At 38.2% G+C, this 72,089-nt stretch overlaps 2 protein-coding genes and 3 long non-coding RNA genes across 8 annotated transcripts in view; 3 read left to right on the forward strand and 2 right to left on the reverse strand.

Annotated features, from left to right (window-relative positions):
• The first annotated feature begins 5,363 nt into the window (after positions 1-5,363).
• On the forward strand, positions 5,364-8,041 carry LOC136206008 (uncharacterized). Its single transcript, XR_010676171.1, has 2 exons — positions 5,364-5,508; positions 7,273-8,041. It is a non-coding gene; the product is annotated as an uncharacterized lncRNA (long non-coding RNA).
• A 986-nt stretch (positions 8,042-9,027) lies between these two features.
• On the reverse strand, positions 9,028-14,407 carry LOC136206007 (putative pentatricopeptide repeat-containing protein At1g12700, mitochondrial). Of its 4 annotated transcripts, none has more exons than XR_010676170.1 (3): positions 12,567-14,407; positions 11,003-11,413; positions 9,028-9,392 (listed from the first exon to the last, which is right to left on the reverse strand). XR_010676170.1 is itself a non-coding variant. In XM_065996900.1 (3 exons), the coding sequence occupies exon 2, from the start codon at positions 13,811-13,813 to the stop codon at positions 12,587-12,589; it is 1,227 nt and encodes a 408-aa protein (XP_065852972.1). In that variant the 5' UTR covers positions 13,814-13,862; positions 14,024-14,162; the 3' UTR covers positions 9,028-9,392; positions 12,567-12,586. The 4 variants fall into 4 exon arrangements, 2 of the variants coding, with proteins under 2 accessions (XP_065852972.1, XP_065852971.1); XR_010676169.1 differs by having other exon boundaries at positions 11,003-11,531; XM_065996900.1 differs by lacking the exon at positions 11,003-11,413 and having other exon boundaries at positions 12,567-13,862; positions 14,024-14,162.
• Positions 14,408-17,863: 3,456 nt separating this feature from the next.
• Positions 17,864-20,661, forward strand: LOC136205337 (uncharacterized). Its single transcript, XR_010675911.1, has 2 exons — positions 17,864-18,013; positions 19,752-20,661. It is a non-coding gene; the product is annotated as an uncharacterized lncRNA (long non-coding RNA).
• A 44,824-nt stretch (positions 20,662-65,485) lies between these two features.
• Positions 65,486-70,235, forward strand: LOC136205308 (uncharacterized). The gene is made up of 2 exons (XR_010675889.1): positions 65,486-65,726; positions 69,350-70,235. It is a non-coding gene; the product is annotated as an uncharacterized lncRNA (long non-coding RNA).
• Positions 70,236-71,183: 948 nt separating this feature from the next.
• Positions 71,184-72,089, reverse strand: part of LOC136206386 (AT-rich interactive domain-containing protein 5-like) — a 9,522-nt gene continuing 8,616 nt past the window's right edge. Inside the window, exons 11-13 of the mRNA XM_065997414.1 lie at positions 71,956-72,006; positions 71,737-71,829; positions 71,184-71,601 (exon numbers count right to left, since the gene is read on the reverse strand). Coding sequence (XP_065853486.1) covers positions 71,497-71,601; positions 71,737-71,829; positions 71,956-72,006 — 249 coding nt within the window. The 3' untranslated portion in view covers positions 71,184-71,496. The remainder of the gene's footprint in view (positions 71,602-71,736; positions 71,830-71,955; positions 72,007-72,089) is intronic.

Consider the following 72,089-nt stretch of genomic DNA (forward strand, 5'->3'; position numbering starts at 1 on the left):
TCCCACTACTCATAAATTAGGGGTTCAGACTCGCTACTTTAAGGGTCAACTTCAAGATTAAGTTAAGACAATATGACCAAGAAAACTACCTATCCTTGATGAGATATAACAAGAGTGTCATGAAGAAGCATAATCCCCCAACAATAAGAAAAACATTTTTTAAAAATCCAATAACAATAAGGTTCAATCTGGTTTAATAAACAAACTGTCTAAACCAATCCATTTTTATCAGCTGCAACAATAGTAAAAAATTCTCCACCAGTTGCAAAATTTCTCAAGCAAACAATCATATAACTAATCCTATAGAAAGCATTAGAGTGTGTAAATGAAAGGAAAAAGAAAAACAACCCAAAAAAATAATTTTACCTTCAGCAGAATTCAGAGTTCATGTTTCAATATTGCCCCAAAAAACACAGAGATTCAACAAGATCATAAATAAGGGGGAAAATAAAATTCTATTAACAAGTTAGTTTTTTATTTAAAAGGAGCAAAGATGAGCATAAGATACGTTAACAGGTTTCCTTATGTTCCAAAAATTGAATAATTGGAAAATACTACACTAAACAATATTTAGTTTAACTTCAGAGGAATTCACAGTACATGTTTAATGTTTCCAAAGGAGACACAAAGAGCTTCAACAAGACCATTGGATAAAACCCTTTCAAAAAATTTGATTCTTATTTGAACAGATCGGAAGATTTGAGCGTTCCAACAAAAACCAGTTTCAACATATCATAAGCCAAAACAAATTCAGCTCAAAGAAGCCACTACATAGTTTGCTCTATAAAAATTGTTTGCCTTGGTAATCAAAGTGATTATGTCCTCATTGTAGACTGGTAATAAGATAAGCACTACTGTTTAAATTAAATGTAGACAGAAAAAGTCACTAAATAGTGTACATTTTTAGATGCAAGTGACAGAATGAACAGTCATGTAAAAGGATCAAGCATCAACTTCTTTTCTACTCGGTTCAAAAAAACTATAACAAGGAAATCTGTTGAAATAGTTTCAAAAAGTTGCTAACCTCTCGGACTGCCACAAACTTTAGAGACACGGACTTCAAATGGAAATGGTGGTGATGCTCTACTAGGGCAAGGGAAGTTGCCACGGTTGTTGGTAGCAACATATCTTCACATCAACTCCTACCTATGCAATAAGAGAGTACTAATTGCAGAAGCCATAGAACAAAGATGAGAAACTTACCAAATCATACATGTCCTTACAAAAATTATCATCTGTCTGCCTAGCACAAATCTTCCATACAGAATTCGACTCGTAGTGACACTAGACTCGTATTTAAAAACATTGGAAACAACAATATAGAAAAATTTCAGAATTAATCTCAAAAAGTCAAATAATGGCCACCCAAATTGGGCTAAGAGCATCAAACTGCCACATCATACTCATTCTATGACGAACAATTGACTCTAATACCATTTGGAGAGATTTTACCACTGGAGATGCTGTTGTGAGGCAAACAAGGGTAGCTTCTTTCCAATGTGGTTGTCGCAACCCCAGAGATAGGATTCACAAACAGCTGTGTAGACATCAAGACAAATAATCAGAATCTGAAATGTCAATTTGTAAGAATGTAATAAATGTCAATTTCAGCTCATCATTTCACCTGAAGACAGTTTATAGTAATTTCACGATGTCTTTATTCTCCGCTACCAGTGCAAATGTGGTGTTGTCTGCACAGAAACCATTGTCACGCATTTCATGAATGATAATATTTTACAAGAATTATATTGATTCTATGTAGTATTATTTCAATGTTTAAAGGTAGATGAGATGGTTCAGGATCTAGCCCTAATAGATGAGATGTTTAAAGGTGTCTGAAAATTTACCGTGAACGGCACGGTTAAAATTAGCCCCTCAAATCTTAATTCCTCGTTCCGCCACCGGCAAGAAGAGAAGAGAAAGAGAGTAAAAATTACACTGTTTTGTTATTCTTCAAACGAAGTTTACTTGTTTCAAGTTTAAAATAAAAGCATGTTAAGCAAATGAAATAATACAATTTTACATGTATAAACATTAAAAAATTTCATTTAGTCATTAAATAAAATGAGGATAAGGTAATAAAATAGGCCTATGATTTTTGGAAAAGTATCAATTTAGGCTCTACATATGAAAGAGCACCAATATAACCTAGGTTTACCATTTAAAAAAATGTACCAATTTATGTCTCGATAACGGAATGTGACACATCATTCATATTTCACCGTTAAATTCTATCAATTATACGTGGAGAGAGATCAAAACTTAATATAGTAATATGAATGATGTGTCACGTTCTGTTATCGATACCTAAATTGGTACATTTTTTTAAAACGTTAAGCCTATATTGGTGTTCTTTTGTAAATGGAGCCTAAATTGATACTTCTCAAAAAAACAATAGGCTTATGTTGGTACATTATCCCAATAAAAAAAGACAGTGTAAGGAAAGGGATGCGAAAATAAGAAAATGAATGGGAGTAGGAGAACTCAATGTGATAAATATATGAAATAGGTAATTGGTTGCTGCTTTTTGACCTCATGTTTGCCTTCATTTTTTCAAAGAAAGTTTTATGTGTTTGGTTAGACACCTCATGTTTACCTTTTGTAGCTGAAAATTAAATTTTTATAAAAGTATGAAATCTCTGTTTTTTAAAAAAAGCAGACTTTTCAAACAGCATATAAAACAAACGGAACCAAAATGATCTTATGATGATTAAAAAAAAAAACTAAATCTTCTTCCTATCCTCTAATCTAATTTATATTTTGCTTATCAAATAAAAAAAATTTGGAATGAGTTATATATCAAATTGTAATTATTAAATATAAATAATGTTCGATATTATTTATGAATTTATTGACGATCTTCTATCGAGTTTGTTCACGAGCTTCTATTGAAGCTATTCGTGAACATTATAATCGAGCTTGTTCACGAGCCTATAATCGAATTTTCTTATGAGCTTCCGAGATGAGCTTTGTCATGTTCAAGCTCAGCTTTTTTACGAATCGAGTCTCTAAATCGTGCTCGCGAGTTTCTATCGAACTGACCATTAAGCCGCTCACGAACAGTCCAGCTCATTTACGGTCCTGTTTATTTAGAACAAATAGCCCCTCAAATCTCACGTGGCAGCGTGTGACAGTAAAGGTTAGTTATAACATTTTAAAATTACAATCACGCGTTGTCATATGACATTTAATGGATTATTTATTTTAAATAAGCAAGTTGAAGGATTAGTTATAATGTTTTGAAGTTTAGAGGATCGGTTGCCGTTTTTTGACAATTTGGAAGGCATGAAACTTATCATGCCTATTTATTTTATAGGATGCAAATGTGACTGTCGTCCGTCAAAGAAGAAACATCACAGGAAGTTCTCTAAATTCTCTAAATTCCCTAATTCATATCAAGGGCCCAGACGATAGAAACGATGCAAGTTTTTTAGAAAAAAAATCAACAACCCATAACTAGCCAAAGTTTTGAGAACGGCCCTCAAAATGTTATTTATTACCGTTGTTTAGAGGTTTTCCATGACATTTGTAGTATTGTAGCTTTGGGGTCTATGTTAAATGGATTACACCATTCATCCAATACTAAGACTTTAAATTAACGAGGTGTTGATATTCTTAAAAAATAACAATTGATAATCAATCCGATAAATCAAAGAATGAAAAAAAATACTAGTATGAGAAAGAGTTTTTCTGGCTATAGAATGAGCCGCTCTATTCACTAGCCTATAACACAAATAATACCGAAAATGCATTACTTTACATAATTGCTTTGCAATCCTCTATCAGGTCTCCAAGCAACAAAACGTCTGATACCTCCATATTTATTTTATCTACTATCTCCTTCACATCTGTCTCTAAAAGTGGCTGCTTCAATATTCTAGTATTGAAGGTTAAACTAGTAATTAATGTGATTACATAAACGTATAAAGGTTAAACTAGTGATTAGATATCGTAATACATACATGTAAACATTGTTATAATTAATAGGCCTAATACACAAATAACCCCCTGAATTTGTCCAAATATTGCAACTGCCCCCCTCAACTTTCAATTATAACAATTTCTCCTTAAACTTGGTCAATTTTAAAACATAACCCCAAATTGGGAATTTTTTTACCCCATATTTGAAGCAACCGTAAAAATATTTTCCCAGCTTCGTATCACGCCAAAGATCTGATTATCACACTCCATGAGCGTTGCATATTTTGTATTTCACGTGTTTCTTCAATTGCAGTCTTTGTCAGCAATTTGGAATTGTGTTTTACAATTAGACAAGTTTAAGGGGTTATGTTTTATAATTGGACAAGTTTAAGGGGTAAATTGTTACAATTGAAAATTGGAGGGGGCAGTTGCAACATTTGGACAAGTTCAGAGGTTATTTGTGTATTAGGCCTCATTAATAAGAGTGTTTATATTCCTCATGTTTTTGTAAGACCTATTAAGAAGTTTTAGGGCCCGTTTGTTTTATCTACTGTTTGTTGTTGGAAAGAGCTGCTTTTCTAAAGAGTTTTGTAAAATGCAAACATGAAGCCACTAAACAAACACCTAATACTATAGGTGAGTAGGGGTGTTCATCGGTCGGTTCGGTCTAAAAACCAAACCGAACCGAAATAACCGAAAACCGAATAACACCTAAAATAAGAACCTAACCTAACCGAATAATATTAGTAAACCGAACCGAATTGAACTAATTATTTCGGTCGGTTCGGTTCGGTTTTTGGTTTTAACACATGTTAACTAGTTAAAATAAAAAATAAATTAATATTTATAAGTTTTAATTAATTTAGTTTAATCTAAAGTCTAAAAAATAGTTATTCAAGTTGAGTAATATACAACATAAAATTTATGCAAAGTTTGAAAATTAAAAATAAAACTTTATTAAAATGTAAGTACAAACCTTCTACGACCACAATTCGCATTACAACCATAATTTTCACTATATTATTGATTTGATCAGTATTAGTGCAGTGTTTGAACAGTATTAACGTATTTTTCTTAATAGAACAATATTAATGTATTAGACTTACCATTGATAAAAAAAAACTATAAAATAGTTACGTTATTTGGATGGTCGGAAGAAAATGCAAACTCTAGATCATATAAAGTATCTACCTAAATTATAAATCTAATTAATCTCTATTTCGGCCGGTTCGGTTAATTCGGTTATTTTATCATAAAAACCGAACCGATCGATATTACCGATATTGTTAAATATTTAAAACCTAAACCGAACCTAGTAGATCGAAAACCGAACCAAAAAACCGAAATCCGTTGATTCGGTCGGTTATTTCGGTTCGGTTCGGTTTTTGAACACCCCTACAGGTGAGGTGAGAAGTAGTTAACCAATCACCCGCTACACTTATTTCTCTCTTTCCGATTAGCATTGGAATTCGCTTTCTCTCTCTCTTTGGCCGGGATTGCGGCAATTACAGTAATCTCCGGCGGTTTCTCCTCCCCTCTGCTTCATTACATCCCTTTCCTCTTAATATGCGTTGTACACTGCATGAGGTTAGTGCTTTTTTCTATCTTTTCTTTTTCCCTTTGTATCAGAGTTAATGCGTGTGCGTATATGTTAATTAAATGTAGAATGATTTTAGGTTTGAGCTTGGAATTGAATTCGTTAGGGTTTCTCTGTAGTGTGCTTGTGGTGTTTTGGTTGCTTGCGGATTATACAATTTTAATTCCCATTCGATGAATCATGACACTGAAATACCTAGTTTCATCAGTTAACTATTTGCATTTTATGCTTCAGTTTTGTTGGATCATACCTCTTATTTTGCTGTTTAATGAAATGTTATGGAAGAAACTATGGCAGAAAAGAAGAGATTTTGTTTATGTTGTGCCTAGTTTTTGAAAACGATTGGTTTCTAACTTGATTATGGTTCACCAACCAGCTAGAGAAAGGGGTTTCTTTTTCATAAACAAGGATTAAGCTCATTGGGATGTAAGATAAATGGATAATTTGTAGTCTATGTGGTCATATGGATTTACACATGATCAAAACCACTAAATTGTCCAATTTATATGTACAATTTAAAACAGTAGTGGAGCTAGAAATCACAGGCTACTGTGCAAAGGAAAACACAACCCTTCCCCAAATCAACTGCAGCCCCCAGCTCATCTGTTTCCAGGAGGAGGGCTGCCTGGAATCATTCCTCTTAAGCCGGTGTCATCTAGGGTGTAACGAGCCCTTTTGCATCTCCTTCCTCTGCTTCTAGTTTAAAATGCATCTCTATATACTAAACAAAATACCATATAGTTATAAGAATCCCCTTCCCCAAATCAATCCCAGCTCATAGTTTCCGCCTATCGATCCAGGTGGAGGATCGCCTGGAATCACCCCTTCTAAGTTGTTGTCTGGTGACCTAGGGTGCAACCGCCCCTCGTTCATCCCCTCCGTCCCTTTTTGGTTTAAAGTGATATCTATATGCTACTAAACAAAATATCATATAATTAAAAGAATCCCCTTCCCCAAAGCATTGGCAGCCCAGCTCATCGTTTCCAGGCGGAGAGCCGCTTGGAATCACACGTATTAGGTTGGTGTCCGATGACCTGGGGTGCAACAGCTCCTCCTGTATCTCCTCATTCCACTTCTGGTTTAAAATGTATCTCTATATACTACTTGAAAAAATATCGTACAATTATAAGAATTCAAGGAATAGATGCATATAGAAGATGGTGTTTGGCATATCATATCACATATGATATGAATCCAGCAAGACTTAAGTGTCTTGTTTTCTTGTTTTGAAGTCAATTTCGAATGTGTGTGAATGTGATGCCAGTTTCATGATCAATATTGTAAAGAATATACTCGAGTCCCTAGTATTTAATAGGGATATATGATCCAAATTTACTCTGATAGAAGCAGTTTCGTGCATTTTGACTGGTTGTTTGTAATTATAGTAGTAACATAGGGAACATTTTAGACGCTTGGACAATATTTCTATCATTAACTTATATGTGGACACTGGACACATAGTTGTTGCCGTTTGGTAGGTTGTTTATAACTTTGTTAATAATGCACAAAACATTTTAGACATAATTGTTGTTTGGAAATCCAATGTGACAGTTAAATAACGATAACCCAACCCGTTCAAATTGTCTATTAGGTAGTAACGTTACGTAAGTTTTTATGTTAGGAGTAAAATCTGCAGTTTTTTAATTGAATTTTGGAGGCGAATTCGTAGTTTTTCATCTTTAAGTTGCAGTTCATAACACAGGAATGATCTAGTTTATAAGAGATCAAACTCATGGAAGTTTTTACTTGTGCAGACTCAAAGGTCCAGCCATGAGTGATCGGGAAGATTCATCAGACAATTCTAGCAGTAGAACTGTAGTATACTCCTATCACCATAAGCGCATCAGAGCGAGCTATGGGTGCATCAAGACAGATGTTGTAAAGTTCGTCAACTCTGAGTTTTTCAGCAGCTCGTTTGCTTCTAGAAATCAAGAGTTGCAGCGGATCGAGAAAAAATTTCGCTCGATAGAGCAAGCACTGATGGAGAGGAACTTGCAACGTATGAATGAACAACTTTGCTTGATGCTGCAAGCTCTAGATGGAGCAGTAAAGTACGAACAGTTTAGAAAGAGGACGGCTTTGCACATCGTGGAAAGGTACATGATCAAGAAGCAAGAAGATGAAATCCGCAAGTTGAAGGAAGATTATGAAAAATTCAAAGAGGAAACGGTAAGCCCATTTGCCCCGCCTCCATCTACCGTCTCACAGTGACGGATACGGATTCACTGAAGGAATGCTGCTCCAATGCGTGCTTAATTAATTTTTTGTGGGTGTGGTTACCCTAAATATTTAAAGCTTCAAACATCGATTCAATGGAGTTTTTTAGCTAACTTAGTTGTTAGCATTTATTTATAGTTATATTAGTAACACAATAAACATTTTAACAGCGGGTAAGTAGAAGGCTTGGATTATATCACTTTTGCATGAAATGCCTTACGCTAAGGTGAAAAGGATCTCAACTCTAAACTGAGTTTAGGCTGACGATTAAAAAAATAAAAATAAAAACACATTTTTAGAGCATTATTTTACATGGCAATTTTTCACTTGAGTTAAATAAAAATGTAATTTTAATTATTTTTACTCGCATGTGATTGTTAGGTCACAAGTTTCTGAATTTGTTGAAATGATTCTATTGAAGTAAAAAGGAAAGTTCAATGACCTTTATAAAACAAACTTTAAAATTTAGTGAGCACTGGTGCAATTTATGTCATGAGTAAAGTAAAATACAAATTAGGATAGGGATGCAAGTGGGACGAAGATTTCTCGTTCCCATCTGTGATCCACCTCATGGGAACGGAGAATCGCTGATAAGAATCCCATGGAACAGTGATGGGGATAATTTTATCCACCGTAATAGGAATGGAGAATGGTATCTCAGTCTCTTGGAGATTCCCGATCCCGCCCCGTTAATATCCGATGGGGAATTCCTGACGGATCCCAATTTTTTTAACTATATCTCTCCCATTTTTTTCTTTGAGATGTAATTGCAAACTAGTTGTATTCCTCTCCGAAAAGATGTTTAACAAACCATGGATGTATTATATTAGTAGATCCTCCAAACCAAATGTTTTATTTTGTAAAATATCCATCAACCAAAAATTATTTTAAAAATTTTAACGACTCTAAAAAAAATGAAATCCAAACCAACGCTTATTAGAGATGGAAGGATAGACATCGAAACAAATATTTCTTGAGATCCTAAATAAATAAAAATCGCTCCAAACATTACATCTTTAAGACATTGGTTAGTTATTTATTGTTTATTACTTGTAGATATTTGTTGATTTTCGTTCTAAATTAGTTAATAACAATTGTTTCTCAATCCTAACTAAATACTTACCAAAAAAGAGCTACACAAAGGAAAACGAAACGAGCACTTAATGTCAGTGTTTTCTATACATAAGTGAAACCAGGGGACCTGAATTCAAGTTGAATCATCTAATTCTAAACATGAATGTCAGTGAAGCCTCACCACTAGTATATCATCAATAAATTGATCAAGCAAAGTGTGACAATCAATTGAACAAACTCAATTCGTGCAAAACGTAAAATATAGACCAACTAGCGAATCTAGGAAGGAACTAAGAATACCCGCTCTAATATTCCCTTATGAAACGAGTATGGTACATGTCACACAATATTGCAAAAAGCATCGAGCTATTTCATGCTTTCCAACCATATAATGATACTAACAAACAGAAAGCAACGCATCGGCATGGCTATCTTCTGATCCACTTCTTTTTGTGCTCAATCTTCTGTACTGGCCGGATTCACACGTAAAGTTTCCTGGCTAGTCTCTCGCCTCTGAGAGCAGCAACACTTCAGCTCCCCAAGGTATTATGGTAGTCTCTCTTGATTGAGTTTCCCCATTCATCTAATTTAGAGATCCAAGCAAAACAAAAATTAGCCTATGTTAATACCACCTTATTGTAACACAAAATTAGCCTAAAGTTAACAGGATTAGCAATAACGAAGAGGATTGCGAAATAAGAAGTGGAAAAAAACAAGATTTAAATCGCATCTCCTCCTACCATCTTTTTGAACTAGTGTAAAGGGAATAAAATGATTAAAGGTTACTACTCTAATACTAATACTAAAAACATACAACCATTGCAGTTGTTATTTTCCTCTAACAATGAGGAATAATTTTCTCTACCGAAAGAATTCATGTTATCTTTCTTGTTCAACTATTCTTAGAGTCTGTTTGGTTCCGCTATTATTGTTGTTGATAATTAACTATCATAAATTATTTCTCAATCTTAACTAAACACAAGTATATCTACAAATCAAACAACAAAAAGGGGTTGCAAGTTTAAAATAACAACAAGACCTCAACTGCGTTTACTAATTAGAAATGCAAAACAACACTTGTACCACGAATCAAGCAATGCACAAACAACATAAAGGAAATCATAACCAAAGTCAACAGAAGGAAATCAAGCAATGCATTGAGAGTCGGTTTTATAAACAATGAAAAATGAAGTGTACCCTAATTCTTTTATCTTCATTAACAGTGACACCACAGCAATCAACAGTAGAACTAAGAACTAATAATCATTAATTTTCAATCCAGCATCTCTAATCCACCTAAAGTCAAGCCAAACGATTGATCTAAAACCCCTAATAAGCCTTAGATCTAATGGAGACCAAATTTATTTGGTCATTTAGGATCCAGGTGAACACTCCTAGGCTAAAGTGAAACAGTGCCAGGAAGAAACATAATCCCCCAACAGTAAGAAAGGCATTTTTTAAACATTCCAATAAGATTAAGGTACAATCTGGTTTTATAAACAAGCTGTCTAACTAATCCATTTGTATCAGCTACAACAATAGTAAGATATTCTCCAAATGTTGATATATTTCAAACAATCATATAACTAATCCTATAGAAAGCATTACAGCGTAAGTGTAAAAGAAGGCATTTTTATGTGCAAAAATTGGAAACCATACCAATAACTTAGAGTAGCAGGAAATCATTGGAAGCAACAAAGAATATACAAAAACTTCAGAATTAATCTCATAAAGCCAAATCTAGAGTTCACCATTAACTCCGTAAAGCCAAATTTGGGCTACCTTAATTGGGCTAAGGGCATCAAACTGCCACACCATACTCATTCTATGTTGAACTATTGACTCTGATACCATTTGGAGAGCTTTTACCACCGGGGAGAAACGCTAAATATGAGCCTTGTAAAGGAGTATAAGCCTGGGCTTGACTCCGCATTTAACCCAAAATCTCAAGATATAGCGAGTTAATGGAGATCCTTCCTATTGTATATTCTTAAGTAATCTCATACTTTTTTCAGCCTGAGATTTCTCACTTCATCAATTAACACTTGCATTGCCAGCACTTTCCACCAAATAGAACAATTAAGGAAATCTCATATGACGAAACCCTCTTATAAACTTTTATACTGTAACAGAGGAAAGGCTTCAACAAGTAAAGGGTTGAAAGGCTTCAACAAGTAAAGGATTGAAACTTACAATACTCTATTTACTGCAAGTTACTGTTCTTTATATCCAGTACCCCTTTAAATTTAGCATCATAGTAGCCTTTAATGTATAAAGGACATGTCAATTTAATTGCTTAAGCAAAATTGCTGATGCATGAGTCGATCCTCGGTATCCTCGCAGAAAGGAACCTTTGTTCACATTTGGATACTTGGTCTAAATCATGGCTGCTTGAACTCTCTGTGCGTTCGCTCAAGCTACTCCCTCCCCCTCCATATGGAAAAAAAATTGTATGGTAATAGATCATCCTACAACCTGCTTGATAACAGACTGGATCAACTACAGAAGTTGGCTTATTTAACTATAGGATTGCTGTTACAGTTCTGCTTCCAAAGTAGCTCATCCTACAACCTGCTTGATAACAGACTGGAACACTCCCTTTGACTGCATATGAATGGGAACAAAACAGAGTGTTCACTGACTTTATCCGAATCCAAAAGTTCTATAAACACAGATTGACGCCTTTCCTTCAAATAATCAAAACCATTCATTTGCATCAAAGCTGAAAAACAAAAAAGTCTAACTAAATCAATTTGCATTAGCTACAACAACGTAAACAAAGCCAACATGTATCCCTCTACTTTAGACATAATAAACACCAAACAATTTTGAAAAGTATTTTCAAACTCAAACATTCCCTTGATTTGCTTCTTTCATGTTTCAAAGCTTGAATAGTTGTAAGAAACTACATTAACCTTAAAGTAATTCATATTGCCGAAGGCAATACAAAAGACCTTTACAAGACCATGGAATCCTTTCAATATTTGTGCTTTATTTTAACAGGAACGAACATTTGAGATTGACAATATAACACCCTTCAAAAATATTATTTAAGCCATATCTATTTACTATTATTATTTAAGATTATTGTAGAAAGGAAATTTCAAAATAAATCAGTATACCTTTGCATCACAATGATCCAAATGCTGTATGTTTTTACATGCAGTTTTCAAGACAACAATAAGAGCTTCATAAGCACTCATTTCAAATATAAATAGCAGATTAATCTACTGGATATTATGAAAAAACTGTTATCTCAGATTTTCAAACATTGCAATAAACATCAAGACAAATAATCAGGATCTGGAAGCATGGGAAATAAGTATCATAAACTCATTCCGTATCGTTAAAATGACAATAGATTCTCACCTATCATGCAAATGAAAAGAAAACTTTAAGCAAATAACTGCTTTGATTACCGTAGTAATCTCATATTCTATTTTGGCATTGCAATTTTACAGATGCAATAGCTTAGTAAGCTGCTGCCCGTGCAATAAGATATTACTAATTGCACAACCCAAACAAAGTTGAAAGACTTATCAAATCATGCATGTTCTTCACAAAGATTCTCATCCCCCACAAAAATCAATATCCCTAGCATAAACTCCCTATAAAGTATTTTGACTAACTCTTTACACCTATATAATGGGTATCGGACTCTTACTAAAATAAATTGAATTAGAGGACCAATAATTTAGTGCAGCACAACATCATTTGTAAGAAGGTAATAAATGTCAATTTCAGCTCATCATTTCACCTGGTATGCCTGAAGACAGTTTATAGTAATTCCACGATGTCTTTATTCTCCGCTACCAAGGCAAATGTGGTGTTGTCTGCACAGAAACCCTTGTCACGCATTTCATGAATGAGTTTTGCTGCCATCGCCAAATCCTTGCGCCTAAGAAATCCATGAATAATCACATTATAACAGCAATTATTTGGCGAGAAGAGATTGTTTTCCATATTTCTGAAGATCTGGTATGCTTCATCTAGGAATCCTTTCTTGCTAAGCCCATCAATGATTATACTATACGTGTATATTGTAGGCTGCAACCCATCAGCAAAAAATCTAGATAACAATTTCTTGACATCTTTAAACCTTCCAGCTTTGCACATGCCTTGAATTAGGATAGTATATGTAACTGCATTAGGCTTCAATTTTCTCACTTCCATTTCATGAAATAAGGAGAATGCTATATCAAGATGCCCGTTTTTACAAAAACCATGTAGCAAAGCTGAGTATGTTACTACATCGGGAAGGTAGCCACTTGCACATGAGTCCTTCAAAAACTCGAGTGCTTCCCAAGGTCTTCTGGCATGACATAAGCCGTATATAATAGAATTATAAGTATATTGATTTGGGACTAAATCTCTAGAAGACATTTCATAAAGAAGTTGTTTTGCCTCGTAAATAAGTTTCTTCTTACCATACCAGTTGATCAAGGTGTTATATGTACGGACATTAGGATTGCATCCCTTTCTCTTCATCACATCAAACACTTTAATAGCTAGATGCATTTGTCCATGTAAGCCATATCCATCTATTAGTGAAGTGTATGTAATGACATTAGGCTCAACACCTGTTTGAATCATTTTACTGACCATAGATTGGGCCTTCATTATCATTCCTCCTTTGCAAAGTTCATCAACTAATATACTGTAACTAACTACATCAGGCACAATATTCTTAACCAGCATTTCTTCAAACAACGCAGAAGCTTCCTTCCACTTGCTCGAATAACACAGACCATGAATTAGTGAATTGTAAGTGATAACATTAGGCAAAACTTCTCGACTCTTAATCTCTTTGAAGAGCTCAAATGCTTCCTTAACTTGGTTACACTTACAAAGACCATCAATAATGGCACTGTATGTCACAACATCAGGCTCACAACCTTTCTCAACCATTCTTTTCAGCAAACAAACAGCTACATGCATATTTCCAATTTTACATAGACCATTCACAATAGTACTATAAGTGATGACGTTAGGTTGATGACCCATGGCCTCTATCTTGTCAAATAGATCTACAGCATGACCAATTTTACCATCTCTACAGAAACCATTAATTAAAGTACTGAAGGTCACAATGCTAGGTTGAAAACCAAGCTTGTAAATTTTGGAGAGAACAGAAAACCCCAAATCAACACGCTCTAAATGGCAGAAACAATTAATTAAGATATTACAAGTGTAAATATTGGGTTTAATTCTCACCAATTCCATCTGCTTGGACAAGGAAATGACAGTCTGAAATTGCTTCATCTTAACCAGTGCAGACAGCAATTTATTGAACTCGATTACAGAAGGTCGGGTCCTTGTACGAAGAAGCTTATTAAAGGAAGAGACAGCTTCATTGACCTCAGTGGCAGAGTTATGAGTATGGAGGAGAGAAATGAAAGCCTTAATCTGATGAAATGGAGAAGAAGTGAGAGATGAAGCTGAAGAGGAAGAAGCAAGAAGGCGTCTGGTGGTGATGGTGAGCATGGTGGTGATGCGAGATTGAAGGGAGAATTTGGGCAGCGGCTGAACTCAGAAAAACCCTAACAATTGAGGATGAAATTGTATTAATGTGTTATTTTTGTAGTACGGAGAGGTCATATACTGCTCCCCGAGACACGTACCATCAAATTAATAAATCGGTGCACAAATGTTGTATGCATACAGTAAAGGTAAAATTAGGAGTTGTTAGGTTAAGCATCTCGTTTTTATGTGAGATTTGATTACGTACTGTGATCTTATATAATAATTTGAAGAACCAGATACTTCTAATAATTTGCATTAAACTAGATTTGTATTAGCACTATGTACGGATTAACCATAAATATATTTAAAATAAAATATATTTTAATTTTAATTTTTTTATATTATTTATAAACTGTAATAAAAAATACGCAACTCTAAAAAAAATAAACATGTTTAATTTTCTATTAGTTCAATGTTAGTTTCTAAAAAAAATAATAACATTTTTACTTTTTTAATGTGTTGGAGGTTAAAAAAAATTTGCCCAACCCGTTAGGGCTGGCCTTTGGAAATTTACCATCAATCGCACAATTAATTTCGATTTTTTTTGACGTTTTTTTTTACTGATATGTTTGAGCCGCGGGTCCTGATTCCGCCACTGCTTTCCCTATTAACTTTTCTATTAAACCAAAAAGTAAAATTCATTAACTCTAATTGTTGAAAGAATTCTAAACCAAACTTCATACAAAGAAATCCTCGGCTCAAAATCTATTGCATCCATTTCATTGAGCTTTTGCACAAAATCTTTGATGTGTGTGGATCAAAGACACTCTCAATGAAGTTATCTACTTTAATGATATCTTGATAGGTTACTTTAGCATACTGAACTATCACAATTTCTCTAAATATAGGATGTTCCCATTCTAATATGAAGTTGATCCATTTCATCTTCAGATAAGAATAGAAAAAAATTTGAAAATCCTTTTAGCATTAAAAATCTCTAGCGCAAGCTAATACTTCATACAAGAAATTATATGTAACCCAGAAAAGACTATATATTTCCCACCAGTTAACATCATCAATAACAATATGATAAGCTGGAAGAAACGATGAAAACCACTGCAAATCACTACAATAACTCACTTGAACCAAACCCAAATTGCATTGAAGTAACCAATAAGTTTTCACACATAGAACTAATATGATGTGAAATTGTTGGAAGAGCTTATGATGGAAAACGTTGAGAAAATAAAGTAAAGGTCTAAATTAAGGACTTGTCCATGGATCGGGTTGGGCCGGGCTCGGATCGGACCTGTTGGATTTTTAGATAAAAATGCTCGGCCCAAACCCAGCCTAACCACTATTAATTTAGATGGACTTGGGACGGGCTGGGTTCGGGCTTAAAAATCAAATCCCAAGCCCAACCCATATAAGCTTACCTAAATATAAATATAAAATTATTAATTATATAAAATAAATATGATACTTAAAAATAAATATTTAATATATAAATATATATATTTATTAATTAATATTAATAGACGGGCCGGCTGGACCGGCTCGTGTTATTTTTATTAATCCCAAGCCCGCCCAAAAAATAGGCGGGCTTGGGTCGGGCTGGACCTATGAACAGTTTTTATTGTCCAAACCCGGTCCAAGGGACACGGGTCTGGGCGGACCGGACGGGTACCCGTGTCCATGGACAGGTCTACGCTAATACATTATTTGCCTCCTGAACTTGTCCAAATTGCTTGATTGGTCCCCCGAACTTTCAAAGTGTCCTGATAGCTCTCTCAACTTGCATAAAATGTTCAGTTAGCCTCCTAAAATTGCGTAAAATGTAATCAATTGATCATTCGGTCGCAAAAAAAGTAAGTTAAATGCGAAAGATGTATTGTACGAGTTTAAAAAAAAGTAAAACGACCAAAATCAGAGTATGCAGTTCTAATATTAGAGAAGACGAGTTGTATAGTTGGGCAAGTAATAACTTCATTTTTAATTATTTTGTAATTGTGTAATAACATTCTATGATGCGTGGAATCAATCTTCCGCATTTAACTTACTTTTTTTATGACTGAGTGATCAATTGATTACATTTTATGTAATTTCAGGGGGCTAACTGAACATTTTATGAAAGTTGAAGGGGCTATTGGAACACTATGAAAATTCAGAGGACCAATCAAATTTTTTTGGACAAATTCAAAAGACAAATAATGTATTAAGTCTAAAATAAAATTATGAAACATCATGAAAGAATCAATCAACATGGAAAGATAAAAATATGCTTTGATAACCGCATTGTTGGCTACTGCCAATCCAGCCTTGATCACATGCACCTTAATGAGCATGTAGAATTTACTCATTCATCGTTAAATTTAGACTTATTAGAATCCTAAGATGCAGATTCAAAGCATATAAGCCTATATTTAACGGTGAATAAACAAATTCACTTACATGTGAAAATTCTTGCTGCCAACAACATCAGTTACTGAATCAACTGTTGTTTAGATTTATTTGCATTGGTTTAATTCAATAGTTGCTGCAACTTATGGTCAAAATCATGCATTTTGTTGTTTTGTCATTTCAAGAAATCTATATCATATAAAAACAAAGGCAATGATAAACTTACACATATTGTAATCTTTTACCAGAACTATATTGTCTTGGTATTCATATCCATTATAATAAGAGTCTTCCAAGTAGGGCTGTAAATGAGCTGAGCCACTCATGAGCAGTTTGGTGGTCTCAGTTCAATAAAAGCTCAACTCGGCTTGACTCAATTTGTAAACAAACTGCTTGTGAGTATGATTTATCGGCTCGGTTTGTAAACGAGCCAAGCTTGAGCAAATCAAAACTCGACTCGAAAGCTCGCGAGCAGGCTCGATTAGAATATTTATAAACAAATTTTAGTTTTGTGGTAGTTCATAAATATCTAAACTTTATATTATTTCATTTGCTATTAGATAAGTTCATAAATGAGTAATAAACGAATTATTTGTAAGCATCTTCTTTATTTATTCAAGAAATTTGTTTGTGTATTTATTTATGTAACAATTAAAGAGCTAGATGTTTCATAAATATAATTAACGATTTACTTATAAACAATTCATGGTTAGATAATTTTCTTAATGGACTAAGTTCAAATTGGATTTTAGGCTCGAATAAGCTCGAAGCTCGGCTTTGGCTCGTTTATTTTCTAATGAGCTGATCGAAGCTTGAACAAGCCAAAGCTCGGCTCGGCTCGGCTCGATTACAGTCCTACCTCCAAGCATATAATTCAACAATATGAAAAAGAGGGAAGGAAGGCAATATTGAGGAGAGATTGTTGCAAATGGAGATTTTAGTGAGAGTCAAAAGTTCGAGGAAGATAAAGATGAGTAGGAAATGTAGACGTTAAACCCGTATTGGTGTTATTTTGTACGTGAAATCTAAATTGATACTTTCTCAAAAACCATAAATCTATTTTGGTATCTTATCCCGAAAAAAAAGTTAAGAAAAAAAAGTTCAGTGATTGTTTTGAAATTAATCCAAACTAGACCGATTAAGGATGCAATTTACCCGCATATATGAGTTTCCTTTTCTTTCTCCTCTCATTCCCTCCACTTTCTCTCTCTCTCTCTCTCTCTCTCTACGGCCTTGCGGTGATGCAGCAATTACAGTAATAATCTCCGGCGGTTTCCGTTCCCCTCCCCTCTGCTTCATTTCATCCCTTTCCTCTTCATCTGAGTTGGTACACCGCATGAGGTTAGGGTTGTTTCTTTCTTTTTGTATCTGAGTTAATGCGTGTGAGTATATGTTAATGTCGACTGGTTTTTTAGGTTTCGACTTCGAATTGGATTTGTTAGGGTTTCTCTGGAATGTGTTATGAAACTAATTTGACTTTGATTTCATCAGTTAACTATTTGCATTTGATGCTTTAAATTTGCTGGATCATACCTGTTATTTGGCTGTTAAAGGAAATGTTAGGTAAGAAATTAGGATAAATAATTTGGTAGTACTTGATTTTTTTTTTTTTTTTTTTTTTATTATCTATTTAGCTAGTAAGTGCTCGTATTGGCAAAAATTTCGCTAGAAATGATTTTGCATATGTTTGTGCCTAGTTCTGGGTTTGTAACTTGATTCTGGTTCACCAACCAGCTAGAATAAGGAGCTTCTTTCATAAACAAGGATTAAGCTCGTCGGATGTGAGTTAATATGTGATTTGATAGGAATTGGTACTCATGTTTGACAATACACCAAGTGATAAATTGGATTATTTATCCGTAATGTATGAGGTCTTAGATCCGGTCTGACCTGCAAAATAAGAGGAGTGCCGGTAATTCGATCTTGGGCACTCTGATGATGAAGTCATATGGCTAGATGAATCATTTTGGACGAGTATGATGAGAGTAATAGCAATAATGATGATCCACATACCTTGAAGGTCTGTGTGCCATTATATAGGATGTAATTGATCCTAATTAAAGTAGAACTAATATGCCTATTCATTCAATGGATAAAGTAGTATAAACAGAATAGGACACAAACTTCCTATTTCAAGGACTGGCACGTGACGACATAAGAGAGAACTTTTGGCAAACTGCTAGGTCAACACTTGTCCTCAACATTCTGTTCAGATGCAAAATAAGAGGAGTGCCGGTAATTCGGTCTTGGGAACTCCGATGATGAAGTCATATGGCTATATGAATCATGATGGACGAGTTGTATGATGAGAGTAATATCACCAATGATGATCCGCATACCTCGAAGGTTTGCATGCCTTTATATAGGATGTATCATCGATCATAATTAAAGGAGAACTAATATGCTTATTCATCCAATAAGTAAGTAGTATAAACAGAATAGGACACGAACTTCCTGTTTCGAGGACTCGCACGTGATGATATAAGGGAGAACTTTTGGCAAACTGCTATGTCAACACTTGTCCTCAACATTTGGTTCGGATAGCTAGGTCCTACTCGTTCTATCATCAGAGAACCGGGGATAACATCCGGTGTGTTATCACCACCAAGTGAAAACAAGGAGCAACCAGACTATACGAAATCTAGAAAAGCTTTATCTTTACTCAAGACTTTGTTTCTTATACAGATTTTGATGTTTCTATTTGTCTTTCTGAATTAGGATATATATGAATTGGGGAATTTCTAAATTCCACCCTAAAAGAATAAGAGCTCCATATATTTCATACGAGACTATTTTTACATATTGTTTCTTAATCTTCGTGTTTAGAGGAAAGGTAAGAGTTGTAGACAGTATAGACTATTTGTTGAGAAATTTTAGTATATTTTGGATTGCAAATGGAGCGGGAATTATCCATCCCGAAATCACCAGCTGGGGTGAAAAATAAAGCCCCGGGAAAAATGGACTCAATGGTGGTGCATCAGGATGCTTTTTGTAGTTATTTCATCTTTAATTTGCACTTTATAACACTCTAATGATCCAGTTTATAGGTAAGCAAACTAATGGGGGTTTACTTGTGCAGACTCAAGGTCTAGCCATGAGTGAGCAGGAAGCAGATTCATCGGAGAATTCTCGCAGAACTCTACTATACCACTATCACCATAAGCGAGTCAAAACGAGCAATGGTTGCATCAAAACGTATGCTGGAAAGTTCATCAGCTTTGATTTTTTCGGAAGCGCCTATCCTAGCAATCAACAGTTGCAACAGACGAAGGATAAACTTCGCTCAACGAGGAAAGAAGTAATGACGAGGAAGTTTCAACGTATGATTGAACTTATGCGCTTCATAAAGGAAAATATAGCTGGGAAAGTAGAGTGTGAACAGTTTAGAAAGAGGTCGGCTTTGGATATCGTCGAAAAATACATCATCGAGAAGCAAGAAGTTGAAGTAAAGAAGTTGGAGGAAGATTTGGATAAAATCACAAAAGCAATGATGCATACCCCACTGCCCCTGTCACCACCACCACCACCGTCTCAGCCGGCAGTGGCAGTAGCAGTAGCGGAGGCAAGGACCCCTCAGCCGCCGCCGGAAATCACCCCGCCGCTGCTGGGAGGTTAAAATTGCACCGCCAGTCCTACTTTTATTTTTTGACACCGTTTTGGTCTTGAAGGGGGAAAAAAAGTTAAACCCAGCCCTCACGAGCTAAGCTTTTTTTCTGCACCCCTAACCATTAAGAGGCTGGTTTGGCAGCCCCTAACCCTTAGAGGCTGGTTTGGCCACTGTCCGCTGCCGGCCCGGTGTACCGCCTCCTCCCTCTACTTATTAGCACTTGGATTGTATCTGTTAATTTGACATGATGCTTGCTTGTGTTGTATATATGCACTTAACGTTTGGATTTTTTTCCCATTCACGTGGGATATTAATCTTTATAATATCATATAAAAAAATATTTTCCAACTTAAAATAATATTATCAAATATTAGTTTATAAAGGGTGTTGCTATTTACCGTCTTCATTCACTGTATAGGCGGTTGTTTCACCCTCCCAAACCATTGGCTGGGCGGGTCAGCCACCCGCCCACGACATTGGATGGGCGGGTGAAACACCCGCCTAGGCCAAAATTGACGTTTTTTTTTGAAAATTTTAATTTTTTTTTTTTATTAAAAGGGTAAAATTGTCCAAATTACGGCCGTAAGTAGAAAAAATGAGGCGGAAAATAGCAATCCACTTTATGAATGTAATTTTAATTTAATTTTGTCAACTAAGGCTCCATTTGGCACACTGTAGTGAGCGTTGTAATGGAATGACCATTACAATGGAGGTTTATTACTATGTTTGGTTAGTTTTATCAATTTTGTTGTAATGGAATCACAAATACATAATTCAATTTTTATTTACAAATTTATGTAATGGCCATCATAAACAAAATAGATATGAATCACCATTACGATTGATCTTTATATTTTTTTATTATTATATTAATGGTGAAATATGGAAAAAAACATGAAAATATATAAACAGAAAAATGCGAAAAAGAGAAAAACGTGAAAAAACAAAAAACAAAAAACGAGAAAAAATGCGAGAATTAGGAAACGGGAAAAGACGAAAAACATGAAACGATAAAAATATGAAAAACACGAAAAAAAGGAAAAGGAGAAAATAAGAAAAAAGGAAATGAAAAAACAACGAAAAATGGGAAAACCCGAAAAATGAAAAAAAAAAGTAAACGGGAAAATGCGAAAAATGGAAAAAAACCCAAAAAACACGTAAAAAAGACATGAAAATGACATTTAACTAATATATATATATATATATATATATTTTTTTTGTAATGATAATTTTATCGTATCAATTTTATTAAAATTTACCAACCAAACATGATAATGGAATCATTATTTCATTATATTACATTATACATTTGATTGCATTACAACCTTGATTACATTATATTGCATTACAACGTACCAAACATACCGTATTTAAAAATTATGAAAAAATATTTTTGGTTTTGAAATTTTGAAGAAATTCCATATGAAGAAAATTTGATGCACATGTACCACTGTTGATAGATTCATTCTTGAGTATATTACATTTATGGCTTAATACATCATTTGCCCATTAACTTGTACAAAAAGCTTGATTGGCTCCCTGAACTTTTAAAGTGTCTCGATAGCCTCCTAAATTTGCATAAAATGTTTAGTTAGCCCCCTGGACTTGCGTAAAATATAATCAATTGATCACTCTTGATAACAAGTGGAGAATTTCTGATCAACTTTCGTCCCTGTGGGGGCATCGTTGGGTTCGACGGGGGAAGCTCCGATGCCAAAGTCAGTAAGATGAATCAAGGAAACCAACTGAATTGACAAGGGTTGTGAGAATGTGTACCTTGATAGCCTAGGGGATTGGGCTATACAGGGGCGGATCTAGGGGGTAAGGGAGGGTCTCCCGACCCTCCGGAACACCGTTAATGAATAGTGGTTCAGTCCCGAGAAGCCCCCTTAAAATAGTTAAAATTGATACTTATAATGTAGAATGTAATTATATAACATAAAACTAAGTTTGCATAGTTGGTTGTAGTGATAATTAGAGGCATTTTTACATCCAAGTGGTTTTGTGTTCAAATCTCCCTCCCTTCACTTTTTATCTCATTTTAATTTTTTCCCTTAAATCTCATTCTCCTTTAAAAATATCATTTTTAATCATTATTAACCTCATTCTCTTTTATTATTTTTAATAATATTTTTTAGTTACAAAATTCATGACCGAGAAAACAATTTGATGAATAATTTCTCCAATTGACCAAACTTGTCAACGTTAGGGATAAAATTGTTTTTGGCTGCCAATATTAAGGGTAAAATTGCACAATTTTATACGTTAGAGGTAAAATTATTCTTAGGTGTAAACATTAGAGTATTTTTTGCACCTTATCCTTACTTCATATTGAATCTGAGTGGTTTTGTATCTTAATTTTTCCAATTATGATCAAATTTACCCTTATATTATCAAAAATTTGAAAATTTCGATTTGACTACTATGAATCAAAGCCTTGAGTCGTTAGTAAAAAAAAATCTTCATGCAATTGAGCCCCTCCGGACCTTGAGCTCTGGCTCCGCCACTGGGGCTATATAGCTGGGAAGTTGTAACCTTCAGGTAACTAGAAAGTCTCCATTAATGCTTCATTAATGGCGGTTATGAGTTATCCTTAACCTGGCGGTTTAGCTAATTAATAACTCATTAATGATCTTTTATGGCCGAGTCGGCGGCCAACCGTTATAGAGGCGAATAGAGAGATCCGCCTTATAGATCCGCCAGCGGATCTCTTGGAGCTAACCCGTGGAGATCCGCCAGCTAGCTTCCCTTTGGGGATCACTACGTGGCGTACTTTGAGGTGAATATCCCTTTTGGTCCTCAGGATAATATCTAGATGTTATCAGAAGCCCCCCCAAAATGCCCTTAAAGTCCTTTAGGGCTTTCGAACTTCCGCGCGCCGTCATAAACACTTGCATTAATGAGCACATTGTCTAATGCCATTGGATGATCGACATGTGTAGTGGACACACTGTCCCAGGAAGGAGAAAACTCTCTTCTTCTTCTTACGCTTTCTCTTTCTTCCTCATTTCTCCATTTTTCTCCTGCGCTCGAGCTTTTTCTGGGATTTCTTCAAAGTTTCGCACCAAGCTTCCGATTTCTCATGTAAGTTCATTTTCTTTCACTTAACTTTTTCCTGGATGTTTAGAAGTTCGTCTTCATCTTCTAGATCAACTTCAGAACTTTTTAATTCAACCTCCCATCCTGAAATAGAAGTCGATTTTAGTTGGACCACTTCGTCGTCGGAGAACTCCCATTCTTCCGAGGACACGGTTAATTCCGATTTGGCTGAGTTTGATAACTCGGCTCGTAATCATTACCAGACTCGTTCCACTAGGAATCCCTCTCTTTTTACTTCTATCTCCGGTGAGGTTCCGACCGGTGCCCACAGGTGGTTCCGGGGATCAATGGCCTCTTCTTTGATTCCTCTTAAGAAGAAAAAGAATCCACGAGCGGAGTCTACTCCATCTCGTATGAGTGCCGCGGATCTAGTGGATCTGGCGGATCGCTTTCCCTGGATTAAAAATTATGAGACTCGGCTCGCTACATCCCATCAACGTCCTTCCTATCCGCCTAACGGCTTCCTTACAATGCATTATAGTCATGTGGAGAGAGGGTTCCGACTTCCTCTTCCAAAGATGATGGCGGACATCCTCTCTTACTTTGACATTACAGTCAGCCAGCTACATCCTAACTGCTGGTTGGACATCGCTTTAGATTGCTACCTCGACTCGAATTTAGGAGTTGTATATACGGGCCGTATCTTTAGAGCTTTTCACAAACCCTCAAAAAGGAAGTCCGAATCTTATCTCACGTTCGCCAAGTTCGGAGTTTATTCGCCATTTAGCGAAAAAATGTCTAATGTTCATTGCTGGGATGAGAAATTCTTCTACGTGAAGATAAAGGATGGCGAACCATTAGGTTTTCCTTCAGTCTGGAATCCCAGGCCGCTACATATGGCGGGTGACATGCGAATTTTAACGAACAGTGATGAGGAGGTGGCGGAGCTCATGAAGCAGATCAAGACGGATGCATGGACTTATGCAGATGCCTTAGCTTTCATGATGAGTGATATCCCATTGATTCGCCTGGAAGGGGATCAATTCATTTACTCAAAGATTGCGCAATTTGACCAAGGTACCTTCATTTCTTCGTGAACTTTGATTACTTTAATGTTTTCTTTGGCAGGGGTGTATCTAAGGCCAATCACGCTTTTGCAGAGACGTGCAGGAAGTTTTTGGAGGCTGAAGCACGCAAGAAAGGTCAAGCGGTAAATCCCCCAACTAATAGTGGTAAACGTCCTGCAGAGACAGTGGTTGAGCCGCCACTAAAGAGGAGAAAGCCCATCACCACTTGGGGTCCTAAACTTATGGCGGATGCCATGAGGTCCGCCAAACCTGCTGAGGAGATTGCACAGGTAGTTTACCTTTTGATTTCCTTTCATTCATCAAGTTTTGGGACCGGAGTATGACTCTTTCATGTTTGTGTAGACGGCGAAGCCTGATATTGGTGGATATTGGTCCGCCAAATTGGGAGCCTAAGGTTCTTTTGAGAACGAATCCATCCTAAATGATCTGGATGAGGCCTTGGGTCAGGTGGGCGAAGTGCAGAGGAACTATAACCAGATTCCTAGTTCAATTCATGCTCAAAAAGGGAAGACGGAGTTTCTTTCGGTGAGTTTCTTTAGAATGGATGTTGATAGTATTAGCTCCTTAATCCTTTCTTTTTGCCTTTTGATTGAATCATTTGTTTTTGACAGTTGTATGCTCGCCTTCGGACCATGGAAAATGAGCTCCTTCAGAATGTGGTGGACAAGGCAACTATCGAGAGGTTAGAGAAAGAGATAGTGGAAGCCAATTCCACCATCGCTTCTATTAATGCAGGTTTTGCTTCGGCGAATGCAAACCTTGCCTCTGCCACCGCCGCCTTATTTCTCAGGGATGAGGAGATTAAGAGTTTAAAGTCAAAGATTGCATCTAATGCCAAAAGCCATGAAGACGCCCTTGGAGAAGCTGAATACACGGCGGGCGTGTAAGCTTTTTATTATGGCGAGATGCTTATGGCGTACTTCTCATTGGCGCATCCTGAGGTTAACTTCACAGATCCGCAATTCGCCATCCCCGAACCAGAAGATGTGGCGAGGTTCAATAAAATGTCAGATGCTAAGGAGTACCTCCTTGATTACGTCCGGAGATGGATGAAGGGACCTATGGAGGAAACCAAACCCTCTACTACGGTCTTGACGGATGAGCTTGAAGAAGCGCCCCTCAAAGCGGATGCAGAACCAATTCCTGACCAGGCTCTTCCACTTGGTCCCACATCTTTGGTGGATAAGGAGGTATCTCCTGATGGCGTATCTGTAAATGTGGAGAAGGAGGATCCCCAAGCAAGCACCGTGGGAGAAGAAAGCGCAAAGGAGGATGCTCCTATTGTTGTTTAGCTTGCTTTGAGATATTGTAAAAATATTTTTAAGTACAATTTGTTTTGATCCTTTATGGAAACTATGTTATTTTACCTTTACGTTTGCGTAAGGAATTATATAGACATCTAGGATTTGGAGTAGGTGGCCAGCCATACTCCACTGTGTGAACCTTTGCGAAGGTTTGGAAGCTGTTCTATTCCTTCTAGAGGAAGTAAAGCTGCCTAGGGGATCGATTTGCTACCTATCTTTGAGGTGAAATGATCCGCCCGTAGGACTTGTGAATTCCTTTCTGAGAAGGATAAGAGAGTGTAAAGACCTTGCGTCCAATGATCGTTTTAACTCTATTGGAGATTGGGATCCGCCTAGAGACGAATCCGCCCATAAGATTGATCCTCTTATGTTTTTAAGGGCATCGAGGACGTATCTCTAAGATAGCGATACATTGCAAATGTGGAGAGCGTTGGATGCCCCCCTCTTTTTAAGACTGGAATATTGATATTGCTGCACTAAACAATAAAAAGAACATAGATAATAGAACAAATGATGTTTATTAATGGGAGAAATGCCTTTTTACAGCAAGTAGGTCTTATAAGTGAGCCTCGTTAAAACCTTTAATAAGAAAAACCACATGGGAAAAAGCTTATTAAAGGAAAAAGAGTACTCAAGACCGTATATACACTTCATTTTCTGACAAAGTATTTGCGGAGATTTTGGAGGTTCCACGTGCGTGTTAGTGTATTACCCTCCATGTCATGTATCTTAAACGTGGCGGATCCAATCTTCTCCACTATCTGATATGGACCTGTCCAGTTGAGCCCTAACTTGCCCTTTCCTTCTCGAGATTGGACTTTATTAGCTTTATGGAGCACAAGATCACCCACATTTAGATCCACAAGCTTGGCATTTTTATCATGGTAAGCTGCAATCCGCTGTTTATAAGCCGCCATGCGCACATAGGATTGATCCCTGCGATCCTCTATTTGATCTAGATGCTCCCTTAGCTGTTTACCATTGTCTTCTTCACAATAAAAAGCCACTCGATCACTGGGGATCTGTATTTCGACTGGAATTACAGCTTCGACACCGTGAGAAAGGGCGAATGGCGTTTCCCCTGTGGCCGTCCTTGGGGTAGTGCGGTAAGCCCATAGAACAATTGTCAGTTGGTCCGCCCACTTCTTATCATGCTCTCCTAATCTCTTCTTTATCCCTTTTACGATCGTCTGATTGGTAACTTCAGTCATCCCGTTGGACTGGGGATAATAGACGAAGGCAAATCTGTTCAAGATGCCCAACCCTTCACAAAAAGCTTTGAATTCGCCACAGTTGAACTGCGTTCCATTATCGGTGATGATGGTATGTGGAACACCGTACCTTCCTACGATGTTGTCTTTGACGAATTCCACCATTCGTTCTGCAGTAATGGAGGAAACAGCTTCGGCTTCTACCCATTTGGTGAAATGGTCCACTACCACTACCACGTACCTTCTCTGCCGGCGAGTCGGATGAAATGGGCCAACAATGTCTATTCCCCAGAGGGCAAATGGACGTCCCTCTATGATTGGCCTCTGAATGTGTATGGCAGTATGTGATTCATTCGCATGAATCTGACAATTGTGACAAGATTCTACTAATTTTTGGGCATCCAACTCAGCCGTGGGCCAGTAGAAACCTGCTAACCTGGACTTTTTCAAGATGGCGGCGGATGCTTCGTGTGCCCCACAGGATCCCTCATGTAGTTCCTTGAGGACTTGTTGTCCTTCCTCCGGTAGAATGCACTACAACCAAGGATGACTAAAGGACTTTCTGTAAAGGCAGTCATTAATCACGGAGAAATAACCCGCTCTCCTAACTATCCACCGTGCCTCTTCTTTATCCTCAGGTAAGGTTCCATTCAGCAGATATTGGCGGATTACTGATCTCCAATCGTCTTCCACTGTTGTGAGTAGAGAAACTTCCTCTGAGGCGAAGGCTGCAGCTATTTTAACTTCAAAGGGACAATCCGGATCTGTCCAGTTCTCCTCACAAGAGGCCATTTTGGCCAAATGATCCGCCTCTGTGTTGGACTCACTTGGTACGTGAACCAGTTCCCATTTAGTCTCCTTAGCCTCAAGGTGATCCAGCAATTTTTTGACTTCTGCTACGTATTTGGCCAGAACCTCGTCCTTCACCTCGTAATTCTTGATTACTTGGTTGACCATTAGTTTAGAATCACTATAGATCATAATCCGCCCAGGAGTAATTTCTTTAAGTAGGCGCAATCCCAATATTAGAGCTTCATATTCAACAGCATTATTAGTTGCCTGGAAATTTAATTTTGCTGCGTACCGTAATTTTATGTATTGGGGACCCTTGATCACAACGCCTACGCCAGCTCCATCCACCGAGGAGGCGCCATCGGTGTACATTGACCATTCTTCTATCAGAGGCTTGGGATGATCTATCCCTTCATCAGTGAATTCATTCACGAAGTCCGCCAGGACCTGACTCTTTAAAGCTGGCCTACTTTCATACCTTACATCGAATTCGCCCAGGCGGATTGCCCATTCCATCAGCCTTCCCGAAGTGTCTGGTTTCTGCAACACCTTTCCCATTGGTATATTTGTTCGAACCACCACGGTATGCGCCTGAAAATATGGCCTAAGGCGGATTTCCGTGGTTACAACAGCCAGTGCTATTTTATCAAGCTTTGAATACCTGGTTTCAGCGTCTTTCAGAACCTTGCTCACGTAATAAATCGGAAACTGCTGGCCATCCTCTTCTCATATCATGACTGTGCATACGGCTTTGTCCGTAACCGATACATACATGTAGAGGTCCTCTCCCTTCAAAGGTCGACTCATCATGGGTGGCTCCGTGAGGAACCGTTTGATTCTTTAGAAGGCTCTTTCACAATCCTCATTCCACTCGAATGCGTTTTGCTTCTTAATGACCTTGTAAAAGGGCTGGCATCTGCGGGCTGAGCAAGAGATAACTCTGCCCAAGGCTATGATACGCCCGTTAAGGCGTTGTACTTCTCTGATATTCCGCGGTGCCTGCATTTCCAGAACTGCCTTAACTTTGTCAGGGTTTGGGCTAACTCCTTTTTCGCTGATCATGAACCCTAAGAATTTTCCATATGTTGCCCCAAAAGTGCACTTCTCTGGGTTCAGCTTAATGTTGTGGCGCCGGAGTACGTCCAGTACCTCCTTTATATCGTCTGCATGTTTTTCTACGGTCGTACTTTTGATGATCATGTCATCTACATAGACAGAATAGTTACCCCTTTTGTTATCTGCGAATATTTTGTTCATCATCCTCTAATAAGTTGCACCTGCGTTCTTAAGCCCAAAGGGCATAACTTTGAAAAAATAAGTGGCTTGGTGTGTTACGAACGAGGTCTTGATTCTATCTGAGGGCTCCATAGGGATCTGATGATAACTTGACTTCACATCAGTAAAGGAGTACATTGCGTGACCGGCAGTTCCATCTACAAGCATATCAATACATGGTAAAGGATAGTTGTCTTTGGGGCAAGCCTTATTGAGATTTGTAAAGTCAATGCACATGCGGTAAGATCCGCCAGCATTTTTCACCAAAACGACGTTCGCCAACCACTGAGTGTAAAGCACCTCCTCAATGGCATCCGCCTTCTAGAGCTTGCCGATCTCTTCCTCTATCACCTTCTACCTTTCCGGGCCATGATTTCTCCATTTCTGAGCCACATGAACTGCATCCTTATCAATGTTGAGCTTGTGAGCGATTACGTCTGGGCTGATTCCGGGGAGAATTTCATCTTTCCATGCGAAGACATCTTCTGCCTCGTGGAGCACTTTGGTGATTGCATTTTTAACTTCATCTTTGAGCCCTTTGGCCATTCGCACTTGCTTTTCATCCATCATAAGGTACATTTCTGTCTCGCCCAAGGCCATCGTAACGCGTTCCTCTTCATCTTCTTCCTTAGATTGGGGGCGAATCATTAGTGATGCCGAGTACGTCTCTTGGGCCACCTTCTGGCTACCTTTGATCATTACACCTACCTTGGCCGTGGGAATGTAAAGTGTTAAGTGGCGAATGGAGATAAGAGCTACAACTTCGGAGATAAAAGGTCGTCCTAGGATGATATTGTAAGCTAACTGACCATCCAAGACCGAAAATTCTAAATCTCCCCTCCAAACCTGATCATCTTCTGTAAGCTCACAGTCCAAGGTAACTTGGCCTTTTATTTGAATACTATGTCCTGTCACTCCCAAGATATCGACCACGGTTGGCTCTACTTGAACAGGATCAATCACGAGTTTGGCGAAAGCTCCTCTGGTAATGACATTGCATGAACTTCCAGCATCAATCATTACCCTTTTCATCTCCCAGCCTTCCACCATCATAGTGACGACCAGTGCATCCGCATGGGGTGGTATCTCAGGACCTGCATCTGAAAAGGGGCGATTTAACGACGTCCTGTCAAGGGCGATAGTCCTTGCCTTTTTCAACGTTGGCTGGTACCCAGGTCCGCCCGCTATGACATTGATGGTACCCTTTCCCTTCTTCTTTGGGTCCTCCTTGGATCTGTCACCATCTCCTCTCTTGCCTTCAGTTTGGATGAACCGATCCAATTTGCCTCTTTCCATGAGACGCTCAATTTCTCGAGCCAACTCCCAGCATGCATCAGTGTCGTGGCCATTTTTCCTGTGATACTTACAATAGTTTTTAGGATTTTTACCATTATTGGTGTACTCCCCTCCCTTCGGTTCGGGGTATGAAATGCTCCGTTTGTGTTGACTGTTCTCAATCCACATAAGAACTTCACTTTTAGAAGCATTAAGAGGTGTGAAAGAGGTGACAAACGTTGATTTGTTCTTAGAATCTCTTCGCCTATTTCTAGAGGAAGAATCCTGATGTTTGTCTCTATCTCGGGGACGAGATTTGCCCTTGTCCCTTCTTGGCGATGACGGTGAACCTCGACGAATGTCATCCACCTTAATGAAATCTTTACAACGTTCCATCAATTCTGCCATACTGGTGGGTTTCTTTCGGATGAGATCTTCCTGCAAACTCTTACAGGTGGTATTTCTTACGAAGCATTCCACAACTACGGAGATGTCCACATCAACAATTTGTATGCATAATTGGTTGAAGGTGTCCACGTACTCCCGAAGGGATTCATTCGCCCTCTGCTTTAACTCAAAAAGCTTCCCAGATTTCACCACTGCAGGAATACAACCGGCGAATTTTGCGCAAAATTCCCTGCTCAATTGATCAAAGTTGTTTATCGAGCCTGGAGGTAGAGATTGAAACCACAAATAGGCTGGGGCCCCCAGCGTGGTGATAAACATTTTGCAGAGCACGGGCTCAGTGGCTCGGTTGAGTCTGGCCAGTATTCGATACTTTCGAACATGAGCTTCTGGATTATCTTTGCCTGTGTATATTGCGAGATTGGGAATCTTAAAAGCTCTTTCCGTCTCCTCCGCCTCAATCCAAGCTGCAAAAGGCGAATCCTTATTGGCGAACGGGTTGTGCCTGGCATTTTCTTCATTCATACGGAGCACCAGGGCCCTCACTCTATCATCAAAATTTTCTGGATTCGCCCTGGGATGGCCTCTTCGTGGCGATCTGCTTGGAGAAGAAGAAGAAGAAGAAGAACTTGAATCAGACGATGGATCAGATGGCGAACGTCTTCCTCCATTACCGCGTCCGCTTCCTCCTCCGCCTCCTCCTCCACCACCACCTCCTCCTCTGTTTCCTCCACCTGGGGGAGTCGGACCGTTTCCTCCCCCTTGACCTCCTGACGGGATGTGTCCAATAGTTCCTGAAGGCGGCGGCTGTGGTGGTCTGTTTGCATGGGGTGTCTTTTCTGGCCTTTTACTTCGTCTACGGCCAGTAGATGGGGGCGATCTGCCACGACGGGAGGATCTCGCTCGTCGGGGTGAAGGTGACCTTGTCTGCCTACCTTTCTATTTTCTACGCTTTTTATGAGTTGGCCCTTTAGATCCGCCAAGGGATAAATTCGTCGACGTCTGGGTATATTGGGCCCGCCAAGATTCAACCCTGGACCCCTAGATCCGCCAGGAAGGGTCGTATCATTTCTTTGACTTCCTTCACCAGGGAATAACTCCCGATTAATTGGTCGCTCGCCACCTGATGTCGTGGCAGTTAACATAGAATCAGTGTTGTGGGCTTGAAGGGACGAAGAGCTATGGGCACCTGGACCAAGGCCAAAGTTTAAAGGCCAAGATGAAATGGTCGATGTAGACGTCGTGCTCCAACGCGGCGGAAGAGTCATGAATGTTCGAAGGCGATTCCCTATCTCAAGTCCATATCGCGCTTCAATATCTTGGGCACACATATTGATAAAAGCAGCTGTAGGCATGTTACTGTCGACATGTGTTATAGGAGCAGTTGTATCGGTGCGACCAGCACTAGATGGTGTAACTAACGGCGTTTCAATCCCTGAGGAGGGATTTTCACCTCCGCTGGTCATTGCGTTTTCAGCGTGAACGAAAAATCCTTTGTTTGATTAAGGATTCCACGATCACCGCACCAATTGATAACAAGTGGAGAATTTATGATCAACTTTCGTCCCTTTGGGGGCGTCGTTGGGTTCGACGGGGGGAAGCTCCGATGCCAAAGTCAGTAAGATGAATCAAGGAAACCAACTGAATTGACAAGGGTTGTGAGAATGTGTACCTTGATAGCCTAGGGGATTGGGCTATATATAGCTGGGAAGTTGTAACCTTCAGGTAACTAGAAAGTCTCCATTAATGCTTCATTAATGGCAGTTATGAGTTATCCTTAACCTGGCGGTTTAGCTAATTAATAACTCATTAATGATCTTTTATGGCCGAGTCGGCGGCCAGCCGTTATAGAGGCGAATAGAGAGATCCGCCTTATAGATCCGCCAGCTAGTTTCCCTTTGGGGATCACTACGTGGCGTACTTTGAGGTGAATATCCCTTTTGGTCCTCAGGATAATATCTTGATGTTATCAACTCTGTCTCACAAAAATTAAGTTAAATGCGGAAGATGTATTCCATGCATCTTAGAATGTTATTACATAATTCAAAAATAGGTTAAAAAGAAAGTTATTGCTTGCTGAACTATACAACTTGTCTTCTCTAATCTAAGAACTGTATAGCCCGATTTCGATCATTTTACTTTTTTTTAAGACTCGTGCAATACATCTTTCATATTTAACTTACTTTTTTACAACCGAGTGATCAATTGATTATATTTTGTGCAAGTTCAGGGGGCTAACTGAACATTTTATGTAAGTTCAGGAGGCTATCGAGACACTTTAAAAGTTCAGGGGGCCAATCAAGCTTTTTGGACAAGTTCAGAGGGCAAATGATGTATTAAGCCTACATTTATTGAGTAAATTATATCTGAATTTTGTCTTACTTCATAATTTGGTATTTGGATTTTATTTTCGTCTAAAAATATACATAGAGTAAAGATGACAGGCAATTTAGTCGGTAAAGTGATCGGTCAATGCGACGCTCAAAATCTTCTTTTTGAAAATAAAAACGTGGTTCTATGATAAAAATGGTATTAAACAAACTTAATTTTTGAATTTTTTTATTTTGAGATTATTAAAATCAAAATGAACAGTGTCAATTTAAAAATCATTTATTTTGTAAAAGGGTGAGAGTACCGCTTCTCTTTTTACAACCACAAATCAGCAAAAACACCAGAGTTATTTTCGGAATTATCCTAAATTGTATCCAGGGCCCGCCCTGGGCATAAGCCCGGGGTGCGGCCGCCTAGGACCCAAGGCTAAAAGGGGCCCAAAATTTTTAATTTTATTGAATATATACTATTCTTTTAGTTATAAATTTAGTTATAATACCCATTAGGTCTAAACATGGACCAAATATATGACATTTTAGGTTTAAAATGGGTCTAAATTTCTATTTTTAGACTTTTAACTACAATTTTTATTTATTAAGGACTTATTATCTCTTATTTCGCTTGGGGTCCCTAAAATGTCAGAACCGGACCTGATTGTATCAACTGTCACTAATATAGAACATGTTTCATAAAGATGAACTTATTTTCTTTCAAAACTATTAAACTTTATTTTTTTATTTTAATGAACTCATTTCCATCGATTCACATACAAAAAAAAGTAGGGTTAAGGTACAAAAATACCTCTAAGGTTTTGGGTCAGGAGTAATTTTACCCCCAACGTCTAAAATGGTGCAATTTTACCCCTAACGTTGGAAGTCAAGAGAAATTTTACCCCTAACGTTCATAAATTGGGTCAATTTGAGAAATAATTCATCAAACTGTCTCTCGGTCATGAATCTTGTTATCTACACTTCATATGTGTGTCATTTTATCAGTAACAAATCACAAACATTTGTTGGGATGTGAAAAAAATTAAAAAAAAATATACTGTCTTTTTGTACGGATTAGACAAAAAAGGTTCAAAAAATCCACTGAATTTATAAATAATAATCTCAAATTCTATTATTAAATTATAAAAAATATGAAATTTTTTTTATAACGAATTATTATACAATTGGTGCAGAATAATGAACAAAAATATCTGTGTTTTATAATAGTGTCTGAAATTACCCAATTTATCAACATTAGGGGTAAAATTGCTCTTGGCTTCCAACGTTAGGGGTAAAATTGCACCATTTTAGAAGTTAAGGGTAAAATTACTCCTGGTCCAAAACGTTAGGGGTATTTTTGCACCTTAACCCTAGAATATATTAAAATTTTAGGGTTAGTTGACATTTTAGGACAAGTTGAGGGATGCATGATTATTAAGCCAAAAAAAACTAAATTTTATGCATGACATCAAATTGAACAAAAAAACATTTTTTTATACTTAATACACTGTTTGGATATGTTATGTAACAATAAAAATTAGGTAAATTACATTCATGGTCACTAAACTTTATCAATTTGAACATTATGACCACTAAATTTTAATTCTTGATGGTATGACCACCAAACTTTATACTTTTTAACACTGATGGTCACTCAACATTTAAAACAACTGTTGACGGCTTCAAAATAAAAAAATCGAAGAGTTAATGATATTCTAAGGATTTTTAGTTCTTAAAAATTTTTGTTTTTAGATTATTTAGATGTTGTTTCGTTAGAAAAGAGAGTGAATTTTTAGAGAAACAAAGCTATATGGTTCAAAGTAAATATCTTTTTGAATAACTTTAATTCTTGAATATTTTTATTTCGAGGTCGTTAACAGTAATTTTAAAAAGTTAATTAAAATTAAATGACCGTTAATATTTAAAAAAAAATGTAAATTCAGTTAATATATCGTTAAGAAGTAAAATTTACAATATTAAAATCATTGGTCTAATTTATCAAAAATGTATATAAATTTATACTATATATATATATATATATATATATATATATATATATATATATTTGGTAAGAAGGGAAGAAAAAAAACAAACAAACAAAAACCTGACCCCAATCCTATCCTCAAGAAGAGAAGGTAACAGAAAAGAAGGAGGAACGGAAAGGGTAGAAACACCTAACATCCCCCCATGCCCAGCAGCTACCAAGCGATCCGCCACGCGGTTTTGCTCCCTATAAATATGGGAGAAGGTAAGAGAATCGAATGCAGGACGAAGCCTCAAGATGGCTTTAATGAGATTCTGACTCTTAAGACAAACAACCTGTCTATCCGAAATCCTGTTGATAGCCTCCAAATTGTCAGACTCCATCGAAAGTCTTTTAACACCCATGCGAATGGAGAGTTTAATGCCAGACAAGATCCCCCAGAGCTCCGCAGTAAAGGAGGAGCCCGTACCTAATTATGGGTAAACCCAGCCAGCCAGGCGCCACCAGCATCCCGAAGAACTCCACCAGCAGCAATTCTGCCATTACTAAGGCAGGAGCCATCCGTATTCAACTTGACAACCCTTCTCTGGGCTTCCTCCAACCAACTAACTGGACCTCTTTAACCGGGAAGGGGTGAACCAGGGGCTCTCCTTCAAAACTCTTTGTAATAACAGAGAGTTTTTTCGAGAAGTAAAACCGGAGGTCAGGAATAAAGACAGTCTTCTCAGCAAATAACTCTTCATTCCTCCATTTCCACATTTGGTGACAAATAATAGCGAAGAGAATAGCTCGGTGCTCCATACTGGCCAACAAATTCCCATCAACGCCTTCAGAGAACCAGTCAATATCAGAGAACCCCATAAAGGAAGGAAGGATGTGGTGAGGAAGGACCCCTTTCCAAACCTTTCTACTATTCGGGCAATCCCTCAAAGCATGGCACAAGGTTTCCACATGGCCGCTGCATCTGCTACAGGCACCAGATACAACCAAGTGCCTTCTGTGTCTATCTGCATTCATGAGGAGCCTATCTTTGACTCCCAGCCATGGGAAACTCCTAATGCGGTAGGGGACTTTGAGGGCCCAAATGGACTTCCAAATTTCCAAGGGAGGATCAGCCCTATTAGGGGTAAAAACTTCATAGGCCGATTTGCAAGAATAAGAACCATTATTAGTCAAGGCCCAGCAGTGTCTGTCCTTATCCTCCTCCTGATTACTAATCTTCACACCTCTAATATTAAGGAGGGTCTCCAGGCTAAGAAAGGAGTCGAACTTAGACCAGATCCAGTCTCCCTCCGAGTCCACCACATCAGCAATTCTCCAAGAGAGGAGATCATTCGGCGGAGGGGCGATGCACACCTCAATCAACGGTTTGTCACCAATCCAGGTGTCATACCAGAAACTAATGGATCTCCCATTACCCACCTCCAAGCCAATCCCCGTACAAAACTCAACAAAAACAGCACTAAGCCCTTTCCAGAGGAAGGAACAACTGACAACCCTCTCCTTCGGGCCACCAAAGATTCTATCTTTCCTATACTTGCCGCACAGAAGACGAACCCAAAGGGAGGAGGGGGATTGTCACATTCTCCAAAGAAGCTTCATTAACAGGACTTTATTATTGTCCTTAGCTTGCCTTATACCAAGACCCCCCCTGCTCTTAGGCTGGCAGGCTTCCTTCCAAGGGACCAGGTGAATCTTCCTCCCATCCCCAGACTCTCCCCACAGAAAACGCCGATTAATTTTATCAAGGTCGTTGAGGACCGGCTCAGGGAGCTTACAGGCTTACATGATGTGATTTGGAGCAGCGCAATTGATAGACTGGATTAAAGTAAGGCGACCTGCAAGGGAAAGAGAATTAGCTTTCCAGCTAGCACACAAACCGTTAGATTTGTCCAAAATGTCTTTAAAAGAGGCTTTGGACACCCTGTCACTATGATGAGGGACCCCAAGTTATTTCCCAAACGATTGAGTCAGGGGAATGCCAGACATCTCACTCAGTCTTCTACACAAGCTATTATCCATATTCTTGGAACAAAGCATACAGGATTTATGGATGTTAATCTTTTGGCCAGAAGCCTCACAAAAGCAGTCGATGATATCCATCACAGCCTTAATTTGTTCCTCATTACCCTCCACAAAAAGCATGACATCATCAGCCAAGAGTAAATGGGTAACAGGGGGGCAATGTCTGTTGATGGAAACAGGGTGGAGAGTCCATTTGCTCACCGCCTCTTGGATCAGGTGAGACAATCTTTCCATGGCAATAACAAAAATGAAGGGGCTCATAGGATCCCCTTGACGAATACCCCTGGATGGAGAGAACTCATCCGACATATCCCCATTGATCATAACCTGGAAAATAGGAGAGGAGATACACTTTCCAATCAAATTCCTCCAGTTCTCCGGGATACCAGCTTTGGCTAAACTATCCAGAAGAAAGCTCCAGTTCAACCTATCATAGGCTTTCTCCAGATCCAGCTTAAGAGCCACGATCCCTTTCTTTCCTTTCTTAATCTTCATAGAATGGACAACCTCTTGGGCAATAACAACGTTATCCATCAATTGTCTTCCAGGAACAAAGCTCCCTTGATTTTGGCTGATAATATCCGGAAGGATCTTCCGGATTCTATTAGCCACAATCTTAGTAATAGCTTTATACAAGACATTACAAAGACTGATGGGTCTCATCTGAAGAAAGGAAGAAGGCTTGGCAACCTTAGGAATCAAGACAAGGAGGGTTTTAATAACCAAACTGATATCGTTCGAACCACCGAAGACACCTAACACAAAGCTGTATATACCCTCTTTAACAGTGTCCCAGTGTTTATGATAGAAACTAGCGGGGATACCATCAATACCAGGAGCCTTAGTGGAACCGATGCTGGAGAAGGCCAGATCAATCTCTTTAAGCTCAATGGGATGGAAAGCATTATTAATAGCATCCTCCCCCAAACGAGGAAAGGAAATGCCAGAGTGGGCACTCTCTAGGTCCACAGCTTCCTCTCTGAACAGGTCCTTGTAGAAATCAAGGGCAAGGCGCCGAATGTCCTCCTCAAAAATCCACTCACCACTGGCGTCTTTAATAGCCTCGATCCTATTTCGCTGTCTCCTAATGATCGTTGAGAGGTGGAAAAACCTGGTATTCCGGTCCCCATCTTGAATCCAAGTCTTCCTAGATTTCTGGAACCATAGAAGCCCTTCCTGTCTAAGCACAGCTTCCAACTCGTTCTGAAGAGCTCTTAGGTGACCATTCAGGCTATGATCAAAAGGAACCTCCAAGCAACGCTGAACACCTTCCATTCTCCTCAAGAGTTTGTTCTTCCTCCTGATAATATGACCAAAAGTATTTTTATTCCAAACAGCCACATTCCTCCTGAATTCCTCAGTAGCGAGGAGAACATCAGAGTGGGGATGCCAATTGCTTTTAACGAAATCCTTAAACTCGGGGTGAGACTCCCAAGCCACCAGATACCTAAAAGGTCTATTACCTTTCAGCCGATTTCCTTTGACCAAATTAATGAGGATAGGGCAATGGTCTGAGTGATGGAAAGGGAGATTAAGTACATTGACCTCAGGAAACCTATAAATCGCTGCAACATTAGCGTACACCTTATCCAATCTAACAAACACACTATTCCTTTTCCAGGTAAATTTGTGGCCAGCAGCACCCAGGTCCGAAAGCCCGCACATATCCATACTTTGCTTATAATTAAGACACCGGTTCACATAATGATTACCCCCTCCTCTCTGATCACTCAAGAGGGCAATGTCATTAAAATCCCCGGCAACCAACCACGCCTCCACCATGTTAGAGCTAAAAGAATGAAGGATCTCCCACAGCCTTCTTCGGTTAGTCGAAACAGGATCAACATAGACGAAGGTAATAAAGAAGGGTTTATTACCCGAGTAACACACCTTACTATGGATGAATTGACTGTCCATAGTAACAATATCAATAATGACTTGACCTGGCTTCCAAAAGAGCCAAATCCTCCCTACCCGGCCAGTAGCCTCCGACCTGACGCAATTCCAATTCTTAAACTTTCTAACCACCTCATCTGCTTTGGCTCCACTAACCTTGGTCTCAAGAAGGACAAAGCAGGAAGGGTTAAACTGTTTAATGAGATCTTTGACATGAATGCGAGTAGCCTTGCTCGCCGCACCTCTAACATTCCAAACGAAGAAGTCCATTAGAGGGGGAGACTACAGACGCAGGCCCAAACCCTAGATCGGGTATTTGTTCGGGGCTCCGGAGAGCCTAGAGGCGGTCCCAGAAGGACCCCTTTTATCCAAAGAATTCAAACCATGAAGGTTCTTTTTAGGTTTCCCTTTGGGATTCTTCATGTTTAACTTACTCACTCCTATAGTCTTACCAATAGGAGCATCAACAGGAGGATGTAGAGTACTCGCCTCCCTACTCAAACCCTTCCCAGCTGACAGGATAGACTGGGGAATCTCTTTGCCTTTAACAGAAGCATTAGAGACAAATAGAGGATTAATAGAATTACCCAGACTAGAGGCATGCTCTACCGACTCCAGACCAGGCATGCTTAAATCAATCTGCTTATCAGAAGGATCCGAGTCCTGATCTTCCTCCATAGACAAAACACCGAACCTTGACCCGGAACCCGAAGCTGAGTCCACTCTAGTCTCAATCCCCTTCTTAATAATATCCGGGGGTCTGACCTTGATCTCAGGAGCAATCTGGAGAGTAGTCATCTTCGTACTGATATCTGGTGAATGATTAGCATTAACATTAGCCTGTGGCTTCCTTCTCACTGGCCTCTTGGCAAGCATCCATGGGCCAAAGCTCCTTACTTCCCCTTGACTCTTCTCAGCTTCGCCTATGATAGGTTGCACCAACTCCTCCACGTCCTTCCTCCTCTTAGGACAACCCTCAAGGGTATGGCCAAACATACCACATTCATAGCAGATGTTGTGTATACCTTCATATTCAATATGATAGACCTTGTTTTGAGTATAGAACTGAGAAAGAAGAGGCTTAGCGAGATCAATATCGATACAGACCCTGGCAAACTTGCCACTCAATGCCCCAATGGTAGTCTTATCAACATGGTGGACTTTCCCAACAAGGCTACCAACCTTGTTCAGGAACCTATCACTGTAGTATTCAAGAGGTAGGCCCGGGAACCTAACCCAAGTAAGGATCCTGTTAACAGAGCAATCATACAACAACAACAACAACAACAACAACAACAACAAAGCCTTAGTCCCGAAATGATTCGGGGTCGGCTAACATGAACCATCATATAAAACCGTGAAAATCAAGTCGTGTCAGCGACACAGATTCGCTCCCTCCACTCCGTCCTATCCACTACCAAATTTTCCTCAATTCCCAATAAACTCATATCACTCTCGATCACCCTCCTCCAAGTTTGCTTAGGTCTTCCCCTACCCCTCACCACTACATCCCTTTGCCACTCTTCGGTTCTCCTAACCGGCGCATCAAGCGCTCTACGTCTCACATGGCCAAACCACCTTAGTCGGTTTTCTCTCATTTTATTCTCAATAGATGTGACCCCTACTTTTGTCCTAATTATTTCATTACGCACCCGGTCCTTTCTCGTGTGACCACACATCCATCTCAACATACGCATCTCCGCCACCGACATCTTATGGATGTGGCAGTGTTTCACTGCCCAACACTCTGTACCATATAACAATGCTGGTCTAATTGTCGTCCGGTAGAATTTTCCCTTCAATCTATTAGGCATGCCGGGATCACAAAGGAAACCCGTAGCACTCTTCCACATCGACCAACCAGCTTTAATCCTATGAGCAACATCTCCATCTACTTCTCCATCCGTTTGGATAATAGATCCTAAATACCGGAAGCAATCCGAGGCCTGGACAACTCTCCCATCTAGGATGATTGTCCCTGCCTCCCTACTCCTACGGCCGCTAAACTTACACTCCAAATATTCTGTCTTACTTCGACTCAACTTAAAGCCTCTAGATTCTAGAGTTTGCCTCCATAGTTCCAACTTCATCTCCACTCCTTCTTTCGTCTCCTCAACCAACACAATATCATCTGCAAACAGCATGCACCATGGTATACCATCTTGAAGTGAACTTGTTAGTTCATCCATAACGATGGCAAAAAGAAATGGGCTTAGTACGGAACCTTGATGCACTCCAATCATAATAGGAAACTCTTCAGTCTTCCCAACACTAGTACGTACACTCGTGCATACTCCCTCATACATGTCCTTTATGATGTCAATATATTTCCGCGAAATGCCTTTCCTTATCAAGGCCCACCAAAGTACTTCCCTTGGTACCTTATCATATGCTTTCTCCAAGTCAATGAAAACCATATGCAAGTCTTTCTTCTTATTTCGATAGTGCTCCATTAATTGTCTCATTAGATGGATGGCTTCCATAGTTGATCTTCCCGGCATAAAGCCAAACTGGTTTTCCGAGATCTTCACCGTCCTCCTTAGCCTTTGTTCAATCACTCGCTCCCAAAGTTTCATAGTGTGACTCATTAATTTGATTCCCCGATAGTTGACACAATCTTGGACATCGCCTTTGTTCTTATACAAAGGGATTAAGGTACTTTTCCTCCATTCTGATGGCATCTTATTGTTTCTCCAAATTTTGTTGAAGAACGTCGTCAACCATTCGATTCCTCTTTCTCCCAAACATCTCCAAATCTCAATAGGGATGCCATCAGGTCCTACTGCTTTCTTCAACTTCATCTTACTTAATGCCATTTTGACTTCACCCTTTTGAATTCTCCGCAGGCATTCATGATTTATCATATCGTGATGGATACTTATATCTCCAACATCTTGTTGGCGATCTCCATTAAATAAGTCATCAAAATAGGACCTCCATCGTTCCTTGATATCCTTATCTCCAACTAGGACTTTCTGGTCCACATCCTTCACACATTTAACTTTTTCGAGATCTCGCGTCTTCCTATCTCTCATCCGAGCAATTCTATATATGTCTCTTTCCCCTTCTTTCGTATCCAATCTTGTATACAGATCCCGATTCACCTTTGCTCTAGCATCTCGTATGACCTTCTTTACTTCCCTTTTAGCCTCTTTGTATTTTTCGTAGTTCTCGTCACTCCTACATTTCCCCAATAGTTTATAGGATTCTCTTTTACTCTTTACTGCTTGTCGTACTTCTTCTGTCCACCAAGATGTGTCCTTACCCGGTGGCATGCTACCTTTAGATTCCCCTAGAACTTCCTTCGCTACTTCCCTTATACTATGCTCCATCTTATTCCATATCGAATCTATATCTGAATCCATATTGCAAGTCCAAATATCTTTTTTGGTCATCTCATCCACAAATTTTTGTTGATTCTCCCCTTGCAATTTCCACCACTTAATCTTAGTCTCTACTTGAGGTGTTTGTTTTCTTATACATTTCCTACTTCGAAAATCTAGCACCACTACTCTATGTTGGGTTGTCGTACTCTCACCAGGGATCACCTTGCAATCATGGGGATCAAAATTTGGGAACCAAGGTCTCAGAGCCAACACATGATTGGAGATAATATACGGACCACCATTCACAACAACATTGAAATCCTCAGCCCTTGTGAATTTAATGACATAATAGTCATTTTCAAGGTCTGTGATAGTAACTTTTCCTTTCTTTGCCCATTGAGCCTGGATCCTCTGGGCAAAATAATTGAAACTGATCCTTTTCCCCAACACAGTGACGATTAACGCCAATTTCCACTTCGATCTCATGACCCGCTTGTCATCTGAGGACAGTCGGATCCTAGGACACAGCGGGTTATCAGGCTCTCCATCCTCAGAATCGGAATCAGAGAGAAAATCCCCGGAATCATTCTCAAAAGCATCCACCTCCATCATGGGATCCTCCTCTGACACCCCTAGCAACTTATCCCTCCAGGAGAGGCTTCCCAAATCCACGGAAACTCCCGCTTGTGCGGCTTGCGCGGCCAACGAAAGTCGCACGACATGTTCATCCTGCTGGGGAGAGAAGTCGCACGGCATTTTCTTTCACGTGACACCGAATAATTTATTGGAATAAAAAAGTAAAATTTTATAATTTTAGCGAAAGAAAATGAAGTATAAAGACTTTTCTCTCGTCTCATTCCCTCCACTTTCTATGTCTCTCTGCAGCCTTGCGGTGACGCAGCAATTACATTAATCTCCGGCGGTTTCCCCTCCCCTCCCCTCTGCTTCATTTCATCCATTCCCTCTTCATCTGAGTTGGTACACCGCATGAGGTTAGGGTTTCTTTGTTTCTTTTTGCATCCGAGTTAATGCGTGTGCTTATATGTTAAATGTCGACTGATTTTTTAGGTTTGGGCTTCGAATGGAATTTGTTTGTGGTGTTTTGTACAATTTCGGATTCTCGTCGAAATGAAACTTTATTCGACTTGGATTTCATGCATTTGATGCTTTAAATTTGTTGGATCATACATATTATTTGGCCGTTCAAGGAAACGTTATGTAAGGAATTAGGATAAATAATTTGTTAATCCTTGATTTTTTTATCTATTACACTAGTAGTAAGTGCTGGTTGTATAATGTATTTTTGCTAATACCAAGGCTGACAGAGAATGGTAATAAATGATTTATCTTATGACAGAGAGAATAAGTGATTTTGCATATGTTTGTGCCTATTTCTTGAAAATAATAGTTTCTAACTTGATTCTGGTTCACCAACCAGGAAGAAAAAAGGAGCTTCTTTCATAAACAAGGATTAAGCTCATGAGATGTGAGATAATATGTGATTTATGATAGGAATTGGCACTCTTGTTTGGCAATACACCAAGTGATAAATTCGAGTATTTATCCATAACTTGGTAGAGAGTATATTGATGATGTAACTCCGCCTGTGAGGGTCACTTGGTGGCCTTTACAGCCGGTCCTAAGCCCGGACAAAGGAGGAGGGTTGCGGTAGGTTTGTGGCGGCCAGCGTAAAACTTAGCCACATCTTATGACATGAACCAAAATATAAACATCGTTGGGGTATTCCCTACTCAGCGACGCGCTGCACTTCCTAGACCCGGGTGTAGTGATAAATGTGCAAGGGTTGCTAGGTCGTCGCCCCGAAGCGGCGCGCCACCCCAGGACCCGGGGGTGGTGTCAAATATGCAAGGGTTGCGGGTAAATAAGCTAGTCCACGGTAATGGTAGGGGTAGGGGTAAGGGTAGTAGGTTACGCTTTGGGACATGGAACATAGGTTCTTTGACAGGAAGATTAGCTGAAATTGTAGATGTTATGAAGAGGAGGAGAATAAATATAATGTGCCTACAAGAAACCAAGTGGGTTGGAGCCAATGCTAGAGAGATAGCTCCTTGGGGTTATAAGCTTTGGTACTCAGGAAAGGATAAGGGTAGAAATGGAGTAGGTATTCTTATTGATAGAGAGTATATTGATGATGTAGTAGCGGTGTCTAGGAAGAGCGATAGAATTATGAGTGTTAAGCTAGTGATAGGGGATGAGGTTGTGAATGTCATTAGTGCCTATACGCCACAAATAGGATTAGATGTGTCTATAAGACAAGCTTTTTGGGAGGACTTAGAGGAAGTGGTGCAACAGGTTCCTAGGGATGAAAAAATGGTACTAGGGGTGATCTCAATGGACACGTGGGTTCTAGACGTGATGGGTTTGAGGGTGTTCATGGAGGGTATGGTTTTGGAGATAAGAATGAAGCAGGAAATGATATTTTAGAATTCGCATCAGCCTATGACTTGAGTATCATGAACACATGGTTTATGAAGAGAACATCCCACTTAGTGACTTATCGGAGTGGCGGTAATGCGAGCCAAATTGACTTCTTCTTAGTAAGGAGTGCTTGGAGAAAGAGTTATATTGATTGTAAGGTGATCCCTGGTGAGAGTACGACAACCCAACATAGAGTAGTGGTGCTTGATTTTCGAAGTAGGAAATGTATAAGAAAACAAATACCACAAGTAGAGACTAAGATTAAGTGGTGGAAATTGCAAGAGGAGAATCAACAAAAATTTGTGGATGAGATGACCAAAAAAGATATTTGGACTTGCAATATGGATTTAGATATAGATTCGATATGGACTAAGATGGAGCATAGTATAAGGGAAGTAGCGAAGGAAGTTCTAGGGGAACCTAAAGGTAGCATGCCACCGGGTAAGGACACATCTTGGTGGACAGAAGAAGTACGACAAGCAGTAAAGAATAAGAGAGAATCCTATAAAATATTGGGGAAATGTAGGAGTGACGAGAACTACGAAAAGTACAAAGAGGCTAAAAGGGAAGTAAAGAAGGTCATACGAGATGCTAGAGCAAAGGTGAATCGGGATCTGTATACAAGATTGGATACGAAAGAAGGGAAAAGAGACATATATAGAATTGCTCGGATGAGAGATAGGAAGACGCGAGATCTCGAAAAAGTTAAATGTGTGAAGGATGTGGACCAGAAAGTCCTAGTTGGAGATAAGGATATCAAGGAACGATGGAGGTCCTATTTTGATGACTTATTTAATGGAGATCGCCAACAAGATGTTGGAGATATAAGTATCCATCACGATATGATAAATCATGAATGCCTGCGGAGAATTCAAAAGGGTGAAGTCAAAATGGCATTAAGTAAGATGAAGTCGAAGAAAGCAGTATGACCTGATGGCATCCCTATTGAGATTTGGAGATGTTTGGGAGAAAGAGGAATCGAATGGTTGACGACGTTCTTCAACAAAATTTGGAGAAACAATAAGATGCCATCAGAATGGAGGAAAAGTATCTTAATCCCTTTGTATAAGAACAAAGGCGATGTCCAAGATTGTGCCAACTACCGGGGAATCAAATTAATAAGTCACACTATGAAACTTTGGGAGCGAGTGATCGAACAAAGGCTAAGGAGGACGGTGAAGATCTCGGAAAACCAGTTTGGCTTTATGCTGGGAAGATCAACTATGGAAGCCATCCATCTAATGAGACAATTAATGGAGCACTATCGAAATAAGAAGAAAGACTTGCATATGGTTTTCATTGATTTGGAGAAAGCATATGATAAGGTACCAAGGGAAGTACTTTGGTGGGCCTTGACAAAGAAAGGCATTTCGCGTAAATATATTGACATCATAAAGGACATGTATGAGGGAGTATGCACGAATGTACGTACTAGTGTTGGGAAGACTGAAGAGTTTCCTATTACGATTGGAGTGCATCAAGGTTCCGCACTAAGCCTATTTCTTTTTGCCATCGTTATGGATGAACTAACAAGTTCACTTCAAGATGGTATACCATGGTGCATGTTGTTTGCAGATGATATTGTGTTGGTCGATGAGACGAAAGAAGGAGTGGAGAGGAAGTTGGAACTATGGAGACAAACTCTAGAATCTAGAGGCTTTAAGTTGAGCCGAAGTAAGACAGAATATTTGGAGTGTAAGTTTGGCGGCCATAGGAGTAGAGAGGCAGGGACAATCACCCTAGATGGGAGAGTTGTTCAGGCCTCGGATTGCTTCCGGTATTTAGGATCTATTATCCAAACGGATGGAGAAGTAGATGGAGATGTTGCTCATAGGATTAAAGCTGGTTGGTCGAAGTGGAAGAGTGCTACGGGTTTCCTTTGTGACCCCAGCATGCCTAATAGATTGAAGGAAAAATTCTACCGGACGGCAATTAGACCAGCATTGTTATATGGTACGGAGTGTTGGGCAGTGAAACACTGCCACATAAGATGTCGGTGGATGGATGTGTGGTCATACGAGAAAGGATCGGGTGCGTAATGAAATAATTAGGACAAAAGTAGGGGTCACATCTATTGAGAATAAAATGAGAGAAAATCGACTAAGGTGGTTTGGCCATGTGAGACGTAGAGCGCTTGATGCGCCGGTTAGGAGAACCGAAGAGTGGCAAAGGGATGTAGTGGTGAGGGGTAGGGGAAGACCTAAGCAAACTTGGAGGAGGGTGATCGAGAGTGATATGAGTTTAATGGGAATTGAGGAAAATATGGTAGTGGATAGGACGGAGTGGAGGGAGCGAATTTGTGTCGCTGACACGACTTGATTTCACGGTTTTTATATGATGGTTCATGTTAGCCGATCCCGAATCATTTCGGGACTAAGGCTCTGTTGTTGTTGTTATCCATAACTTGGTAGAGTGTATGGGGTCTTAGATCCGGTCTGACCTGCAAAATAAGAGATAATGAGAGTAATAGCAATGATGATCATCTGCATACCTTGAAAGTTTGCATGTCTTTATATAGGATGTAATCGATCCTAATTAAAGTAGAACTAATATGCCTATTCATCCAATAGGTAAGTAGTATAAACAGAATAGGACATAAACTTCCTGTTTTGAGGACTCACACATGACGGTATAAGAGAGAACTTTTGGCAAACTGCTAGGTCAACACTTGTCCTCAACATTCGGTTCAGATAGCTAGATCCTATTCGTGCTATCATCAGAGAACTGGAGATAACATCCGGTATGTTATCACCATCAAGTGAAAACAAGGAGAAACCAGAATATATCAAAGCTAGAAAAGCTTTATTTTTACTCGAGACTTTGTTCCTTATACAAATTTTGATGTTTCTATTTGTCTTTTTGAATTAGGATATATGCGAATCGGAGAATTTCTAAATTCCGCCCTAAAAGAATAAGTGCTCCATATGATTCATAAGAGACTATTTTTACACTTTGCTTGTTAATTTTTGAGTTGACAGTATAGACTATTTGTTAAGAAATTTTAGTATAATTTTGAAGCACATGGTTCCTCCTTCAGAGATAGGATTTCAAATGGAGCGGGAATTATCCATCTCAAAATCACTGGCTTAAAATTTTAGGAAACGAATATCCAGCCAGGTTAATGATATTGAATATTTTGGGTCTTTCACAAACAATATTGTCCAGAACAACACTTTGCAACAATTTTAGTTGTCCGATTTCGTTCTCTTTTCACAAGCGTCAAATGATTTGCTCTTTTGATCCATGTCATCATATATTTTACCACTGAACTCAGACATTTCTATATTATAATATGATCCACAAATTATCAACGGTTGTTGAATGAAATTATCACCAGATTTTGTTGGATTTGCTCCATTGAATCCTTCGTTCATACCTGCAAAGACGGAAGCTAAGCTTTAAACAAGTTGATTGAGCAAATCCAACATAGTCTGGTGATAGTTTCATTCAACAAGTTGGACTTTACCAACTGTTGATAATTTGTGGATTATATTATAGTATAGAAATTCCTTAGATGAACCACAGATATAGATAGAGATTCTGGACATTTACGTCTAGACATGAACACAAATAAAAACTTTTTTAGCATTTAAAGAATAGAAAAACAGCAGTTGGCAATAGGCTTCAAATTGCTAGAAGAACCATAAAAGAAGAAATAAGTTCAGTGTTAAAATATATGAAGACGTGGATGGATCAAAAGAACAAATCATTTGACACTCGTGAAAAGAGAATGAAATCTGACAACTAAAATTGTTGCACAGTAGTATTTCATCTTTAATTTGCACTTTATAACACGCTAATAATTCAGTTTATAGGTAATCAAACTAATGGAGGTTTTACTTGTGCAGACTCAAGGTCTAGCCATGAGTGAGCAGGAGGAGGCAGATTCATCGAACTATTCTAGCAGAACTCTAGTATACTACTATCACCATAAGCGAGTCAAAACGAGTGATGGTTGCATCAAGATGCATGCTGGGAAGTTCATCAACTCTGATTTTTTCGGCAGTGCCTATCCTAGCAATCAACTGTTGCAACAGACGAAGGATAAGATTTGCTCGGCGAGGGTAGCACTACTGATGAGGAAGTTTCAACGTATGATTGATCTTGTTCGCTTGACGAAGCAAGATATAGCTGGAAAAGTAGAGTTTGAACAGTTTAGAAAGAGGTCGGCTTTGGATATCGTCCAAAAATACATGATCGAGAAGCAAGAAGATGAAGTACTGAAGTTGGAGGAAGATTTGGATAAACTCATCAAGACAATGATTCTGCTGCCGTCATCACCACCACCATCGTCTCAGCCGGCAGTGGCGGAGGCAAGGACCCCTCAGGCGCCGGAAACCACCCTGCCAGTGCTGGGAGTATAAAATTACATCTACAGTCCTATTATTTTGATGCTGTTTTGGTCTTGAAAGGGGAAAAAAATTTAAATCCAGCCCTTACGAGCTAAGTTTTTTTTCTGCCCCTAACCCTTAGAGGCTGGTTCAGCCACTGTCTACCGCCCTGTGTACTGCCTCCTCCCTCTACTTATTAGCACTTCCATTGTAGTGTATCTGTTAATTTAACCTTTGTTTTTTTTCCCTTCACTTTTCGCCATTAATCTTTATACCTAGGGGCAGAGATAGCCAGAGTCCGGGGGGTTGGAGCCCCCTGCCACCCTTGAGGAATAGTGGTGTAGCCACCAAGATAGTTAAATTAGTACTTATAAAATAGGATGTGATTGTAAAAATTAAGTTTGCATATGGTAGCTAAGGACTCCTCCATAACCAGGTGGTGCTAAGTTTGAACCTACATTACCTTTATAAGTTAGCCCTATGAAATCTGCCACTGTTTGGTAGATAGCTTTTTAAAGTAAAATTAGAGGTTTGAATCACTTTAGAGGTTTTGACTAGTTAAACCTTTAATAGTCGTGCTTTGGTGAAGAGAGGGTTGAAAGAGTTTATTGGATCCAAAAAGTTAATTTTGAAAAAACTCATTTTAGGAGTTTTTTCAATTAGCTTATTTTTAAATCTCTTTCTATAGACATTTTTACCCTTAATTAATATTCTTTAATCCCTAAATAAATGTTTTACCATATCTTTGTTTGTCATTTTACAAAAACAACTATTAACAATCAGTTAAGTTTTACCAAATAAGTTCACACAATCCGTTAGTCAAATCAGCTAGTAAAATTCGTTAACCAAAAAGTAATCAGCTAACACTAATTGCCAAACAGAGCCATTATCTTCACCAAATCGCTTTGCAGCCTCAGCTCATTGTTTTCAGATAGAAGGTTATTTGGAATCACCCCTCTTAAGTTGTTGTACGGCGACCTAGGGCGCAACAGTCCCTTGTGCATCCCTTTCCTCCGTTTCTGATTTAAAAGGTATATATCTATATACTACTTAAAATATTATATAGTTGTGAAAATCCCCTTCCCCAAGTCAACTGCAACTCCCTTCTAGGCTGGTGTCTAGCGACCTAGCTGTGTAATAGGCCCTTATGTATCTCGTCCTTGAGCATCTAGTTTAAAATACATTTCGTCATTTAACTCTTGAAAATTTTTAATTTGAAATCGTTATCGGTCAAATTTTGACAACGTGAATCCAAATATAAAATTTTGTAAACTACAAGGTTGCATTCGCCAAAAAAAAAAATATTACAGGTACTGATCTGCAAATCGATGAAACCACATGACATCTATTTGTAATTAATTTTATTGTAAATAATATACTTTAGTCTCTAGTATTTAAGTGAAGTGTGTTAAATTTGCTCCTATTGTTTGGAGAAATTACAAATCTACTCAATGTACCAAATGGTGTAAGGTGAAAAGGATCTCAACTATAAACTAGTGAATTATTGGTTTTACATGGCAATTTACAGTTAAGTAGATAAAAATGTAATTTTTATTATTTTTACTGTCACGTAGTTTGTCGTGTTCGACGTAAAAGTCATTTCTTTTTAATGTAACTGTCACGTTATTAATTTGGTTTTATTAAAATAAAAATGAAAGTTTAATGACTTTGTTGAAAGAAATAAAAACAAATTTTAAAAAAATTAAATGAACAATGGTGCAATTTACCCCAAGGGTAAAGGAAAAGAGGAATCCTCCTTTCTATATTGTCCCAACGGTCACTAAAATTTGGGATCTGTTTCAATAAAATCACCAAAGTTTATTTATTTTTCAATAAAATATTGAATTTTACTTTTTATTTTAGTAAAGTCATTTCGGGCTAATTTAGATTAAAAAAAAACACAGAAATGGTAACATGATAGTTATATTGGAAAGAACTTAATTTCATGTATGACATGGTAGTTAAGTGGCAATAAAAAATTACATTTTTTATCTAGATAAAATTGCTTGAAAATGTTATATGGTAGAAAAAAATTCATTAATTTTTTTTATCTGAATTGTTCAGAATGAATTTATTAAAATAAAAAAGAAATTTCAATAATTTTAAGGAATGAAAATGAAGTGCAATGACCTTTAAAAAACAGACTCAAACTTCAATGACTATCGATACAATTAACCCTCCTTTTATTCTTATACCCGAGGATGGTAAGAGAGTTTCTATCTTTCAGATAATCTCTTCATTAACCAATATGAAAAAGTCTAGAAGGTTCCTAAACTTCAGCAAAAAAAATTATATTGGTTTCTCTTCGAGAGATTTACTATACAGTTCATGCATGATGTAGTGCGTCGAGTCAAATAATTTGATGTCATATAACATCTAAATCAATAAAATATTTAACACTATGCAATTCATTAGTTACATATTTTTAACTAATTATTTTTATAAATTATAGACTCTAATTTACAAAACCTCTAATTTACAAAACAGACTTCACGATATATGATATACAGTGGTAAAGACATGAATCCATACTTGGAGGCGTTGATTTAACCCATATGGTTGGGGAGTATTTTTGCAAAGTCTGGACAAAAAAAATTGGCCTTCAATAATCTAAAACTTCATCGTTTTAATATATTAGAGGTCAAAAGTTAAAATATCCAACCTAAAAATTGTAAATATATTTAATTTTTTAAAAGTCTAACGCTATTAAAAAATTATAACATTTTTTTAAGTTTTAAATTTCTTATAATTTTCATAAATTAAAATTTGATTAAAAAATCATATTTTTTAAGTTTTAAAAGTAAAAAAATTGTTTTAGGAAAAAAAATGAGTTAAAAGATGCAATAACAAGTTCATTGAAAGTAATTATTAAAAGTAATTAATAATGGAAACATACAATGATCTCTTATATTAAAATATATAATTTAAACCAACTCACCTACTTTAACATAGGTGCAAATTTTCCCCTAGCGCTTTTGGGGAAAATCACATTTACCCTTTAAATATGAAATAGCAAAATTTTAGGTCTATGATTTTCCTACAGGTGCAAAGGGATGTAAATGGGGCGGGGCGGGGCGGGGCGGGGATTGGAGTTCCCATCCCCGTTCCCCCAACTAAACGGGAAATCCCCATACCCGCCCCGCAAAACAAATAGGGATAAAATTCATCCCCGTCCCCGTCCCGCGGGTATCCCCGTTTACCCATTTAAAATTTATAGAGGTAAAACATCTAGATTGGATTAATCATAGAGAAAATTACATGAAAAAAAAAATTTCAAGTTTTCATTAAATATTACAATTAAATATCATCTCTTTGTGTCTTTTATCAATACAAGATATTTTATAATTCTTGTATAAAAAACTTACACTTTTATTTTACATTTGTCAAATTAGACAGTTATGAATTCAAGTTATCACTGAGGAAGGAATAATTCCAATCTTTCCAGTTATGGACAAGAACAATTCCGAGATTCCAATCTCTCACCACCATTGTACATTACAGGCAATGCAGGGAAAAGGCAGATTTGTGGGATTCTACATTTTCTCCCTCCCTATATTCATGTTAATATTTTATTAATCTACAGTTTTCCTTTTTTATTTTCTGATTTTCTGAACTCCGGTTTTTTCAATTCTTAAAAGTATTTCTTTTCTTTCAAATTCTTCCTAAATGTTTGTGATTCTATTGTTAATATATGTTTAGATTTATTATAACCTGACATAGTTAGAATTATTTCTGCCAAATAGATACTTCTAATAATTTAAACTATACAAGACGGGTTCGGGAATCCCGCGGGGCAGGGATACCCTTTCCCATCCCCGCCCCATCCCCGCTAACGGGGCACATATTAGTCCTCGTCCCCGCCCCATAATAAAACGGGGCGGGGATTACCCGTCCCCGACGGGGTCCCGTCGGGGACGGGTAATCCCCGCCCCATTTACATCCCTAGGTGCAATTTTGAGCCTATTGAATGGAAAACTTAAACAGTGTTAAACTTTTATGCCATGTCACTTAAATGTGGATGCCATGTCAGAAAATTTAATATTAGAACTGTCACGTGAACATTCTTCTTGATTACCCTTTAATTACTGTTTAATTTTTTCTGCGTCTTTTAATCTGTGAGGCTCTTCATCTTCCTTCCAGTACTCAATTCTGAAATCAATTATAAAGAACCAGTGAGGAAAGAGAAGAAAATTCGATCGTTGGTTTCAACATATTCTTCCCTAAAATCCTTTTCAGTTCCAACTCACAGTTCTTTTCTTCATCTATTTCATCACTTTCCACCTTCGATTGCTGTTATCACTTCAACACTTTCAAGTTTCATTTAGTCTTTCGATTTCAGAATCTCCTTATCAATTTAATCTGCGATTGGCCTCTAGAGAACTAGTGAGTAAAGAGAATTGAATTCAAAATTTCAAGGTAAAAAACACTTATTATCAATCTCTCTTTGTTTCTTAGGTGTTAGTAATTTATAGTCTCTATTTCTGTAAGTCTCTATCGTTATTAATAATATCACTTCTACCACTAATTAACTTTCTTTCTTTTTGGTAGAAACAGGAAAGAAAAAAGCAAACAAAGAACAATTATCCTGGGATTAGCCTGGGAAATCTAACCCCAATCCTATCCTCTAAAAGAAGAGAAGAGAGAAAGATAGGGGGATCAGAAAGGGTAGTAACACCTAACATCCCCACATGTCCTGCCGCAGCCAAGCGATCCGCATCTCGGTTCTGCTCTCTGAAAATGTGACTGAACTTTAAGTTCTCAAAGAAAGAGCCAAGCCTTTTAATAGCTTTGATAAGGTGGCGGGTATTAAGACAACTAGCATGATCATCAGAAATCATTTTGATGGCCTCTAAGTTATCAGACTCCACAGATAGCCTCATAACACCTAGGCTTTTAGCCAGCTTGATACTAGAGAGAATACCCCAGAGCTCCGCAGAGAAGGAAGATCCCAACCCCAGATTCTGGGTGAACCCAGAAAGCCAGGCGCCCCCCGTATCTCTAAGAACACCTCCGGCAGCAATCTTACCATTGATAAGGCATGAGCCATCCGTATTCAACTTTACAACCCCATCTCTCGGCTTGCTCCATCCCACGAGATGGACATCACTTTTCTGGGTAGATCTGGCAAGGGAGTCCCCTTTGAAACTCTCAATAGTAATAGAGAGTTTTTTCGAGAAGAACTCAGCTAAGTTTTGAATAAAAACAGTCTTATTACCAAAAATCTCCTCGTTTCTCCACTTCCAAATTTGGTGACAGATGATAGCAAAGAAAATGTCACCATGCTCCATGTGAGTCAGTAATTTCCCACTAATACCATCAGAGAACCAGTCATTCTCAGAGTGGGCCAGGAAGGAAGAGAGAATATGGTGTGGGAGAATTTTCTTCCAAACCTCTTTACTCTTAGAGAAATCCCTAAGAGCATGGCACAAAGTTTCATCATGGCCTCTGCATCTACTGCAAGCTCCTGAGTCCGCCAAATGTCGTCTGTGCCTATCCGAATTAGTAAGCAACATGTCCTTAACTCCCAGCCACAGGAAACTCCTAATACCGTAAGGGACTTTGAGGGCCCAAATGGATTTCCAAATATCCGAGGGAGGATCGAACCTGTTGAGGGCAAAAGCTTCAAAGGCATATTTGCAAGAATAAACTCCATTATTAGTCAGTGCCCAGCAATGCATATCCATGTCTTCCTCTTGATTACTAACCTTCACTCCCCGAATTCTAAGGAGAGTCTCCAGGCCAAAGAAGGTATCAAATTTTGACCAAATCCAGTCCCCCTCAGAATCCACCACATCGGCAATCCTCCAGTTACGGATATCACTAGGCGGGGGGAGCTACACACATCAACTAACGGTTTATCCCCAATCCAGGTATCATACCAGAAGCTGATGGTCTTACCATTACCCACCTATAGACCAACCCCCAAACAGAACTCTGCAAACATGGTGCTAAGCCCTTTCCAGAGGAAAGAACAATTGACAACTCTCCCCTTAGGGCCCCCAAAGATTTTGTCTTTTCGATACTTACCACAGAGAAGGCGAACCCAAAGAGAGGAGGGGCATTGCCACATTCTCCAGAGAAGCTTCATTAATAAGACTTTGTTGTTGTCCTTAGCATGTCTTATGCCAATACCCCCCATGCTTTTCGGCTGGCAGACCTCATTCCAAGGGACAAGGTGAATCTTCTTCCCCTCTCCTGACTCTCCCCAAAGGAAACGCCGGTTAATTTTGTCAAGCTCATTGAGAACTGGCTCAGGCAACCTGCAGGCTTGCATGATATGATTAGGAGCAGCGTAATTGACAGACTGAATTAAAGTTAGGCGGCCTGCCAGGGAAAGAGAATTGGCTTTCCAACTAGCACACAACCCATTCGTTTTATCCAGCATCTCTTTAAAGGAGGCTTTGGACGCTTTATCGTTGTGGAGGGGGACCCCAAGATACTTATGTTAGGGATTATAGCTAGTTAATCAATTGTAGCGCAGCGGAATTGCGGTTTAAAATTTATTTTTAATCCCTTTAGTTTGATCTTTGTCCGTTAACCATTGATTGAATAAAACCTTTTTGGATCCGTTTAGGGATAAAAACTTACCCGGATTGTCTCTTCTAGAGACGGCTGAAGAATCCACAAAGTAGTAAGATCTCCGTAGTCAGGTGCACGAACATCTATTGAGCTAGAACCGGTGCTAGCCGAAGAACGAAGAAGAACTGGAGAGATAAGGTAATTTGCCAAAAACAAAATCCACTTTCATCAAAGTGGTGGTGGTTGCCGAAAATCCTATATGCAGGAATTAGTGGTGGCCGAATTAGCATATAGGTTAATTGTGTTAATTAGGTTTAGAGTGTTTTTAATTTATATATATAGTGTATTCCTAAACCTAGTTGGTTTAGGGTTAATTGGTTAATTACAAAACTAATCCAATCCTAACCTAATCACTTAAATAAATACCAATAGTATTTATTTTATGCAATTAGTTATAATTGGATTAAATTTAATTATCCCAATTAAACAAACAACACTCATTAATAAATTACCGTATTAATTTAATTAATTATTCACCGAATGCAATTTCATTAATTTACAAATTAATTAATTACATTCCGTAAACTAATTAATCAATTAAATACTCAACACTTAAGACCATTAATCAATTACCTTGATACAAAGTATCAATTAATCAATTAATTAACCACCAATTAATTACCTTGATATTTTACTATCAATCAATTAATTAATTTCATCTCTCCAATGTACCGTTCTATAAGTTCTAACTCAGATGTTCGATGTGCACGATCCTATGGGACTGTCCTTAGCTAGCAGTGGGCTCACGGCCCACAGATAGTAAGTGGGTTCTAGCAAACCATTACTGTCCCTAACCAAGACAGAGTTTCAGCAGTCTAAAGATGCAGAGACCCTGTAGTTATCTCTTAACTTCTTTGACCATTTGATATCGATATTATAAACTAGAGGCATGGCGGCTGTCATCCTCTCTGATGTTTATGATATTTCTTGATCTTAAGTAGATTGATGAAACAGATAAGTAAACTACTTATCAGGGTGTGGCCACACACTTATCAATCTCACTTATCAAGTGGCCTGTGATATCATCTCACTATTACATGAGTGGTAATTCCACCACTTCAATATCAATACCAACGTGTTCACTTGTTCACCCAATCATACCCGTATTTAGCATCCTGTTACAGACATGTTAGGCGTATGTCAAAGTGAACCGGATCCCATATTGATATGATAATGAAATCAGGTCTGAAGATAGTTAGAGACCTACTTAAGAAAACTAATGACACAACCACCATGTAGTTTTCCCGGGCGGATCGATCCAGTCACATGTATACAACATGTACCCATATTCACAACTGACTTATCAAGTTCTATGGCTAGTATCAATTACTACCATACAGTCGTCGAATATACAAGTCTGTGGTCCTAATCATTCCCATGATAGAATAGACTTGGGATATGGTTTTACGATTGTCAATCAATGGATTCTCTATTCATATTATAGCACAAGATATAAATGAACTAGATTGATGCCTTTATTAATGTGACACAGATACATTTTATAAGAACCAATGCCTATGAACTAGGGCACACCAACAACTTACCCAAAGAGTGAGTAAGAGGAATGCCCGATAAATCACTTAGCCTTTTATAAACGCCTTTCTCCATGTTCTTAAAGCAAAGCATCCGAGATTTATGGATATTGATCTTCTGGCCAGAAGTTGTGCAGAAACAATTAAGGATCTCCATAACCACACCAACTTGCTCCTCATTCCCTTCCACAAAGATCATCACATCGTCAGCAAAGAACAAATGTGTAATAGGAGGGCAAAACTTGTTGATGGACACAGGATGGAAAATCCCCTTGTTCACGGCCTCTTGGATCAGGTGAGACAACCTCTCCATAGCAATAACAAAAAGGAAGGGGCTCATAGGATCCCCTTGACAGATTCCCCTGGAAGGAGAGAACTCATCAGACATATCTCCATTGATCAAAACCAGGAAAACAAGAGAAGAAATGCAATCCTCAATCAATCTCCTCCAGTTATCCGGGATACCAGCTCTCATTAAACTATCCAGAAGAAAACTCTAGTTTAAACGATCATAAGCTTTCTCCAGGTCCAGCTTGAGCGCCACAATCCCTTTCTTACCTTTCCTCATCTTCATGGAATAGACCATCTCCTGGGCAATCACCACATTGTCCATCATTTGCCTGCCAGGAACAAAACTACCTTGATTCTGGCTTATAATCTCCGGAAGAATGTGTCGGAGTCTATTAGCCATAATTTTAGTGATAGCTTTATAAAGCACGTTGCAAAGACTGATCGGCCTCATTTGTAAAAAGGAGGAAGGTTTTTCAACTTTAGGGATCAGAACCAGGAGGGTTTTATTAACCAGCCTAATATCGTTGGATCCGCCAAAAACACCTCTAACAAAACTGTAAATGCCTTCCTTCACAATTTTCCAGTGTTTATGGTAAAACTTATCAGGAATACCATCGATCCCCGGAGCCTTAGTAGCTCCAACATTGGTGAAGGCCAGATCAATTTCTTTCTGGTCAATAGGATGGAAAGCTTCCTTAATAGCATCCTCCTCCAACCTAGGAAAGGAAACCCCAGAGAGGGCTTTATCCAAATCCACCTCATCCTCTTTAAAAAGGTCTTTATAGAAGTCAAGGGCCAGACGACGAATATCTTCATCCTCATAGACCCAATCACCGTTGGAGTCTTTAATAGCATCGATCTGATTCCTCTATCTCCTAATGATAGTAGAAAGGTGGAAAAATCTAGTATTCAGGTCTCCGTCCTTAATCCAAGCCTTTCTAGATTTCCAGAACCAAAGAAGTTCTTCCTGTCTAAGCACAGCTTCCAACTCGTTTTGGAGAGATCTAAGCTGACAATTTAGACTGTGATCGAATCTGGTCTCCAAACAACATTGAATGCCTTCAATTCTTCTTAAAATATTATTTTTTCTTCTGATAATGTGGCCAAAGATGTTTTTATTCCATCCCACCACATTCCTTCTAAACCCCTCCATGGCAAGGAGAACATTAGAATGAGGTTGCCAATTATCTTTAACAAAATTTTTAAACTCAGGATGGGAATCTCAAGCAACAAGGTACCTAAAAGGTCTATTCCCTTTAAGCCGATTACATTTAACCAACCTAACGAGGATAGGACAGTGGTCAGAATGGCGAAAAGGAAGGTTAAGCACGTTTACCTTGGGAAATTTATAAATTGCAGCAACATTCGCGTAAACTTTGTCCAACCGAACAAACACGCTATTCCTTTTCCAAGTAAACTTGTGACCAGCGGCTCCCAGGTCAGACAGCCCGCATAAATCCATATTCTGATTGTGATTAAGGCAACGGTTCACATAAGGGCGATATCATTAAAGTCCCCAGCCACCATCCAAGCCTCCACCATGCTTGTACTTATCGAATAGAGGATCTCCCACAGTCTTTTTCGGTTAGTCAAAACCGGATCAGCATAAACAAAGGTAACAAAGAAAGGTTTACTACCAGGGTAACAGACTTTACTATGAATGAATTTATTATCCATACTGATAATATCAATATTAACACGATCTGGCTTCCAAGAAAGCCAAATCCCCCATGCCCGACCAGTAGCCTCAGATCTGACACAACTCCAACTCTTAAACTTTTTAACCACTAATTAACTTTCTTATATGTTTAATTAAGTTTTATCTAATTTTATTTATTATATTAATTCAAGTATAAAATCTAATATTAGTAATAAAATTATATTATAGTGTATTTTTAATTAAAAATACATAATCAGTTTTATAATAATTTAATATTATAATTTAAATATATCGTTTATATAATATCTATTTTATGTGGTAATTGTTATACATGCATTATTGATTTTCTAATTTATTAAATAATAATTGGTTAAATGAAATATAAGTTAAATACTTATTAATATTTTTTAAACCTAATGAGTAAAATTAAAATTTATGAAAATTTTCTAATTAATTTTATTATATACTATTTTAGTATAAAAATATTTTTTTACATATAATTTATCTGATTGCTCGGTTCAAAATTCGTTAGACACTATTTAGAAGGATTCTCTTGCAATTAATTTTTTTTACGTATACTAAGACTCGAACTTGAGATGTTTTACCAATTAACTCAATATTAATTGGTTTAGAAAAAAATAGTTAAATACTACATTGATTTTTTAATATAATGATTTATCGAATATTATGAAACACTAAACTAATTTATGGTAGATTGGTAAATTTATCATTTTATTTATAATTATTTATTAAAATAATTTTAATTATTGATATAGGGTGTTGTTAAACCCAATCCCAAATTCCCACCCCTAGCCCCGTGAAAGGACGAAAATTCCCTTTCATGGGTTGTGGGGTGAAAAAGCTATTTTTTTTGTCTTTCCGTCACGCGGGCGTGAGGCTATCACGCCTCACCATGTGGTCGGGCGTGTAGCTATCACGCCTCGCCGTGTGGTCAGGCGTGATAGCCACACGCCCGACCATGTGGTGAGGCGTGTGGCTACCACGTCTGACCACACGGTGAGGCGTGTGGCTATCACGCCCGACCACGCGGTGAGGCATGATAGCCACACGCCCGCGTGACGGAAATGCAAAAAAATAATCCATTAAACCCGTAAATAGACCGTTAAATCCGTAACTACAGAATTGTACTTAAAACATATAAATACCATAAAATTTTAACTAAAACCAGTAAAAATAATATAAGTTCATGAATAAATATTATTAATTACAACACATAAAACTAATATAATCTAGTCCAAGCCGCTCTACTTTCAGCGTATAGATTGTCCAAGTGACGAACACTCGGATCACGAAATATACGCCTTTGGTGGTAATGGGAGGCACTAGAAATCCAGGTCTTAAATAAAGGCGTATGTAGTGTTGATAACTCTCCAAATGAAAAATCACAATCTCTTGCTCTGGTGGTCTTCCATCGTCCGAACGCATCGGCAGTATAGTGCAACATCCTAACTGTGATGTAGTAAAAAGGAATATTACTGCATTCAAAACAGATGCAGCAGTATATAAGTCATCCGGACTCGCCATCCAGTGGGACTCACTAAACCCCGCTCCTGCCCATTTAATACACGTGAGGGCAGCATCGAATCTATTCCCGAACACTGGCGCATACAGATCACAGTTTGCCCGTATCTCATTCTCTATGAGCACTCTCATCAGCTTCCACTCCTCCTGGTTATAGGTGATGGCATCGGCTAAAACACGAAATCCACAGTTACCATCTGCTACAACATCATGGTATCCAGTAATAAATGGTACGATGAGACGTTGAACCCGATGTAAATGGTGGTAACCGGCGATATCCGCATCAAATCCGACTGAAAATATTAATATATGAAATTCATCAAAAAAAATATTTATTTTAACTTCAACATATATATTACTAGAATAAAATATACCCGGCATCTCGTTGTTATGCACATATGAGGATGAGGATCAGCCTCGACTACGACTACTCCTCGAACCTGAGGACCGTGCTTGACCTCGTGGGCCTGACTGTACTCCCATGCACTCGGATTTCGTTTCATTGATGAATTCCCCTTTGGTCTACCCCTAACAGTGTCTTTGACCTCAGGTTCTTTGAAGCCACTTTGTTCCGGGTTTATCTGATCATGAATCATCATCGATATGCTACGTAGAGTGAAAAAACCGGTGATCTTCAGACCCGTCAGCATATACGGGAGCAGTAGCTGGTATGTCACTCAAACCTTCAAACGCAAGAGATCTCCAAAAAGGATGGATGTGGTCAGCACGGACTGATGTGTCCATGTTAATATACATTTTAAGCTCACATGCACACGGAATGCCATAAGTAATGGGCAACACGCATCCGCATTCACTTACCACATCCGTACTCAATCTGCACATATGCTTGAGCTCATCATTCAGTACATGCAAGCAGTAATGTGAAACGTGTAAGTTGAGATACTGGAAAGGTTCTTTACAGTGAGCCACCACTGATCTTCTTCTCGAGTCCTCGAGTGAGTATCTGATTATATACAGTAAAGGATTACAAAACTAATGTATTACAATTTAAAATATTAAATTAAATAACAGAATAAATGTCTTACTTGATCGCATCGATCTGAGCCTCAATGTCTTTGTGCACCTTCGCCCACACTGTATCAAGTGCACCAGTAGATGAATTCAACCACTGTTTCAACTGTGCATGTGAACTCTCCACTCGAAAGGTTGTGGCGTTTCCTAAGTGCAACACCTTGTTCGTCCATGCTCGACAAAACTTCTCTTTATGCACTAGCCATGTGGTCTCCATGTACTCTATCACACGAGGCCAGTTGGCAGTAGTATTCTTCATAGCTACCACTATCGCCTCATATTCGGCTACTGTCGGGGCTTCAATTATACGTTTCCATTTGGCATTCTTAAAAATTTCACCAAAACTCTTCATTCCACACAACTTGCCTACTCTATCCTCCACATCTTTATTAATATGCCATGTGCACAATAAATGATGACTATGAGGAAATACCTCACGAACCGGTCTCATCAGTCCTAACTCCCGGTCCGTAGCAATGGCTTTCGGATGCACATCAGGTTGGAGCAAAAGCTCCAATTTTTGTAACACCCACATATAACTTACCTCATTTTCATCCTCCATGATTGCATAAGCGATCAAGAAGTTTTTGTTTGAAGGCATCATTCCAATGATCTCAAAGAATGGCATCTTATACTTGTTTGTTTTATATGTTGAATCCATACCAACAAACAAGTAATAAGATCAGAATAGTGTGATCAATGTAGGATGTGCCATAAATAAGTGAGTCACAACATTGCTGCCCGGCACCGCTTGCGTCCAATGTACGTATTCCTTATCTATAGCAAGCCGATAAAACTGACCGATTACATCCTGACCCTCAAAGCTCTTTGTCCTGATTTTCTCCCTATAGTTATAGACATGTCTTTGTATCGGGCAATCCTCTGGATGTTTTTCTTTGATTGCAGCAAAAATAGCATAAGGCTTAGCTTGAGCTGAACTCATTTCACGAACAAGTTTTTTAGAACCGGGCTTAGTCCGCTCATTTGTTTGTAGCCCTGGCGATATACAAGCAACTGATGACAGTGCTTTTCTCTATCTCCAGCAATCTCATTCACCACCCAACCGCCTAATTCAGCGATTTCCGGAACCTTTATCTGGAATTTGCAACCATAGTACTTTGTTTTTGTATCCCTCCGTACTACTTCCTCCATATCCATATCCCTTTTCCTTCTATAATTCTTAATACCACGAGCACATTTAACCAATATCCACTTTGACCTGCCCCTTGTCTTGTGAGACGCTGTCGTTAACTCGAAGCCGATCCCAATTGCCGTCTGTTTTGCCCAGTTAACAGCTTCATGATATGTTCGAAACGTTTGTTTGGGGAAAAACTGCGAACTATAATCAATGTCGTTTCCGCCAAAATCTTCAAACGAAACCTCCTGCAAATGATAAATAACGAACATTACATTCCAACACGCGACATTTCTACAGCGTTTCGGTGTCTAAACCCGAAAAAGCAGCCACAAATATGCTCGAATATGTGAGCATCACGCCCCACCATGTGGTGGGGCGTGTGAGCATCACGCCTCACCATGTGGTGGGGCGTATGAACATCACGCCTCACCACATGGTGGGACGTATGCACATCACGTCCCACCATATGGTGGGGCGTATGAACATCACGCCTCACCATATGGTGGGGCATAATATTCAAACGCCCCACCACATGGTGAGGCGTGATGCTCACACGCCCGAGTTCGAACCAACGATTTTTTTCCCAAAAAATTGATAGAAATCAATGGAAGTTCAATCAGAAAAATACCTCGACTTCAGGGACAACGTCATTCTCGTCTCTTCGCGGTGATAACAGATCGCTCTCCATTAAATGTGTTGTCTTTGATTTCGGAACAAAATGTATTTGGGAGAGTTTGAGAGAGTTTGGGAGGGTTTGGAATTTTCAATTTTTGGCTAAAGGGCGGTTACTTCTTTTGTCGGGGCTGGAAGTGTGAAATTGGAGCTGGGTATAGTAATCCACATAAAATTTGATACAACTTAATTAAATGTAGATGAAAGTTAATTAGCGATAGAAGGGCAAACTTGTTATTTTTTATATAATTTATGAATGAAGGACTAAGTAGTTAGTTTTGTCAAAACTTGTGGATATTATAATGTGTTTTTAAAAATAAAGGGACTAACTAGTGTAATATGCATAAACTCATGGACTAATAAATTATTTACCATTTTTTTATGAAAAAAATCTAGAATTAAATGTTAAACTAATGTCCAATCATTGCCCTGTACAACATATTACAGAGTGAGATATTACTCGCTATCTATTTTTTAAGGTTAAGATACAAGAATTAAGAAATGCAATTAATTATAATTAAAAGACTTTGTTACTTTTGTATTAATTACATTAATTAATTAATTTTTCTCTATTTTCAAAATAAAAAATGTAACTTAAATAGTGATATATTTGGTAAAAGTCAGTTAATGTGTATTGCATTAATCAAAACGTCATGTATTATGCAACAAAAAAAATATTCTCTAAAGAAACATCTATTATGGAACGGATGGAGTACAATTGATCATATTCAGCATCTTCTGCCTCTTAATTGCATTAACTTGTTGGCCGCAACTTTGCATTAAAACCCTTTAAAGCACACTGATCAATGTTAATGGATTGGAACTAGTTCTGACCGCTTTTCAGTCAAGTTTGCATATGATCTTATTCGCGAGGAAAGTCTTGTTTGTGTGCTTAAAAGTTGGAAGCATTTTTAGAAATGGCATGGGCCCCAAAGAATTCGTAGTTTCCTTTGGCTGGTTATGAAAGATAAGCTACTTACAAACCTAGAGAGAAAGAGAAGACATCTTGATGCGGTAAGCCTCTACGACATATGCTCCCTTCATGTGGAGTCCATTATCCACGTTTTGAGGAACTGCCTTTTGGCACGTTCAATTTGGCTTCAAATCCTTTCCTATGATTTTTGGGTTTTTATCGCCTCGAATGAAACTGAATGGTTCTATAACAATCTAAGTCTAGGAAACTAGTTCTCCTACAAAGAATGGCATCTTGTTTATGTGATTGCTTGTTGGCACTTATAGAAAAAGAGGAACCTCGTTATGTTCCAAGAGTCTAAGAGAACTACTATGGAGATTGTGCAAAACATTAAAGTGACTGTTAATGGCATCATTGATAGTAATCAGACTTTCTCCGAGGATCTGGCAACGCATAAACCCATCAGAGAAGAGGCTTTGGTTGGATGGAATCCTTTGGGTCCACTTAGGTCAAGCTCGATATAGATGGTGCTGTTAAAGGGAGCTCATTATTAGTTGCGGCTGACGGCCTTATCCACAATAACAAAGGTGACTAGATTCAATGTTTTGCTTAGAATGTGGGTGTTTGCTTAGTGGTTAAGGCAAATTCATGGGCGTTATGAAAGACTTGAGACTTGTTTGGTCGCTGGTTACAAAAGAAGCTCGTTTGGAAGTTGATAGCAAGATTTGTGTCGACTTTATTTCTTGGCACTTTATTCCCCTCAAGGAGATCGCCTTTCTAATGGAGACCATTGTGGAGCTTATTGGTAAAGATGTGGAGATTTTTCTACGCCACATCTATAGAGAAGGAAATAGAAGTGCAAGCCAACTATGTGGATTCTTTATCTCTTGAAGTGCGCATCCTCAAAGAGTCACCTCGAGACTAAAGGAAGATTTTGGACCAAAAGCTACTAGGCGTTTCCTTACCCCGGTTTGGTGTGTGCACCCTTGTACTTCACCTTTACTTATATATAAAAAAAAAGGATGGAATTTAACGAATATATAAGTTTCTTATTTTCTCCCGTATCATTCCACCACTTTTGGAGATGGTTTACACCTCTATAGCTAGAAATGTTGGCCACGTTACAAAAGTGAGAAGAGATGACCCATTACCACTCCACCACAACATAGTGGTTAGTCCTCTTTTTTTTTTTTACTAACCTACTCATGCATTTAAGTTTCCTTTTCTTTCTCTGCTCTCATTCCCTCCACTTTCTGTATTCCCTCTGCGGCCTTGCGGTGATGCAGCAATTACAGTAATCTCCAGCGGTTTCCCCTCCCGTCCCCTCTGCTGAAATTCATCCATTTCCTCTTCATCTGAGTTGGTACGCCGCATGAGGTTAGGGTTTCTTTCTTTCTTTCTTTTTGTATCTGAGTTAATGCGTGTGCTTATATGTTAAATGTCGACTGATTTTTTAGGTTTGGGATTCGAATTGAATTTGTTAGGAATGTGTTTGTGGTGTTTTGGATGCTTGCGTTTTATTCAATTTCCGATTCTCATTGGATTGGGTTTCATCAGTTAACTATTTGCGTTTGATGCTTTAAATTTGTTGGATTATACCTATTGTTAGACTGTTTAAGGAAATGCTCTGTAAGAAATTAGGATAAATAATTTAGGCATTACACCCATTTGACTCTCCAAATTAAAGTTTGGAAATCAATTAGTAACCTAAACTATCAAAATCATCAATCAGTTCAAAAATCATGAAATAAGTTCTAATTCTATCCTAAAATCAGAAACTGTCACTATTTGATGTAGACTGTTGTAATAATCTGTGTTGGTTCAAAATGGATTTGAGGAGGAGGGTCCGAAACTATTCAACCGAATGATTTGCGATGAGGCATCAATTGATGATTTTTGTTTAGAATAGGAATCAATTGATTTAGTTTAGGAACTTGATTGATAATTTTTATAGTTTAAGGTCCTAATTGACTTTAAAGCCTTAGTTTGGATAGCCAAATAGGTATTATGTCAATAATTTATTAGTCCTTGATTTTTTATATATACACTAGTAAGTGCTGGTATTAGCAAAAATACTGAGTTCTGTTGCTATTAAATAACTTTGACTAACAGATTCTTGTATGGTTTTTAACAGGGGGGCTAATTTGTTATTGACCCTAATAAAATTTAGGACATTATAATGAATTTTTGCTAATACGAAAGTTGACCAGTGCAATAGATAAATGGTAATAAATTATTTATCCAAGAAATTATGACAGAGAAAAGTAGTCATTTTGCATATGTTTGTGCCTAGTTCTTGAAAACAATGGGTTTCTAGCTTGATTCTGGTTCACCAAACCAGAAAGAAAAATGAATTTCTTTCATAAACAAGGATTAAGCTCATTGGATGTGAGATAATATGTGATTTATGATAGGAATTAGTACTCTTTGTTTGACAATACACCAAGTGATAAATTCGAGTATTTATCCGTAACTTGGTAGACTAGATGGGGTCTTAAGTCCAGTCTGACCTGCAAAATAAGAGTGCTGGTTAATTGATTGTGGGAACTCCGATGATAAAGTCATATGGCTATGTGAATCAAGTGTAACGACTTGTATAATGAGAGTATTAGCAATAATGATAATTTGCATACCTTTATATAGGATGTAATCAATAAGAGAGAATTTCATCCAATAGGTAAGTAGTATAAACACAATAGGACACAAACTTCCTGTTTTGAGGACTCGCACGTGATGATGATATAAGAGAGAATTTGGCAAACTGCTAGGTAAACACTTGTCCTCAACATTTGGTTCGGATAGCTAGGTCCTATTGGTTCTATCATCATTGAACCGGAGATAGCATCCAGTATGTTATCACCACCAAGTGAAAACAAGGAGAAACCAGAATATGTCAAAGCTAGAAAAGCTTTATTTTTACTAAGACTTTGTTTCTTATACAGATTTTGATGTTTCTATTTGTCTTTCTGAACTAGGATGTATATGAATTGGAGAATTTCTAAATTCCACCCTAAAAGAATGAGAGCTCCATATGTTTCATAAGAGACCATTTTTGCATTTTGGTTAGAATCCCATTATCCGTGCTGCTTAATCTTTGTTTTAAGAGGAGTGGTAAGAGTTGTAGACAGTATTGACTATTTTTTGAGAAATTTTAGTATATTTTTGGAGCACATGGATCCTCCTTTAGACGTAGGATTGCAAAATGGAGCGGGAATTATCCATCCCAGACGAGGATCCTCCCAAATAGGGATGGAATCCCCATTTATTTTCTCCCTGGTGTGCAATGCACCTGGTGCGTCCCCCTCCGCTTCTGGTTTAAAATGTATCTATTACTTGAAATGATCATAGTTATTAAAAGCACATAAGGCTCCAAACACACAAAGGCATTAGGCCGGCCGCTTTAGGATCCCCCGAGGCACACATTGTCGCCAAGGCAACGACAAGGGGTGTGTATTTGCGCGTGTCCGTGGTTATAGGAGGTGTGCCTAAATGTTACACAGGTTTTTTTAAGGGTTTTAATCTCCACCATTGGATTAGACACATCTAGTGTCCAAAATAAACATAAAAAAAGTAAAGAGGATTAGATCCTTGAAGAGACTGCAAATACACAACATGAATCAAAGTTTGTAGATGAGTACGAAGAGGATTAGATCCTTGAAGAAAATTTGATGGTGTTGGAGATGAGGAGAGTGACGGTGATGAGTAATGATTGACGAATTCGGTAACTTTTGATAAAAAGTAGCTATTAGTCAACTTTGCGTTTACTCCCTCCGTGCTTTTTTATAAGTCGTTTAAGTTTTTTCACCAGGACCAATGCAACATTAATTACACTATTAAAATGACTATTTTACCCTTAATATCTTTCTCCTAAATAAATTTATATTTTCTATGCAAAAATTATCTCTTCTTAAATTTTATGGCTTAATTAGGATTATTTGCATTAGTAGTAAACTCCTCTCTCTTATTATAATAGGGGTAAGGTGCAAAAATGCTCCTAACTTTGGTAGTCAAGAGCAATAATACCCCTAACGTAAAAAAATGGTACAATTAAGGACCCAACATTGACAATTTGGTGCAATTCTACCCAAACTAACATATCTCTTTGAACTGTTAGAATTTCTATTTCCACCAGTCGATTTAAATCCGCTAAATGTCATTTTGTACCGTCATATTCTACGTCTACATCTATCTGTGGAAGAATCCCAAATCTAACTTTTCAAATCCCTCCCCCATATCTCTTAATCCAAAAAACTTATAAATGGCAAAACCAGTATACTACCCATATTAACTGACTCTTCTCTTTTACCCCTCAGCAGGATTTTGCCATTTTTTTCATCATTCTAGTTTCCGTCCTAACCAGTTTCTTACTTCTTGTCAGCGATTACATGAAAGGAATCACAGCGGAATAAGAAAAAAAATGGAGTAAAATGAATGATTTTGGCGTTCTTAGATTTTTTGGATGACGAGAATGGGGTGAGAGTTTTGAACATGTAGATTTGGTAAGAAATCTGTGCATTTTCCCAACACTAAGAAGAATACGAGGTTACAATACATTTAGTTATTGTTCTTGTTGAGCAACGTTAGGGGCATTTTTGCACCTTATACCTATTGTAAATAATGGAAAAATTGAGAAAATATTTCTAAAAGTGCATTTGGTAATACAAAACGACATATAAAAAAGAACAAACTAAGAAAGCCAATCATATGATAAAAAACGAAGGGAGTACTATTTTAGTTGAACACTTGAACTTTAGGAATATGGGATTTATTGCATGTTAGAATCTATGATTAAAAATATTGTCATGATTTTCGAATTTATCATTTTTTATATTTCAAATATTATCACTTATGGTTTTATACCTTTTGATTCTTTTACTGCGCTGTGTCGTGACTCGTGAGTATCACGCCACTGCCTTGCGCCTTGATACACTACGTGCCTTTAATAACTGTGGTAATGATCTAGTTTATAGGAAATCAAACTAATGGAAGTTTGTTTGCAGACTCAAGGTCTAGCCATGAGTGAACAGGAGGCAGCAGATTCATCGGGCAATTCTCGCAGAACTCTAGTATACTACTATCACCATAAGCGAGTCAAAACGAATGATGGTGGCATCAAGACGCACGCTGGAAAGTTCATCAACTCTGAGTTTTTCGGCAGCGCTTATCCTAGCAATCAAAAGTTGCAACAGACGGAAGATAAACTTCGCTCGATGAGGGAAGCACTAATGGTGAGGAGGTTGCAACAGATGCGTGAACGACTTAGCTTGTTGCAGCAAGATCTAGCTGGAAAAGTAGACGACGAACAGTTTAAAAAGAGGGCGGTTTTGGAAATCGTCCAAATGTACATTATCAAGAAGCAAGAAGATGAAGTAAAGAAGTTGGAGGAAGATTATGATAAACTCATAAAGGCAATGATGCATATTCCACTACCGCCATCATCACCACCGTCTCAGCCAGCAGTGGCAGTGGTGGAGGCGGAGGCGGAGGCAAGCACTCCTCAGCCGCTGGAAACCACACCGCCGCTGCTGGGAGTATAAAATTGCACCTCCTGTCCTACTTTGATATTTTGATGCTGTTTTGGTCTTGAAAGGGGAAGGAGAAAAAAAGAAATTAACCCAGCCCTTACGAGCTAAGCTTTTTTCTGCATCCCTAACCCTTAGAGGCTGGCTCGGCCACTGGCTGCCCGGCCCCCTGTACCGCCTCCCCCCTCTACTTATTAGCATTGATGGTTGCTTGTGTTGTATGCACGTAAAGTTTGGATTTTTTTCACGTTTGGATATTAATGTTTATACCATTTACACCTATAATTAGGAAAAATTATTAAAAAATTGTTTGTAAAGATTTTTTTGGCTGTTTAAAAGTTCAGAAATACGGGGTAAAAGCTCAGTTTTTAAGTTTTGTTTTAAATATTTGTCATGTATCTGAAATAATGTTTCAGTGCAAAAGTCTACATTTCTAAATGGAAAAAAAAAATACTCGTAGTTTTTAACTGATGGCATCTCAACTAGATTGGCACCCATGCCGTAAGCCAGATAAAACCCGAATTTATTAAAAAAAGAAAAATGTTATACAAAAAGAGAGAAAAAGAAGAGACTAAGAATAATACAAGTGAATAATATTACAAAGATCATAAAAAAAGGACAGGTAGAATGCAGGTGCTGCATTCAACCAGGAAATGGCAGGAGAAGTGACACCGAACCGGACTAAAGCGTCTACAACCCGATTTCCCTGTGTAAATATGCATAACCGCAATATCCATGTGTAAACACCGAGTCGGGCACTTCAAGGTATTATGGCCGGGGAATCACGTTGAGTTTAAAATTATTAAACCACATATTTTTGCAATTTGCATTGAAAAATACAAGGTATCATTCAACAGTTAATTGTAAATTAAGTTTCAATTCCGATTAAAATCAATTCAAAATGCAGAGTTTTGACAAAACTTAATGATAAAATGTGTTATAAACATTTTTGGGTAAAGTAAGAAAAAAATGCTCGTAGTTTACCTCATTTGTAAATGGAGGTCCGTGGTTTAAAAGTTTGCAAATAGAGATATTTGGTATACTTTTTTTACAAAACAAAGTATTTAAAATTAAACTTTTAAGTAATAGATGACAATAAAAGCTTTTTTTTATTATTTTTCTATTACATTTATATATTGACAATTGCAACGGGATAAATATCAATTTAGTTCACAAACTGTCAGATTAGTAAAAAACGTAAAATTCCAACATATTATTTATTGTTTCAATTTAAGAAGTTTTTTTCAGAGGTTGTGTTTTTCCATACTTTTCCCAACATTTTCCTGAAATAAAAGAATGGTCTCAGAAGGCATGAGAACAAAATTTTGCACAGATTTACTTCCATGAACTCATCCAAATGACATTCAAAATGACAATTTTGATGTTTTTTTGCTACCATTAGTTACAAATAATAATAAAAGAAAACTAAAACTATCAAAATGCAATTAGACAGTACTAACTACTTAGGGTTGTAAACGGCACATGGCCGGGGGATCACGGGGTGTCTCTTGAGTACGACCCTATAACTACTATAACTTTCAGCAAAAAAAATTAGGCTAGTTTTAATTTGTCTTTCAACAGATAAGTAGCATCTACTTTTTACTCAAGTTACAGCCATCTACACATCAATTATCCAACTGCTCGAATGGCACGCGCACAAACAACTGACCGTGCAGGGTAACCACAGCAGAAGTCTGGTGTGGGTCAATTCTCGAAGGCAAACTGACGACCTGAAATCAGAGCAAACAATTTTGATTACAAGTCGTTCTGTTTGGAAGAACACACAAGTCGGTCGAATAAACAACATTTAAACAGAAAACTAGCATTTTGCCGTCATTTACTTTCCAATTGATCTTTTGACAAACCTTTTTAAAGGGTGTGACCCCCCAAGGATTATCCGGGTGCTCTGGTTCACCGGATATAATCAAGCGTCCGGCTGGATCAGACTGAACATGCACCTGACAAAACTAAAACTATTAGCAGAAGAAGGATGTTACGGTGCAGTAATTAACAGTTTCAAAGTCGCAACCAGTGAGAAAATGAGCTAGAAAGTGGGCTTCAAGAAATCGAAAAAAAAAGCTTACCTCCTCACGCAGCAGTCCAGGAACTAAAGCGTATATTTCAAAGCAGTCACTCTGAAAAATTCAACGCATAGAGTTAAACGACTGAATTATGTAGCATACTAGAACGTTATAACTCGTAAGGTTGGAACGAGAGA

Source organism: Euphorbia lathyris, chromosome 9 (genome assembly GCF_963576675.1).
Source record: "Euphorbia lathyris chromosome 9, ddEupLath1.1, whole genome shotgun sequence".
NCBI classification, from domain to species: Eukaryota; Viridiplantae; Streptophyta; class Magnoliopsida; order Malpighiales; family Euphorbiaceae; genus Euphorbia; species Euphorbia lathyris.

Coding starts and splice junctions, on each gene's coding strand:
- LOC136206007 (XM_065996899.1), bottom strand. CDS start 14,293: ATGCTCACCATCACCACCAGACGCCTTCTTGCTTCTTCCTCTTCAGCT.